Consider the following 71,317-nt stretch of genomic DNA (forward strand, 5'->3'; position numbering starts at 1 on the left):
CAGAAGGACAAGAATATGACGGGAGCGTACGGGCCACGGAAGGGAACTAAATACATAGACACCCCAGCATGCCGAAATGCACGGGCTACGAAAGAGCACGCACGTTCAAAGCCACGGTAGAGGGCGTAGCGCTAAGAGTGCACGGACAGCAATTATCTCATCGCACCACGGTAGAACACGGAGCGCAGTCGACTGACCAAACATGAAGCCGCGGAAGACCATTACCGGGAGGTTGTCGAGTATTGAAACACGATACCAGGGTAGAACCAGAGCTCACTGGGAAGCTCGATACTACTGTAGATAGCGAAAGCTTGGACGACAGACCAACCGCGACACCGAGAGATAGCACGATAGCATGGACGATGGGACAGCCACTAAAACATGGGAGAACAAACAGCCACGGGAAATCACCGAGCCACTGAGCACGATAGCACTGTAGAACTTGAGATCGCCGGGCCACTGAGGACGATACTTCATTAAAACACGTTTACCCGGACGGCCGACAAATCGCGGGGAAACGCTTCTGGAGACCACGATTGCACACCGCGGAGCACGGAACCATCCTAGAACGCGATACCTTTGGGAAAACATATATATTATGCGATCACGATAACATATACAGCATAACCACATTACGATTGCACGATAGCGCGATAAAGCGGTAGATGGAGCCACCACAGGGGTGCGCGGGACACAGGTGACAGAAAACTTCGGAAGATCACTCATTGGCGAGGGTACCAGAAATGGAACGCGACCATGAATGATTATGGACGCGAAGCCTGTGGAATCCACGTAAACCCTTGAGAACACAGAATATCTAGCAGCCACGAAAGAGGGTCGTACTACGGGAGCGCATGAGACCAAAGGAGCTAGCCCACAACCACTGTGAGAGAATGAGTCCACAAATCCAGGACAATCACTAAGCAGCGTGGACCACGGGTGAGCAGGGAACCACGAAGCCAGGAAGATCACGGAAGAGCGCCGACCATTGAAGAACATGACATCCAGCCTGTAGTACGGGGTATCGAACCACGATATTATACGGGTCCACATGAGACTACGGAATGGTAAGTGGTTAAGTACACGAAGCCAAGACCTACTGAGGTGAACGAGGCTAACAAAGTACGCGACACCAAGAAGCACTTAAATTTGTGGTCACCTTATCTCCAACAAACCATGCCACTCCGCCGCGTAGCGGCGGCTAACGGCTAGTCTTACCTCTCGAGTGGAGTGTGGTCTGCGTCCGTCCGTACATCCGTCCGCGGCTAGGGTTAATAAAACTCACGCTAATACGCGCGTTCTACTGGCTGCCGAGCGCAGCGAAGGCGGCGTCGATTGGCTAATATTGCAATATGTGGTGTACATATTATATGTGGTCTACACATCGTACTTAAATGCACCGTTCAAATTTCGTTTTGCCCCATTTTCAGCTGCGGTTCGACTGGCCACGCAAAGGGCGCTGCCTGTGTGCGCGTTAGTTAGCATAATTAAAAGGCGCCGATGGGCACACACGTACTATATCGTAGTAGGAGCTGTTGAAAAAATTTGTAGGCTTTGGTGACTTATACTTCAGCCTCAATCGAAACATTATTACTTATTGGAAATAGAATGATGTTTTAGGCTTCGTAGTACTGTTGTACTAATTTAACTTACAATATTACTTTGCTTAGTACTATTATCAATGCATTTCATATTTTTGCTTGCAGTCATTTGTAGTAGTAGTAGTACTGTACACATAATAATTATATCAGCATTTAATAATAAATAGCAATTGTATTACTATTAATAATAATGTGAAAACTTTAAAATATGACTATTGTGGCTTACACCCCTGCATCCACACTGCCTCCGGGAGAAATATCGTCTTCTTTTGTAGTAGTGTGCGACCTTAAGATACTGTGCAAACTTTCCAACATATATACGTAGCGACATCAAAAATGGGAACGGCGTTTGTGATTAAGTTAGCGCGGAGGCACGTGACTAAGCAAGGACACGAAACACATAGGAATACCGACCTACACTATGTACACGATGGGATAGAAGAGCAACACGAAGCACGGAAGGATGGACGATGATAGAAGACTTAGCCGATGCAAACCACGAAGTTTTATGAAAGATGAAAGAGCACGCAGCCATGAAAAGAACATATGGACAGAATATGACAGGAGCGTACGGGCCACGGAAGGGAGCTAAATACATAGACACCCCAGCATGCTGAAAAGCACGGGCTACAGAAGAGCACGGACGTTCGAAGCCACGGTAGAACACGTACCGGTGAGAGTGCACAGAAACAATTCTCTAACAGCACCACGGGTAAACATGGAGCACAGTCAACCGACCAAACCTGAGCCCGCAGGAGATCAGATACGGGAAATCAGAAATCATCAATCTTTGGAGCACGATGCCTAGGTAGAACATGAGCTCACCGATCCACGGTGCGCGACACTACGGTAGCTAACGAGAAGACAGACGACAGCCCAGCCCCGACACCAGACATAACACGACAGTATGGACGGTGGGTTAGCCACCTAGCCATCGGAGAACACGCTGCCACGCGAAATCACCGAGTCACGGAGCACCATACTAGTGTAGAGCCTGAGCGTACCGAGCCACGGAGGACAGCCGTACATAAGAACACGATTGCACGGACTGCGGACCACCCACCAAATGCACAGGGGTGGGCTTGGTATGACCACCGATTACACACTGTGGAGCACGATGGCATCGTAGAGCACGATAACACGGACAACGCAGATGCACCACACGTGCACAATACCATAGACAGCATATTTACACCGCGATTGCACGATAGCGTGATACCGCGGTCGATGACACTTCATCAGGAGATCACGATGCACGGGCGACAGAACCACACGACTGCATGGTGGTACCAAAGCACGGAATAGCACCCTTTTGTTAGAGTACCGGCGATGGGAGGCCAACGGCCACGAATGTCTATGTATTACGAAAGCGGTACAGCCCGCGTAAACGTTTGAGAACAGAGAATAGCTGGGAGCCACGAAAGAGGCTGTACTAAAGTGCATAAGCTCAAAAGAGAGCGCATATCCACAAACAGCGTGGACCACGGGTGAGCAGAGAGCCACGAAATCAAGTAGAACACGGAAGAGCACAGCCCATTGAAGAACACGACATTCAACCTGTAGTACGGGGTAACGGAAACGTACCAAACCACGATATTGTACAAAGCCACATGAGATTACGGACAGTTAAGTGGTTAACTCCACGAAGCCACGACGTACTAGGTTGAACGACGCCCACAAAACACGCGACACCAAGAAGCACTAAATTTGCGGCCACCTCATGTCCAACGAACCATGCCACTCCGCCGCGTAGCGGCAGCGAACGGCTAGTCCTGAAGTATCAAGGCTAGCACGGTGTCTGTCCGTCCGTCACACGAAACGCTCAGGTTTTTGAGCTTTATCATTGGCTGCCGAGCGGAGCGAAGGCGGCTTCGATTGGTTAAAACTGAATTATGTACCTTACATCAGTAAATTCATGTGGTTCACAGAGCACATATGGCGATCTGCACAAGACTATCCATTATCCGATGGCGGCATCGTTTAAATACTATGATGTTTTAATTTGTACTATTTTATTATGGGATGTTGCTATTAATATTCGAGTGCTTCATATTCTCAAATGAAATAGCCCCTAAAGACGCTTCCGATGCTGCAAGGTGCTAAGCGTAAACGTGTGTTTTCGAGGCCATACTAATAATACATAAAATATTATTTTCTTTATTATTTCTGCAAGAAGCAATGACTAAAAGAATAACTACAGCTGCTTAATATTAAGAACATTCTGAATGTGAGGCAACCGACTGAGCTGCCAAACAGAAGTACATGTACAACAGAAACTGACCGTAAGAGCAACGGTGTGCTAATAAACGCTGTCGCTTGAGCCACAAAGATAGATAGGTTTAGATCGAGCAAAAATAACTTATATGTGCTGATGACAATTACTACTGTAAGCGATATCCGATAAGGTATCCGAAGGCGGCATCGTTTTTATATTACGAAGTATTTACTTTTTTAATAATGCATGTTGCTTTTAATATTTGAGTGCTAAACAGAGAGAGAGCTACTTATTCTTAAATGAAAGAGCCCCTAAAGACGCTTCCTATGCTGCAAGGTGCTTAGCGTACACGTAGGAATGCGTGTTGTCGAGGCCGCACTATAATACTGTGTTCTTAATAGTTTCTGCAAGTTACAATGACTAAAATAATAGCTACAACTGTTTTGTTGTAGAAATATTAAGAGCATGTCTGAGTGTGAGGTAACTGATTGAGCTGCCAAATAGTAGTACACGTACAGCAGAAGCTGGCTGTAAAAATAACGCTGTGCCAATAAACGTTGTCATCTGATCCATAAAGATAAACAGTTTAAGATTGAATAGAATGAACTCATATGTGTTACTGCTGTAACCATTGTTTTCTAAGAGACTGCTGTAAGCCATTGTTTTCTAAGAGTTGTTAGGCAGCAAAATCCGATACTACTTACCTGGCGGACGTGTCGCCGACAAGGGCGTAGGATACGATTTTAAATGGAGCACAACAAAACACGAGAGGTGTTAATTATAGCTGGCTAAGTAGACACCAAAAAGAAGCGTTAATAAACTTGGAGCCTAAATGACGTTTAATCATCCTGAAATTATCGTTAAACCACCAAATTGAGAGCACTACTGTACCGTCAACAACAACAACAGCAAGGCGTCTTGCGACACATTATCCAATTGCTTTAATCATAACTGGTACAGAATCGAGTGTCTATTAACTAATTTTGAATCAGCACAAAATGAGCGCTGCATGCATAAAAATATTACGATTTGAATATTTTCTAGTTTTCATTGAGTTTTGTGTGTGAAGTGAGCAATTTTTAGTTACTTACAAGCTCAAATAGGCAGTACAAGCAGGTAAGAAGTGCAAGGTGTACATACCATTACTATCGTGTGAGTTAAGTTTCATAGCGGCTCAGAAATGGTCCGTGATATCGAGCACGACGCTAAACTAAACATATTGTGTAGCGTTTTTATAAATGTTATTTGAAGTGCAGGTGGGTTTGGGTGGAAGATGAAGAAACATTAATAGCCAGCAATAGAAAAGAGATTGCATCAAGAATCTTGATTCAAGATCATTAGAATATTTATTTCTTAAATCCGGTAAGCATCATGCTGACCCAAATTAATGAAATTAAAAAGAATTGATTTAGATACAAATATGTTCAGCGTTATTTCAATAGTTATCCCGCCGAAGCGTAGCGAAGGAGGGAAGGCCAAAGCAAGTAGAATTAAACCTAAATTACCGCCGCGTAGCGGCGGCGCTCGGCTAGTTTTTGCTAATTAAAGTAGCAAAAATGCTCATCCTCCCAATGGGTCTTCTATTCGGCATCTTACAGTGTAAAGAGCTCTATGGGTACACTGTAGCGTGTCTAATGGGGGCCTTAAAAAATGACGCAAAACACAATTTAATAGGCATTTGCGTGCACAAATACGATAGCCAACAAGTGCATGTGTGACGATATGTGCGATTCAAATCTCTATAAGAAAATCACACAAATTTGCTACCAGCTTGCCTGCTCGAACCTCGCCGATGGCAATAAATACTGCGTTTCCGACAAAATCAGCTACGCATCAACGCCGCTATAGGTAGGCTTTGTTGCTGCACCTTCTTAGAAGTAGCTTTCAGGAGCGGCGTAGCAGAAGATCTACGAAGAAAGGCTTTGTGGCAGCTTTGTAGCGGTGGTGACTCTGCCACCTGCTTCGTTCGAGGTTCTTCTAGCCGAGTTTTCCAAGAACTACACGGTTAAGTGGCGTCCCGGTCAGCACCGCCGCCCTCCTAAATAACGCTTTCTACAATCTTAAGCATGTACAGCGTCTCAGGCGTGGTTTACCCCCTTCCTCGGACCATTGCAATGTTTGTTGATTACAACTATGTCGCGACCTGCTGTCCATTTATATTTGGTTTGACGTCGTCATTTCATTTTGTGATGTCGCAACTTGCAGAGACTCCAAAACGGTCTCTTCAAAATGCGAGCGATTTAGTGCCAAACGTTTGCTACAGGATTTGTGCGAGCGACATTTGGGATCTGCTATATTTTCTGAAGGCCCCCAATGCACCGTTTAACCCTTTAGCTACCAGACCGCTTACAGGTCCACCTGGACCTGTAACAGAGCGTTTTGCAAATTCTTGTTGGTTAAAAAGTGGCATGTACATCGGACAGTGCAGCCCACGACATTCTTAGCGGTCCCATCGGACCTATAGCAGCATCTGGCGGGGTCGCGATATGGGGCCAATTCGTGTTCGTAACCGCGGTATAAGCGGCATAGAGGTTTCAGCTTGCCCCCGCACACCCCGGCACGATGTCGGGCGAGAATTTAGCTGGCTGGGGGGCCTGGAGGCACTGCAGGAGTATGCAGTTGACGACATCGCCGTGGAAGACATCGTGGAGGGCTGGGAGAGGCTGGCTGGTGACGATAACGGCGTTCAGACTGGCGAAGAAGACGCGTGGGTGGCCGACGAAGATGATGGTGTTCAAACTGATGAGGACCACGCGTGGATTGCTGGCGATAAAGCGGAGCTCGGTGGAGATACCAGCGGCGCCCAAGGACGAGAAAGAGGTGTTGTACGGCGCAGTGGCAGTATGGGACAGCATGTTGCGCATAGTGAGAGTGTTGCTGGAGGCTACAGTCAGCTCACAGCCGATGCAGGTTGCCGCAGCGATCATGGAGAGCAGTGCTGTGCTGCTGAGGTGCAAATCCGAGCCACCGAGGCCAGCTTATCATCGGCGGCGAGCAGCCTCGCCCCACGTATCTGCCGCGTGGTGTCAACGCATTGCACGAGCACACAGGAGCAGATGTACAGAGCTCCAGCTGTACCCCCATAACTGCCTTCAACATCTGCACACCGAGCGTCATGGGGAAGTCGTACATGAAGTCGCTGAACATGCAGAGTGGACTACACGTCGTGGCGGAACAGCAAGTAGCCAAAGCCTATCGTGAGAATGGAGAATATGGATTATTTCCGCTGTTTTTCACTTCATCGTTTTGCAGTAGCTTGCTTTCGTGGACATCCGCTGAAAAGGTTGCTCGAGGACAAAATACACCCACGGAGAGCGAGTTTGATGCGTATTGCGGGCTGGAGATTGCCATGAGCATTTGCGTGCTGAACGATATCAGTGAGTATTGGTCGGGAAAGCGTTTTCTCGGTCAGAGTTCATTCCCAGAGACCATGGCGAGGACGCGGTTTCAGCATATTCGAGCGGCCCTGAAGCTCTATGCCAGCGGTGACGAATCGATTGACAAGGTGCGCGATCCGCTGTGGCACAGCAGAGCAATACTCGGGTATTTCCAGAAGCGGTTTGCAGCGTTTGCTACCCCCACCGGAGTCAGTACCATCGACGAGATGACTGTGGCAACTAAAGTGTGCTCGAGAGCGCGCACGTACATGCCCTCAAAGCCGGATAGGTACGGCGTTAGCTTCTACGCTATGGTAGGCTGGGACTTGTTGTACGTGCATTCCCTATGGGGCAACGGATCGGGCAACATGCAGCAATCGACGCCAGCAAAGCGTTACACCGATCGGTTTCCTGTGCTGCGTACGTGCCTTCACAATACGCTGGCGCTTCCAGACGTCGAAATCAGCGGTAAATCTGCCACAGCACTCTGGATCAGCATGGTGGGGCATCAATCTAAGGTTCTGCGCTCTCCTAGCGGATATCGACTCACTGTTTCCGGTAATTTTTACACGCGGCACACCTTTGCTAAGGCAATTCGTGCTTTTACCGACGGTGAAATGCATACCATCGGCTCCGTGCGTATGAACCTGACTGATAAGTGGAATAAACCAGCCGTGGAGAAGGCTGCAGAGCGAGTGGATGAGTCGGACCGTGGCTATTGGGAGTTTGTTGCTGCTGTTGACAGAGAGCCCGGGTGGAAAAAGAAAGATGCTTATCATCAAAAGGCGCAGAAGAGTCTTCCGAAAGCACAGCAGAGCGAGCTCAAACCAGAGCTTGTGCTTGCGGAAAGAGCTGGCTACATCGTTTTCAAAGATCTAAAGGTAGTCATCTTCTACTTGAACGATATGCGAGCAGCTCCGTCGACTCGAACCCTGCTTGGCTCATCTCAAGAGGCTCTCGACTGTTGTCATGGCCTCTATCCAATTGAGCGCTGGACAGACGACCGTGTTTTGCATCGCAATATATTCATGGTACCAACCGTGATTGCAGTTTACAACCGTTACATGAATGGCGTTGATCGCGCTGATCAACTGCGATCAACCAATCCATCTCGTCGTCGTGAGAAGCGTCTGGACATGACAATTTTTACCTGGTTGGTTGATCTGGCGAGCAACAATGCCTTCGCTTTGCTGAAAAACACGACGTCATCGACTCTTACACTGCGCGAGTTGAAACGGCGCATTTCGGACGTCTTGACGAGCAATGAAAAGAATATTCGGAGACGGAAATTACGGCGTGAAAAGTCGAGGAAGCGTGAAGCAGTCGACGAAGTTGTTGGGGCCGACACTTCGTTCCACATCATTACTCCTAACGCTACGGCACACGGCAATGGCAAGCTGACTTGCTACCTGTGTAGCATGCGAGGAATCAGCAAGAAAGCGCGAAGTACGGATGTACTTAATTCGAGAGGGGCTTTCACGTGGAGTGCTTCAGTGCATTCCACTACCAAGATGTCTTCAAAGTGCGATCTACATCTATTCGCGATGCTCTTGACGCGGTGTGTAGATCGACGACGCAGGATCCTGTGGCGTTACACGAAAGTGCGTCAATAGACCAATCATTAGAGTAGCTGACCTAAAGCTTCCAGACGCTTGCTAATAGAGATCACTCACCATGCTTTCATCCGGCCAATTGTTTACCAGTCCTCTTCTAACGCACTCAGGAACTGCTCGGCTCATGCTTCCAGTTTTCATGTAAATATACTTGCGACGGAGAATAGCGCGCATGACAGGGTTACGCCGTCGTTTGCGCGACAACGTGTCCACAAGACGAGCTGCTGTCTTTTGCAGCTCGCCCCCGTAGACTGCCCAGTCGCACTCGGAAGATCCACACCAACCGCAGATATGCTCGCCTTCCATGCTATTCGTAAATATGGATATGAACAGGAGGGGGGGTCAGGTTAGAGGGGGTATAGTTTAGAGAGGTTATGGGAGCAACTGTGATTGGTGGATTTTTATCCATTCTTCGATTTGATTTGCTGAGATACAGGTCTCATTGAACCTGTAAGAGATGGCTCGGTAGTCAAAGGGTTAAGCACCAGTTGTATTTTAGACTGTCTTTTGAGGTGTTTATACGCGTCTTTATGATCAGACGTACTTTATAAGTATAAACACCCACTGCCACCACTGGCGTGAGGGGGGCGCAGCCAAAAATTAGGATTTATTGGCAATAGTCAAGGGGGGCGCTAACATCAGGCCCAAAACCGCCCGTTTTAAGCTAGTTTTCGGTAAAAGTTTGGAGCGGTCAAAATTTCGGGGGGGGGGGTGAGGGGTAGAGTCTAAAGTAAACGGAATGACAGGAAGTATCTGCAAGTGCGGCACGCGTGGCACTGATTAAGAATGACCCTCAGTAGTCATGACATAATTGATAGTTCAACATGCTCCCTCGTATAATCTTTGACATAGCGAATTTCACCGAATAGCACCCGGGCTTCTAATAAATTTAACCCCCTTAAAACCCATCAATTTTTAAAGGGGCTTCTAATATGTGGAGGGCTTGTAATAGTTAGTACTTTTAAGTAGTTCAAAATTGCCAATCAGTACATTCACGTAACACTTTAATATGTCGGTGTACGTATGGGAGCAAGCGGTGTATATTGACCGTGCCAGCAGGCTACGTAGGGTGGTGGAGCGGGTTGTGATGAGGCGATCTATAGAGAATACCGCAGAACGATGACTTGTGCTCAGCCAGGTTATTTCCTATCCCAATCGAATATATCTTGCGGCTCATCCTCAACTTAAGTGATGGATGAACAAGCGCCATGGACAGGTGCTGGCTCAGACTTATCTTAAGCGTAATTACGTATAAAAATGTAATAAATCAAATATAAGACTGGGCTTCTAATATGTGAAGGGTTTCTTTTTTATCGTAAAACAAAACCCCTAGGGGTACTAATGGACCGATTCCCGCAGAATCTGTCGCCCTCGAAATCGGACAGATAAGTAAAAGTGGCCATAGAACGGTCAATCATGGCCAATCTGGGCATTCGCCGACCCGACAGATTTTGACAGATTCTCACTTCTGTAAGGGGGTACCCCCCCCCCCTCGACAAATTTCTAGGCTGGCTAAAATCTGGTCATCTTGGTTTCTATTTCAACCCATGTAATCTGGCCGGGATCTGTACACCTGAAACAGCGGACTAGACGAGATCTGTCCGCGACGATTTAGCCGAAATCTGAACGCGATAGATCCTGCGGGAATCGGTCCAATATGTGCAGGAGTTCTATTCAGTGAAATTCGCTACATCAGAAATCATCGACATTTTGTACAAGTGCACTCTTTATATTTAAAGCTAAATTTAGAGACCGCAAATGATACCCTGTTATACCATGGCGTCCAGTGCATTATGCCACGTTTTAGCAGTAATGTTCGATGACCCAACTATTAACTTCAAGAAAAACGAATACAAATTTTAGGATACTTTGACAAACGTGGCATAATGCATCGTTTTGCAAAGGTTTCCGGTAAGCCTGATCGGTTTAGAATTACATAATGCATTTTTTGTTTGGGTGATTAATTTTCATTATGTTTTGCTATTAATGTCCCGGCGTGTGCTGACCACCTTTCGAGATTTATGGCGTTTTCAGTGAATTCTCCTGGTGGTATGAACGGCTCATATATATTTCAGCGCTGGCAGCTCAGTAAGTTGCTTTAGGATACAGGCGGTAAGTATTTCGTATTCGGTGATAATGTGTATGTGTCCAAAGCAATAACGTAATGGCTCCATTTAATACGGCTCCCTTGGTGGACCGAGAGGCCCGCGCTAGCTACAACTTTCAGATTTACCAGGTACGAATACGAGTTAAAATGGCGGTCGGACTGTTGTTGAACAAATGGAGGATACTGAAGCTGCCGTTGCATATTCGGCTACGCCACAGCCGCTTTATGATTTCTGCCTGTGTACGGCTTCATAACTTCTGCATCTCAGCGGTGCAAGCCCTCTTGAGTACCTGCGAAACAAACTCGGATATCCATGATACGATAAGTTCACTCATGGACAATGAAGAATAACGAGAATACGACGCTACTGAAGTCGAATTCGGCGATGGCAGTCACGTGGATCTGATGGATGATAAGTCCGTACGAACCTTGTCCAAAAGATTACCAGTAGAAACCTTTATCGTCCTTTTCAAGACGGCAGAAAGAGAGTCAGGAACAATCCACTAGCTCTCATAATCAGCAGGAGCTGGCAAATGCAGATCCGGTAGTGATGGAGGCGCTGGGAAAATGAATCAAATATTATCATCAAGTAAACAGTTTAGAAAATGCTGACACACAGACATGGGTAATGCTGAAACTTTTAAAATTCTAAAATGTTAAAACTCTCATCACAAACTTGAGAATCCGTTATTCCGTGCATTGAATACTAATGATAGACAGTACAGCGCTTGTTCATTATGCTAAATGCACCAGCGTGCTCAGCATTGCATTATAATCAGAGTTGTTTCGTGCATTGCACAAAATTGCATTAAAGTACTTTTGTGCAGCACAAAAGATTTTCGTGCACTTGCATTCAGCATTTTATTACGTAAATAGTCCAGACCAACGAGGCATCACTGATGGGCGCTCAGGTGGACTTGTCAAGTCACTATAGATCCCATCAAGAAGCCAATGACCTGGTACGGCTCACACCGCGTGAGGCTTGCCAGTTCAGGCTTCAGCATTTGGCTTCGGCGTGGAATCAGTATTTAGCCACAAAACTTAGTCCGAGCTGAGTTTTGATTTTACAAAATTTACCACGTCAGAACCGATGCACTAACAGCCTTAATTATTATAGCTTTCATGTTCGATCAATCACACAAACATTTGTCCACTACTTCCACACCAGGGAAATGGCGCCGATTTAATAATTACATACGTACAATAAGTGTAGTTTTTTTTTCATACTCCTGTCCGCACTGCTTTACTGTTAGAACGATTTAGGGTACCTAATGTCGCTCCAATATTGTAGTGCTGTTTGTAAAAACTTAATTGTTTTGTGTGTATCACATTACACTTTGGATACTATGGGTACATTGGCGAGCTTTTATTACTCTGCGGGTTGGGGTCATTTTGCGCCGTAACGTCACATCTAGAACGAGTTAGAGCACTGTCACATGGCGACCAACCGATTCAGCCTCACTGCTCTTTCAAACATGAAGACTCGATCTCCAATGCGACACAAGTTTGATGACATGCCCGAAGATTTATTCAAGCACAGAACTCTGGTGATTCTGGAGCTGAAAGTACTGCCAAGCCTGTCGTCAGGCCGTTTAATCCTCGCACTCCAAAACTGGGTCGCCCAAAGAAAAACAGAGCAGCACAAGATGCTCTACGAAGTGCAGACCGCAAAGAGTACAACCAAGGAGCAAAGTTGAGAAACGCACGTCGCGGTGATGATGCTGTTCGGGTAGAGGAGTTTCTGAAGACTAGTAAGCCATCGTTACTGACGTTGTTGTCGTACATGAACACGTTTGAGACGCGTCACAACGGGTGCAAGGAAAGAAAGGCTGAAGTGATAAAGCAAGTACTCACGGAAACTTGCGTTCCGTATCGACTGCCTGAACAATTGGTAAAGAAGACGTTTCAGCTCATCGATCGCCTGACACCGTACGGGGATGTCATGGACGTGCGTACACCCCCGGACGCAAGTGAGGAGTGTTGGTTAGCGGGCATTAAAGGGGTGGGCAAGTTTACGCAGCGGCAACTCATGGCAATGCAATACTTGGGTGACATGATGAGAGATTGCACAAACAGACTGACGTGCTACTCATCGTTGATGAGCAAGGTGGACGAATTAATCAATGACGAAGTATTAGCTTCAGTGGCAAAGCAGATGATTGGGACGTGGTCTGCCGAGCGCCTATCAGGATTTGGTGAAGGCTTTCAAATGAATTGGGCGCACTTGTATTATGCTGGGGACGCTTGCTGGTATAATGACAACGACATCCAAGCCTTTGCCAAAACGCTGGAGGTAAAGTACGACAACATCTGCATGGTCTATTTACCACAATTGAAGACACCGGTGTGGTGTAGTAGAACACACAAATACCGTCAGATGTGGATTCCTTACACAAACCACAACGAATCGCCGAGCTAGGTCGGCGGTCGTATGGCCTGCGCAGAGGGTGGTCCCCTCGCGGTCCGGCCATTCCGGGACGGACGAGTGGCTCGCTTCCACTCGGTTCCGACTAACCAAGTCAGATCACTTCCGAGGCTCCGCCGAGTTTGGTTCGGCTGAGCTCGTTCACAACCCTGTGCCCTCCACCAAAGGATTGACGACGGCGCGCGAGCGCTTTTACAGGTCACCGAGCGCAGAGGCTGCTCAGCTAGAAGTGTTACGGCACCCAAGCTATCCGACGTACCGGCCCGCTGAGTGTGCGGGGCTTTCTCTCGCGCGTAGCGAGACTTTGTCCTACCCGGACCGACCTAATCTCTTGGCGCTACCAGTCAATGCCCTACAAGCTATGCCTCTCGAGTACTGACGGCAGGCATAATCCAGCCCTATGCAGGGACTTACCGGAAAAGTGTACACGTGTCTTGGACGAGGAAAATTCTGCTCTGTTATCTTCTGGGAGCCCTTTTGGCTTCCCCTATTTAATCCTATGCTTCTCATACAAATATCTAGTGAAATGTAGTCGTTTCGGATCTCTACCGACCCTTCAGCTGGGCTCAGGCGACCGTTGAGCTCAGCGGCTATCCGGATAGCATCATCCGGACAGATCGCCGAGTACATACCGTGATCCTTTGTTCCTAAGCTCTGGGTTATCAGACCGAGCCGATTCTTGATCTAAAGTACGTTGGCGTATGGTCGAATCTGGAAATCCCTACACCACACCGGCGCCAGACAAGGACAAGCGCATTGGGCCGCGAACATTGGGTGCAGCGGGGCTGCCGTAGCTTTAGCGTCAGAGGAAGACGTTCGACTCAAAGAGTCACTAATACTAAGTTCCTTATCCAAAGGACACTTACAGCCCAAGACCAGGGCTCAAAGTTAACACCTTAACTTTTATGCTTCAAAACCAGAAGTGTTTTATTTACTATTATTGCGGCCAAGCCGCCTAGGGGTAAATGTATCTGTTTAACTATCTAGCATAGCTAAACCTAATCAAATGCATAACGTGTGGCTTTCGGCCAACGTACTGAGAGACCCTATTAACTCTCCAACTTATGTACTGAAAGTTTGTTAACTCTCCGGGTACTTCGTACCCCTGTGTGTTCCACACCTTGTAACCCCGTTACATTGGGTCTATTAACGGGCACCAACAAGGACTGGGTGTTCATGCCGTTGAATGTCAATGGAAACCTTTGGATGTGTCTTGTTGTCAACCGACCGCGGCAGACTATATACTGCGACGATAGTCTCGACAAGCGCGCTTACCACAATTTACTGGAAGAGCTGGCACAGGAACTCAACCAGAGAGTTATGAAGCAACCGTACAAGATTGTTGCTGTCCCCACCCCTGTCCAGACTGACAGCAACAATTGCGGTTTGTTTGTCTGTCTGTACTTTTGGCGTCGGGTGTACAAGGAAGCTGGCAACGACTACTCCGAGAAAGGGTTGCTGTGCCGTCGCTGGGATGTGCTACGATCTGTTATTGAGTTCAGCGACTCTTGCAAGAAGGAAGACGAGGATAACAAGTGATCAATACATATTTCGCTCCGTGGGTTTGCATGTTTTGCATGTTTCCAGCGTCTTGAAGGTCTTAGCGTGTGTAGACGTGTCATGCGAACATTACGAAACATAGTTTCAACCCAGGACAGATAAGAGTGCGAAGTGTAGCCGACGGACTGAAAGTGTGGTCATTCTTGAATTTTTACGTCTTGCTGTCAATATGTTTCGCCATGTTTCAAAACGTGGTAAGCATGTACCAAATAAATTACATATCCTGTAAGGTAGTTCGTAATTTATTCTGAGAAAACATGGATGACACCTGGACATGTATCCATGATTACCATTTTTTGATACATAACCCTTTTCCAAAACATGGGCTGTATCGCCAGCCTTTCCGTTTAGTAAATAATACATACGCATATTGTCACCCCACTCTCGGCTCCCTGATCTTGTCGTGCGCTCTATCACCTTAGTAGCTTCGTTTATAGACAACCTAGTACCGGTTAGTGTCACCGTAGCGCCTATATTTGATACTGTTTTCATCTGCTCCGTGCTACCACAACGTCCCAACACGACCGATGTAGATACGTGGCTCGCTGTCAATCGTGAAATGAGCGCTTTTTTTTCGGTCGACAATATGCAATAGTGAAAACAAGTCAAGCGAATAATACGAGACTTTAACCAAAAACAAAAGTTAGCTTTGCTTTTCACTTTTGATGGTGCATTTGATTGGCTATCATGTTGCAAATTTTATAAGTGGTGAAAAGGAATTTTTACAGTACGTCTGTTGAGTCATGGCCTTAGTGCGAGCGTCCTCCAAGCTGCTGTTGACGTCGCGCATATCGCCCTCGGCGCGGCGGCTTTCGGCGCTATCATTCGTGCCGCAGCTGCGAGCATCGATCCCTCCGTCGCTACCTACCATTCACGATTTGGTCGAGCGCTACGAGGTGCGGTGTGGAACTACCGCACATTTTATGAGTGACGCTTACGATATTTTCATGTGCCTCGCGAACAGCGCGGCGTGCAAACTTTCAAACCAAATGAAAGCATTCAATCCGACGTAGTCTTTGCGAACAACCACCTTCGGTACGAGTGGCAAGGACGACGCATTGAGGGTAACGTTTGATGCCGATGTTTTAATTGTGTGTTTGTCAGATTGTCTGGCATCGACGTCGTCGGTTTCGGTAAGCCTCAATGATTGCAATAATTGCAACTTGAAAAGCCTGTATCTGACCGACATACTGTGCAGACTATGACTACACGCTGTGCCACTACTCGGAGGAACTGCAGCATCTCATCTACGCAATGGCGAGAGACTACATGGTGCGTTCGAAGCAGTCGCTCACTTCATGAATCGCTTCTTTTGTTGGTGGTGCCCACTATTGTGTCGTGCTATAGGTGAGCAAGTTACGGTACCCCGAGGGCGTGTCGGTGCTGCAGTACGACCCAAGCTTTGCCATTCGAGGTCTGACGATCGACAAGCAAAAGGGTCTTCTGTGCAAGATCAGCTCGCACCAGAAACTGTCAAACACGGCGGTATTCCGGGGACGCCATCGACTCTCGCGGGACGAAGTTATGGAGTTATATGGAGGCTCTAGACATATTTCTGTGCGCGATCGTGACTACAACATGGAGCCGTTGAACGATCTCTTCAGTGTGGCGCACGCATGTCTGTTTGCCGACGTGGTGCAGTACATGATTGATCGCGACATCGAGTACGAACCGATCGCATTGGTTGAAGACGTTAACCAGGCCATCACGAACGTCCATCTGAGCGGTGAGATGCACAAGGAGGTAGCACGCGATCTATCGAAATACATTGAACCCAACCCGGCCTTGAGACCGCTTCTGGAACGCATTCGGGTCAGTAATTATGATGCTGCTATGTATTGACAGGTGCCGGATGGGTAATTAACTCTGTGCTTTTGCAGAACTCTGGCAAGAAGAGTTTTTTGTGTACAAACAGCTCGTTTCCATACATCAATGCTGGTCTAAAGTATATGCTGGGGGACGACTGGCGAGAGGTACGCTTAGCTGAGGTTTTAAAACGTGAAAACTGGATAACGTTTTTTCTTTGTTGTTGTAGCTATTCGATGTGGTCATTGTCAGCGCACGGAAGCCTAAATTTTACACGCGCCAGCGCTCCTTCCGAATGCTCGACATCGGACACAAACAAGTCCAGGTAAGTCACTGCTTAAAGAACTGTTGATATCCTTCTAGCTGCTGACATGTGTGTGTTTTCAATTGACCGGATTAGTGGCAAGCTGTGCGAGCACTGCACCGCGGAGAGGTTTACACGCAAGGAAGCGTCTACCAACTATCGAAACTTACCGGTTGGGTGGGCAGCCGTGTGCTTTACATCGGGTGTGTGTGCTTTTTTCTCGCGAAGGATGAGTCATCTCATGCGTACTCTTTTTAACGCCCGTGTTACAGCGATAACTTGTTTTCAGATTTGGTTGAGCCCTCGCGTGCAAATGGCTGGCGAACGGGTGCGATTATCCGGTATGTCTTGAGATGCAGATGCTTGCTTTGTTTCATAGTGAACTTGTCTTTTGATGCTCTACTACATGTAGTGAGCTGGAAGATGAGATGAATGTGCACCGGACGCCTGAATACCAGCGACTTGCATTTCAGGTGCGAACGGTCTTTACTACAGCTGTGAAACAACGTAAAAACTGATGGTGATAATACTTCCAGATCAGCAAAATCGAAGAGTTAATGCGCAGCATCCAGAACGACTTGCGCTCGGAGCCAGTTCCTCAGGTACGTTGTCGATACCGGTAGTGTGTTCGCGGCGGCTTTTGAGTGGCAAACTAAACCTCTTTTTCTTTTTCACGCTACGCTTAACTTACCTGTTTAGAACCACGCGTTTGTGGATCAACTGGTTAATGTTCACGAGGCGCTTCAGACGGAGATGGAGAATCTGGTCAACGTCAACTTCGGATCGGTTTTCCGAGCTGACACGTACCCATCGCAGTTCGCCTTCCTTGTACAGCGCTATGTCGATATCTATTCAGCACGCTTAGAGAACCTGTTGGAGTATCCCTCCAACCATACGTTCTACCCTGAGCGCATTGCCATGCCACATGAGTACCCCGCCGAGGCGTCGCGGTACGACTAAGGCGACAATTCTCGCATTTGAGATTGCCTAGCCCACGTTCGTGCTGGTAGTGAGCAGGGGTTTTGATATCAAATTGACTGCGAACAAACCACAAACTTTGTTCGATTCAAACAGGAGATGTGTCATTGCGAATTGAAGTGCTATTGTTCCGTTGAACATGATACACTTCAGTAAAAGCTTTTACACTATATGTACTTAAAAAAGTTCTGAGGTCGGTTTGGGTCATTCTGCTTTTGTATTCGAGTTATTTCTATGCTGCGCTACGTGTAACCAATCAACGGTATTCGTGTTGGTGAAAGCTTAGCGATTGATTGAAGGTCGAGCGAGGAACACCTCCAGATCTAGTCTTCCGACAGGCACGTCCCACCGAACCAAGGCTCTAGGGTAGCGTCGATCACGTAGTTCAGCAGCGTGGGGGCATGGCGATTCATTGTCGCCACATAGGTCTCGTAGATTGTGCCTTTCTTGTTGATTTTATCAGCTGAGTAGTCCGGAACCAGACGCAAGAGAGTACGGAACACAAAACTCGAGCTATCGAAGCTCAAGTCAAAATCCGAGATCGACTCGAAGTCAAACTTGAGGGTTTTCACAGACGCATCTTTGAGCCTCATAAGCACCTTCTTCATGGTGTTTGCAAAGTGTAGTTTCTTGGTTGCGCTTTCTAGGTCAGTCTGAAGCTCCGCAATTGTCAAATTGGTACACACGGAAGCTGATACATCGGGCGCACACGCGTACATGTTCGCCTCAACTTCGACCGAAATCGTCGGTTACTCCAGCACAAAGTGCAGGTGGGCTGTAGCAGATTCGTCCATCTCCTCGACAAAAGCACTCAGCTCAGCGTCCACGGCTATCTGGCCAGAGGAGGAAGTAGCAATAGCAGCAGAATTCGGTGAAGTCACGTTGATATCTTGCGGGACAAAGTTCGTGAGGCCGGTGATATTTATCGAGTTGATAGCAGTTGAGATCGTCACGTCTTGGCCCATAACGCTGTAGTTAAACCCTCGGAGCGGGACTTTGCTTCGAATCAAGGTCATAAGTACCAAGTATCGAGCCGAGCAGTTTACCTACTTCGGCAGTCTTCATTCCATCATTTAAGTCGTTAAACTCCCCTTCTATTAACACGCAACTGTCTTCGACCGCAGAGCTAGAGCCACTTAGTGTGGCGAGAACGATAGTGGCAGCGAGCAAGATCATTTTGATCATGAGTGCGTTGCGAAATGTCGAAGGGGAAGCAAATCGAAGACTGATGAAGCAGACGAGTCTCTGAACCGTGAAATAAATACATGTTCTAGCAATCTCATTAATTAAATTGGCATGTACATGTGGTCCGTCTCCGTTGGGACATATCCAAATGATCGGGACAAGATCCGGAGAGGGAAACACTTCCAGCTCTACGTGTAACAAGTTGGTACCAGGTAACTGGTTCTTTATACTTTTACGATTGAGCTTTGCATCTGCATAATGCAATTTCGTCACAGTATCGGCTACAGCAGGGTGGCATTGTTATTCAAACGCTAAAAGCGTAGAGGTTCCCTCTCTGGATCTTTTCCTGAGGAAAGGAAGGAAATGGGGTCCAGATATTTGCTGTTCAAGTCACTGTTTATGAATGATTGTGGAATCCACAGATCCACAGTGGATCTGTACATCCCAATGCGTTATTTAATAGAGCTATTGTGACCCTGGGCTCCCTATAGTGTCAGTTATGGTGCGCGTGTGGCCACATTTACAGCGTGCCCAGAGAGAGAGTTTGTTTTCGACTGCGGGGTACGTGATGGTGGACGCAGGAACTGAGAAACAGCTAACTTACTTCGAAAGCACAACCGAGCTAAAAACGAGCGTATGCGTTGAATAAAATTAGAACGCTCTCACTAAATAAAGTCAGTCTTTTTTACTGCAAAAGCACTGGTGCCGAATCGGAAACGCATTTCAGCTTTTTTTTATCAGGATTCCTACAGCAGCTTGGGTTTTGGTATACCCAGTCAAAATGCATTTAAAAATGTCTTAGGCTGTGTTCGATCTAAGCTAAAACCAGCTGTAATTGTTATTAACCCCTTTAGCCCCGCCGCCTGTATTCTACATGATAAAAAGTTTCGTATCCTGTATAATACAGGATACGATATCAAGGTAATTTGCAGTATACAAATGCTAAGTCTTTCTATACAAATTACAAGTGACACATGCAAATATAAATTTTTAGAGTCACGTTGCTAACCTCGGGGGTGATTATTCGTGGCCACAAAATCTCGAGATTTAGGGCGCGCAAATTTCGCGCCATTCGCGAATCGGACGGACACGAGAGAGGAAGATCGCCATGCCAAAACGAAGGCACATCAAGCCACTTACGTGGACCAAGCTCTGGACCAAGCTGAAGAAGTTGGGGTGGCAGCTCGAGCGTCCTAAAGGACTATCTAGTGATAACCGATACTTCACACCTGCTGGCTGGGCAAAAAGACCAAACGTAACGCATCTCGTTGATTTTTTTAATAGGGCCGACGAGGTGTGGAAGCACTTACCCGTAGAAGGTATGTACATGTACATGTATACGACTTACAAATGCTACATTTACTAACAAGCTCTTAGTGTTGTACGACGAGGTCCCACCTGCCAAGCGACCCGCCTCAGTATCCACGACTACCACTGATCTACCAGACAATGCGGCAACCACACCCGCTTCGCAGCCCCGCCCTGCCGACAATACTAACTCAGCGTTTTCTACCAGCGCTCCGACACCGACCGAGACGCCGGCCAAGACCCCGACTAAGTCGCCAGTCAGGTCGCCGACCAGGTCATCCGCCAGGTCGCCGACCAAGCATAAGGCCAAGTCGCAAGCCAAGTCACTGCCAAGTCGCCCGCTAAAGCGGCCTTCAAAGTCTCCAGCAAAAGCACCGCCCAAGACCCGTGTCAGATCGCCGACCAAGCCACCAACTACTCCAAAGAAACGAGCAGGTAGACCTACAGCTACAACACCAGTAGAGAGTGTGGAACGACGTGTACTTCCTCCTCAGAGTGCACGCCTGGCAGCTCAGGCGGTTGATATCTCGGCTGGCGACGATCGAATGAGCTCTGGAGATGAAGATGAATACGGATTCGACGACGATCGCGACGATATGTCTGACATTGACGATACCAGTGATGGCTCTGAAGATGAAGGAGAAGAAGTAACCAGTGATGAAGAGGATGCTGTGGATCTCTCCGTCGGAACTCCATTCGACAAGATGAGCAAGGAAAAATTGAGTGAGCATGCGAAAACTGGCTGGACAGCCTACTTTGAAGACGAATGTAAGTACTGTGCTGTACGAAACAGGCTATCATGCACCTCGCTTTATTCTTTATCCTGTATTCGATACTAACATAGCTTGATGTACTATGCAGGCACTTCGCTACAAATGCCTGCCGCTGAGCTTACGCAATGCACAGCAGCTCCTACCGAGCTAGCTGAAGCACTCGGTAACAATCTAGAAGGATTATTCTTTCTATTTCTTTCTAAAAAGAGGTGGGTTTCTATCGCAGATGAGTCCAGCCGGTATCAACATCAATACCGCACGCAGGCAGCGGACGTCATCATGGCACGTCAAAAACGCATCAAGAAAAGACGTCCTGCGTACAAGATGAAGAGTTTGCAGCAATTTATCAAGGACGGCTGAATAGTGATAGCGCAGACCTGAATCAAGGCCCCAATGCCGTTCTTCGCAATGTGGAAGACGTTCTCGACGGATTACCAAAGAAGAGGCTGATTATCTCCGACCGCTTCTACTCGAGTGTGCTTTTGTCGTCCATCTTACTGAAACGCGGACTTTATCACGTTGGGACCATTCAAACCAATCGACGAGGATACTGCAAAACTATCACTGTACAAGCAAGCAAAACGGCCGAAGACTATGAAACGAGGATCCTACCGTATCGCTCGGTCCAAGACAGACCCCAGAATGGTAGCTGCGTCCCGGATGGACAACCGCACCGTACACTTCATTGCAACAGGTTGCAGTACTACTATCACGCCGAGCAGGAGCAGAGGTTGTCAGTGTCCCTGCACCCGAGCTGGTAAAAACGTATCAAGACAGCATGGGAGGAGCAGACGTACATGACCAATTGCGCTTGCAAAGATATTTCATTCAGGTATTTGTCATTGTTTTCGTATCCTGTACTGTAGTTGGTATCGATAATCATACAATTTTTTATTCTGTATTGAACAGGGTGTTATGAAAATGAGGAAATATTACCACACCATTGTTTTGGGCTTGGTTGACATGGCGCTGATCAACGCATACATCATTTTCCGACGCGTCCAAGGCGAACGCAGAAGGGCGTTGCCAACCCACGCGGAGTTTATGCGTTTGATGCAGCAATCACTGCTAGGCGTAGGAGCCGCAGATTTTGAAGGAGACTTGTCCGTTGAGGCAATGACGGAGACGCCAGTGCCTCCATCACCGACACCCCGGTACACGCTACCAGGACGCGACAGTACACAACAAGTTGATGCGTTTCGCACTACACGTACGAAGAATGGACAAGAGTCGAAGAAACGCCGGCAGTATGGGTGCAAGGTGTGCTCCTTGCTGCGCCCTGGAAAACCCCCGTGGGAAACAACGTTCTATTGCGTTGAGTGCTCTGCGGAAAGGTCGAGAGAAGGAGCGGCGGATAGAACTAATGCCCGAGGGAAGATATATCTCTGCCAAAAGGTGCGGCAACACGATTCGACCGGGGCGACGAACTCAGCTACTTGTAGCCAGATATGGCACGACCTTTGGCGTGGTGGGGCAAATATTCCTCCTGGGCTCAAGGCTTTACGACTCCGTGCTCCACATCCTCATGCTGGAGCTGATCAAGCCGATGAAGGGTATCTCGACACAGGTAGCGATAGCAATGGCAGTTCAAAGGCGCCGTCAATTAGTGCGAGGACATCAGTTGTCGTAGCTAGTAGTGTAGTTAGTGAAGCTAGTGATGCAGAGTGTATATAAACAGCCATCATTTAGTGAATGAAGATAATCTTGGTTAGTCAATAAATTTACTAAAATTTTGAAATGTGTTGTCTACAAATTCACCACTCGTCAGGCAAGTACAGCTTATCACGCTAAACTGGGCATCACGACTTTTTCATTTACCCTGTACTGTACCGAGTAGATAGCACGTGAGGATTGTGAGCCTTGCAAAACTCCGCAAATAGTTAACTCATATTAATCGCTTATCCTGTGCTGTACAGGGTAATTTTCGACCAAAAACGCGAGGCTAAAGGGGTTAAAGAGCCCATAAAGCTGAATGTCTCAACCAGCTTTATTCCGCTAAGAAACACAAAAAATGACATCCAAACGACTGGTTTCAAAACTCAGCTCTGGGTTGAATTTTGATTCGTTCTCCTTTGCCCCTTAAAACAGTGACAGTAGTTCTAAAACCAACGGATGGAGCAGCAGACGAAGAAACAAAGGGCGACCTGGAGGCGTGTGGATGAAAAGGCGCTGCTTAAGTGCTACCTTGCAGCGCGCAGCAATGCTTCCTTAAAAAGCGACAAAGGTGTCAAGTCAAAGGGCTGGGCGCTTATGGCTGGGGGGTCTCTGTGCTCAATAGCCGTGGTATGGGTTCCTTGAGTGCTATTTGCTTTTGAGTTGCCGCCTCCTGCATTTTAGCAAGCGATTGAAGGAGCCACAGGTCATCGTCGTCGTCGTGGTCGCTGTTTACCATTGTTCCCTCTTTGTCTACCTGAGTATAATGGTTGGCGGTCGCAGACGCCTTCAAATCCAGCCTTTTTCTGATGGAACACGATCACTTATTTTTATCTTTATTTTACATGTACTTAACAAAACGACTGTTCTAGCATATTTTCAAACAAGCTGGATTTGCCCCTGCAAACCTTAATATCGTACATGTATGAAAGTGTGTAAACACTTCTCCGTCTAGCCTCGTGCTTATTGAGGGGACTTCTGTACATGTACTGGTGTCACTCTTTATTTCAGCAGGCAGCAAGAGCGCTAATATAATAACGAGGCTTAACTACCTGAGCTAACGACCTAATTGTAAGAAACCGCGTTGTATTAAAATACATGTACAACGCGGAGTTAAAAGAAGATCTACCATACCAGATATAACAATTGTGACAGCAGTGAGTACATCTTACTTTACTTTACTTGAAATTTCAGCTAGTTTAGTATTCCCGGTTCGTGCTTACATGTATGCACGCGAACCACCTTGGCTGTCGGACGCCTCGAGAACAAACGTATTTTGATCATCGTCCAACTTGGTTGTCTTCTGCTCCTCCAAATGTTTCCTGAGCATGAACATCGCCAGCGGGTAGTGCAGCATCGCGATGATCATCAGGAAGAATGCTGTCTTCAACGACGTGTCGTCCTTCTCACCCAACGGACCCGCCTGCACCAGCCACAGCACGAACGTCAACATGGCCGTGAAGGCCGCCACACCAGCCAGGAAGAAGCCCCCACCAACCCACTTCTTGTCGCCTTGGCGGCACGTGATGGCGCCTACGATCGCGATGATGGCCATCAGACCGTTTGACATACTCATACCGCCGAACGTCATGGTTCCCATACCGAGAATACTACATGACTTGTCCAAAAACTTGTCGAACTGCGTGGCGTCCATACCGGCGGCAGTCGCCAGCACCGTCGCGTACGCCAAGCGTTCGGCCTCACTCACGTCTCCAGCCTTGCCGTAGCCTTCGCACGTGGCGTACTCTGAGTATTTGGTCCACACCGTCTCGTTGATGGCCTTAAGATCTTCGTAGCCAGATCCGAACTTGTAGAAGAAGCAATGTTCGAAGGTGGTGGTCGAGTTGGCGAGCTCGCTGTCAATACAGAAGCTCATGAGTCCCGCTTTGAAGTTTGTACTGGTGATCTCACTAGTGAGCGCAGGGTTGACTGTGGAGTTGGCTGTCCACATGGGAAGTATCAAAGCGACGGCGTTATAAAGCGTGCCGATGATGATCATGACGATGGCACCGTATCCGTGTTTTGTGATCACCATACCGCTAGTGTATCGGTGGAGCTGGACACTACGTGTATCGCTTAAACAATGTGATAATGGGCCGTGTGGTTTTGGTGCGTCAGTCCTGTAATATAATCAAATGCTCCCCACGTTAAGCGTAAGCAGCACGTGTACCGGTATGTATTACTACCATTTGTCTTGAGCAATAACCACGGATAGAAATCCATCTGGATTGGAGTTTGAACGCCTCGTTCCAGAGTAAACAAATCAATAATATGGATATCGGTAGCCGTAGATAATTTTATCTTTTTTAATTTATTCTCTAAAATAAATTTCAGGATCTGTTTTAATTTCCAAAACCAAATAGTCGTTTTCAAAATAACCATAAATGCATAAGGTTTAGTACTATACCGGGAGGTAAGAGCACTGATCGACGTGGACCTGTGCTCGGTTTTAGCCTTACAAATGTTACCTGTGTCGTCGCCCTCGCAGTTAAGTACGAATATTTTAGCATGGAATGTTGCACGAACAATTCTCGAAAAACTGATACCTGTCTAAATGGTGGGTAAATGAGGGCTATAAGTTTTCTCAGGTACGTCGTCGTTTTCTTCCTGCGGCTGACACTGAGTATACGATCTTGCACACGCCCGTGTAGCGAAGGCGGTCGCTGCGTGTGAGTAGTCCATATTGGACATACATTACTCCTGAAGCTCCTAAATATCCAACCGGGAGATGATCTTCAACCGTAAACGATTTGGATCACCCAACTTGCTTCTACAAACAAAAGCTACCACAACAAGTTAAGTATTTTTATCCGCCGCATGGCTGATTTTACTCAGTAGAAAGATAAATTTTAATAACACGTACGGTCACAAACTTTAGTCCCTGTCAGAATAAAGGGCGCAAGTCGTCTGCAATATATTTACATATATGAGACCACCCAAAACAAAATGATACTTACGAACCTAAGTACGAATCGCGATTTAAGCACTCTAAACAAAAGCGGAGCGTCTCCTCTTCTCTTGAGCCCTTATAAGCTACAGAAAGCCTAAAGCTGAAGAAGTTGTGGTCGCTCAAAAAAATTATCTCCATTTATGGGCCCTCGAAATGACGATACATTTTGCAGTGTTGTGAGCTCAATATTTTTTCAATTTTAAAAATTCAAGTGTTACTTAAAAGCTCTTGTTTTTAAAGCAATTGAATAAGGGTAGCTTTACAGTTTTTTTCGATGGAAGTTTACAAGTAAATGTCACAGTTTCGGTTAAGTGCGAAAATCAACCGCCCAACTTTAAGCTCGATTATCTCAAATGGTTCGTTAGTATCATTTTGTTTGACGCAAACTCATATATATCAACTAGCCGAGCGCCGCCGCTACGCGGCGGTAATTTAGGTTTAATTCTACTTGCTTTGGCCTTCCCTCCTTCGCTACGCTTCGGCGGAATAACTATTGAAATAACGCTGAACATATGTGTATCTAAATCAATTCTTTTTAATTTCATTAATTTGGGTCAGCATGATGCTTACCGGATTTAAGAAATAAATATTCTAATGATCTTGAATCAAGATTCTTGATGCAATCTCTTTTTTATTGCTGGCTATTAATGTTTCTTCATCTTCCACCCAAAACCACCTGCACTTCAAATAACATTTATACAAACGCTACACAATATGTTTAGTTTAGCGTCGTGCTCGATATCACGGACCATTTCTGAGCCGCTACGAAACTTAACTCACATGATATAATGGTATATACTGCTTGCACTTCTTACCTGCTTGTACTGCCTATTTGAGCTTGTAAGTAATAAAAATTGCGTACTTCACACACAAAACTCAATGAAAGCTAGAAAATATTCAAATCGTGATATTTTTATGCATGCAGCGCTCATTTTGTGCTGATTCAAAATTAGTCAATAGACACTCGATTCTGTACCAGTTATGATTAAAGCAATTGGATAATGTGTCGCAAGACGCCTTGCTGTTGTTGTTGTTGACGGTACAGTAGTGCTCTCAATTTGGTGGTTTAACGATAATTTCAGGATGATTAAACGTCATTTAGGCTCCAAGTTTATTAACGCTTCTTTTTGGTGTCTACTTAGCCAGCTATAATTAACACGTCTCGTGTTTTGTTGTGCTCCATTTAAAATCGTATCCTACGCCCCTGTCGGCGACACGTCCGCCAGTTAAGTAGTATCGGATTTTGCTGCCTAACAACTCTTAGAAAACAATGGCTTACAGCAGTCTCTTAGAAAGCAATGGTTACAGCAGTAACACATATGAGTTCATTCTATTCAATCTAAAACTGTTTATCTTTATGGATCAGATGACATCGTTTATTGGCACAGCGTTGTTTTTACAGCCAGCTTCTGTTGTACGTGTACTACTATTTGGCAGCTCAATCAGCTACCTCACACTCAGATATGTTCTTAATATTTCTACTACAAAACAGTTGTAGCTATTATTTTAGTCATTGTAACTTGCAGAAACTATTAAGAACATAGTATTATAGTACGGCCTCGAAAACACGCATTCCTACGTGTACGCTAAGCACCTTGCAGCATAGGAAGCGTCTTTAGGGGCTATTTCATTTCAGAATAAGTAGCTCTCTCTCTGTTTAGCACTCAAATATTAAAAGCAACATGCATAATTAAAAAAGTAAATACTTCGTAATATAAAAACGATGCCGCCTTCGGATACCTTATCGGATATCGCTTACAGTAGTAATTGTCATCAGCACATATAAGTTATTTTTGCTCAATCTAAACCTATCTATCTTTGTGGCTCAAGCGACAACGTTTATTAAAACCGTTGCTCTTACGGCCAGTTGCTGCTGTACATTTGGCAGCTCAGTCGGTTGCCTCACATTCAGAATGTTCTTAATATTAAACAGCTGTAGCTATTCTTTTAGTCATTGCTTCTTGCAGAAATAATAAAGAACATAATATTTTGTGTATTAATAGTATGGCCTCGTGTACGCTTAGGGGCTATTTCATTTGAGAATATGAAGCACTCAAATATTAATAGCAACATCCCATAATAAAATAGTACAAATTAAAACTTCGTAGTATTTAAACGATGCCGCCATCGGATAATGGATAGTCTTGTGCAGATCTCCATATGTGCTCTGTGAACCACATAAATTTACTGATGTAAGGTACATAATTCAGTTTTAACCAATCGAAGCCGCCTTCGCTCCGCTCGGCAGCCAATGATAAAGCTCAAAAACCTGAGCGTTTCGTGTGACGGACGGACAGACACCGTGCTAGCCTTGATACTTTAGGACTAGCCGTTCGCCGCCGCTACGCGGCGGAGTGGCATGGTTTGTTGGACATGAGGTGGCCGCAAATTTAGTGCTTCTTGGTGTCGCGTGTTTTGTGGGCGTCGTTCAACCTAGTACGTCGTAGCTTCGTGGAGTTAACCACTTAACTGTCCGTAATCTCATGTGGCTTTGTACAATATCGTGGTTTGGTACGTTTCCGTTACCCCGTACTACAGGTTGAATGTCGTGTTCTTCAATGGGCTGTGCTCTTCCGTGTTCTACTTGGTTTCGTGGCTCTCTGTTCACCCGTGGTCCACGCTGTTTGTGGATATGCGCTCTCTTTTGAGCTTATGCACTTTAGTACAGCCTATTTCGTGGCTCCTAGCTATTCTCTGTTCTCAAACGTTTACGCGGGCTGTACCGCTTTCGTGATACATAGGCATTCGTGGCCGTTGGCCTCCCATCGCCGTTACTCTAACCAAAGGGTGCTATTCCGTGCTTTGGTGCCTCCACGCAGTCGTGTGGTTCCGTCGCCCGTGCATCGTGATCTCCTGATGAAGTGTCATCGACCGCGGTATCACGCTATCGTGCAATCGCGGTGTGGTTATGCTTTCTATGGTATTGTGCACGTGTGGTGCATCTGCGTTGTCCGTGTTATCGTGCTCTACGATGCCATCGTGCTCCACGGTGTGTAATCGTGGTCATACCAAGCCCACCCCCTGTGCATTTGGTGGGTGGTCCGCAGTCCGTGCAATCGTGTTCTTATGTACGGCTGTCCTCCGTGGCTCGGTACGCTCAGGCTCTACACTGGTATGGTGCTCCGTGACTCGGTGATTTCGCGTGGCAGCGTGTTCTCCGATGGTTAAGTGGCTAACCCACCGTCCATACTGTCGTGTTATGTCTTGGTGTCGGGGCTGGGCTGTCGTCTGTGTTATCGTTAGCTACCGTAGTGTCGCGCACCGTGGATCGGTGAGCTCATGTTCTACCTAGGCATCGTGCTCCAAAGATTGATGATTTCTGATTTCCCGTATCTGAACTCCTGCGGGCTCAGGTTTGGTCGGTTGACTGTGCTCCATGTTTACCCGTGGTGTTGTTGGAGTATTGTTTCTGTGCACTCTCACCGATACGTGTTCTACCGTGGCTTCGAACGTCCGTGCTCTTCCGTAGCCCGTGCTTTTCAGCATGCTGGGGTGTGTATGTATTTAGTTCCCTTCCGTGGCCCGTACGTTCCTGTCATGTTCTGTCCATATGTTCTTTTCATGGCTGCGTGCTCTTTCATCTTTCACGCTACTTATAAAACTTCGTGGTTTGCATCGGCTAAGTCTTCTATCATCGTACATGGCCTTCCGTGCTTCGTGTTGCTCTTCTATCCCATCGTGTACATAGTGTAGGTCGGTATTCCTTCGTGTTTCGTGTCCTTGCTTAGACATGTGCATCCGCGCCAACTTAATCACAAACGCTGTTCCCATTTTGTTTGATGTACACAACGTATATTGTTTGATGTACACAACGTATATTGTTGGAAAGTTCACATAATATCTTAACGTCGCACACTACGCGCGCAAATACAAAGGAAGATGATACTTTTCCCGGGGGCAGTGTGGGGTGCAGGGGTGTAAGCCACAATAATCTTATTATAAAGTATTCACATTATTATCAATAGTAATAAAATTGTGATTATTTATCGAGTGCTGATTTATTAATTATGTGTACTACTACTACTACTATTTGCAAGCAAAAATATGAAATATTTTAAGAATAGTACCCACTCAAAACAGTTTTGTAGGTTTAAGTATTAGAAAAGTACTACGAAGCCAAAAGTATATTTCTAAAATTAAAAAGTACTAAAGCTTCGATTGAGGCCGCAATATGAGTCACCAAAGTGTACAAATTTTATCAACAGCTCCTACGACGATATATTACGTGTGTGCTCTTCGGCGCCTTCTACTAATGCTAATTAACGCGTACACAGGCAGCGCCCTTTGCGTCTCGTGGCGCTCCGCAGCTAGAAATAAAGGCAAAATCAAATTTGAACGGCTCTTTTAAGTACGATGTGTAGTCCACATTCGGTGTGTACAACATACAATGTCGATTTTAGCAAATGGGGGCCGCCTTCGCTGCGCTCGGCAGCTTTTTAGCGAATCGAGGCCGCCTTCGCTGCGCTCGGCAGCCAATAATAAAGCTCAAAACCTGAGCGTTTCGTGTGACGGACGGACAGACACCGTGCTAGCCTTAGTACTTTAGGACTAGCCGTTCGCCGCCGCTACGCGGCGGAGTGGCATGGTTTGTTGGACATGAGGTGGCCGCAAATTTAGTGCTTCTTGGTGTCGCGTGTTTTGTGGGCGTCGTTCAACCTAGTACGTCGTAGCTTCGTGGAGTTCACCACTTAACTGTCCGTAATCTCATGTGGCTTTGTACAATATCGTGGTTTGGTACGTTTCCGTTACCCCGTACTACAGGTTGAATGTCGTGTTCTTCAATGGGCTGTGCTCTTCCGTGTTCTACTTGGTTTCGTGGCTCTCTGTTCACCCATGGTCCACGCTGTTTGTGGATATGCGCTCTCTTTTGAGCTTATGCACTTTAGTACAGCCTATTTCGTGGCTCCTAGCTATTCTCTGTTCTCAAACGTTTACGCGGGCTGTACCGCTTTCGTGATACATAGGCATTCGTGGCCGTTGGCCTCCCATCGCCGTTACTCTAACCAAAGGGTGCTATTCCGTGCTTTGGTGCCTCCACGCAGTCGTGTGGTTCCGTCGCCCGTGCATCGTGATCTCCTGATGAAGTGTCATCGACCGCGGTATCACGCTATCGTGCAATCGCGGTGTGGTTATGCTTTCTATGGTATTGTGCACGTGTGGTGCATCTGCGTTGTCCGTGTTATCGTGCTCTACGATGCCATCGTGCTCCACGGTGTGTAATCGTGGTCATACCAAGCCCACCCCCTGTGCATTTGGTGGGTGGTCCGCAGTCCGTGCAATCGTGTTCTTATGTACGGCTGTCCTCCGTGGCTCGGTACGCTCAGGCTCTACACTGGTATGGTGCTCCGTGACTCGGTGATTTCGCGTGGCAGCGTGTTCTCCGATGGTTAAGTGGCTAACCCACCGTCCATACTGTCGTGTTATGTCTTGGTGTCGGGGCTGGGCTGTCGTCTGTGTTATCGTTAGCTACCCTAGTGTCGCGCACCGTGGATCGGTGAGCTCATGTTCTACCTAGGCATCGTGCTCCAAAGATTGATGATTTCTGATTTCCCGTATCTGAACTCCTGCGGGCTCAGGTTTGGTCGGTTGACTGTGCTCCATGTTTACCCGTGGTGTTGTTGGAGTATTGTTTCTGTGCACTCTCACCGATACGTGTTCTACCGTGGCTTCGAACGTCCGTGCTCTTCCGTAGCCCGTGCTTTACAGCATGCTGGGGTGTCTATGTATTTAGTTCCCTTCCGTGGCCCGTACGTATCTGTCATGTTCTCTCCATCTGTTCTTTTCATGGCTGCGTGCTCTTTCATCTTTCACGCTACCTATAAAACTTCGTGGTTTGCATCGGCTAAGTCTTCTATCATCGTCCATGGCCTTCCGTGCTTCGTGTTGCTCTTCTATCCCATCGTGTACATAGTGTAGGTCGGTATTCCTTCGTGTTTCGTGTCCTTGCTTAGACATGTGCATCCGCGCCAACTTAATCACAAACGCTGTTCCCATTTTGTTTGATGTACACAACGTATATTGTTTGATGTACACAACGTATATTGTTGGAAAGTTCACATAATATCTTAACGTCGCACACTACGCGCGCAAATACAAAGGAAGATGATACTTTTTCCCGGGGGCAGTGTGGGGTGCAGGGGTGTAAGCCACAATAATCTTATTATAAAGTATTCACATTATTATCAATAGTAATAAAATTGTGATTATTTATCGAGTGCTGATTTATTAATTATGTGTACTACTACTACTACTATTTGCAAGCAAAAATATGAAATATTTTAAGAATAGTACCCACTCAAAACAGTTTTGTAGGTTTAAGTATTAGAAAAGTACTACGAAGCCAAAAGTATATTTCTAAAATTAAAAAGTACTAAAGCTTCGATTGAGGCCGCAATATGAGTCACCAAAGTGTACAAATTTTATCAACAGCTCCTACGACGATATATTACGTGTGTGCTCTTCGGCGCCTTCTACTAATGCTAATTAACGCGTACACAGGCAGCGCCCTTTGCGTCTCGTGGCGCTCCGCAGCTAGAAATGAAGGCAAAATCAAATTTGAACGGCTCTTTTAAGTACGATGTGTAGTCCACATTCGGTGTGTACAACATACAATGTCGATTTTAGCAAATGGGGGCCGCCTTCGCTGCGCTCGGCAGCTTTTTAGCGAATCGAGGCCGCCTTCGCTGCGCTCGGCAGCCAATGATAAAGCTCAAAAACCTGAGCGTTTCGTGTGACGGACGGACAGACACCGTGCTAGCCTTGATACTTTAGGACTAGCCGTTCGCCGCCGCTACGCGGCGGAGTGGCATGGTTTGTTGGACATGAGGTGGCCGCAAATTTAGTGCTTCTTGGTGTCGCGTGTTTTGTGGGCGTCGTTCAACCTAGTACGTCGTAGCTTCGTGGAGTTAACCACTTAACTGTCCGTAATCTCATGTGGCTTTGTACAATATCGTGGTTTGGTACGTTTCCGTTACCCCGTACTACAGGTTGAATGTCGTGTTCTTCAATGGGCTGTGCTCTTCCGTGTTCTACTTGGTTTCGTGGCTCTCTGTTCACCCGTGGTCCACGCTGTTTGTGGATATGCGCTCTCTTTTGAGCTTATGCACTTTAGTACAGCCTCTTTCGTGGCTCCTAGCTATTCTCTGTTCTCAAACGTTTACGCGGGCTGTACCGCTTTCGTGATACATAGGCATTCGTGGCCGTTGGCCTCCCATCGCCGGTACTCTAACCAAAGGGTGCTATTCCGTGCTTTGGTGCCTCCACGCAGTCGTGTGGTTCCGTCGCCCGTGCATCGTGATCTCCTGATGAAGTGTCATCGACCGCGGTATCACGCTATCGTGCAATCGCGGTGTGGTTATGCTTTCTATGGTATTGTGCACGTGTGGTGCATCTGCGTTGTCCGTGTTATCGTGCTCTACGATGCCATCGTGCTCCACGGTGTGTAATCGTGGTCATACCAAGCCCACCCCCTGTGCATTTGGTGGGTGGTCCGCAGTCCGTGCAATCGTGTTCTTATGTACGGCTGTCCTCCGTGGCTCGGTACGCTCAGGCTCTACACTGGTATGGTGCTCCGTGACTCGGTGATTTCGCGTGGCAGCGTGTTCTCCGATGGTTAAGTGGCTAACCCACCGTCCATACTGTCGTGTTATGTCTTGGTGTCGGGGCTGGGCTGTCGTCTGTGTTATCGTTAGCTACCCTAGTGTCGCGCACCGTGGATCGGTGAGCTCATGTTCTACCTAGGCATCGTGCTCCAAAGATTGATGATTTCTGATTTCCCGTATCTGGCCTCCTGCGGGCTCAGGTTTGGTCGGCTGACTGTGCTCCATGTTTACCCGTGGTGTTGTTGGAGTATTGTTTCTGTGCACTCTCGTGTTCTACCGTGGCTTCAAACGTCCGTGCTCTTCCGTAGCCCGTGCTTTTCAGCATGCTGGGGTGTCTATGTATTTAGTTCCCTTCCGTGGCCCGTACGTTCCTGTCATGTTCTGTCCATATGTTCTTTTCATGGCTGCGTGCTCTTTCATCTTTCACGCTACTTATAAAACTTCGTGGTTTGCATCGGCTAAGTCTTCTATCATCGTCCATGGCCTTCCGTGCTTCGTGTTGCTCCTCTATCCCATCGTATACATAGTGTGGGTCGGTGCTCCTACGTGCTTCGTGCTCTTGCTTAGTCAGGTGCCTCCGCACTAACTTAATCACAAACGCTGCTCCCATTTTTATGTACGCAACATATATTGTCGGAAAGCTCACATAATATCTGAAGGTCGCACACTACGCGCGCAAATACAAAGGAAGATGATACTTTTTCCCGGGGGCAGTGTGAGGTGCAGGGGTGTAAGCCACGATAGTCATATTTTAAAGTTTTCACATTATTAAAAATAGTAATACAATTGTTATTTATTATTAAACGCTGATATAATTATTCTGTGTACTACTACTACAAATGACTGCAAGCAAAAATATGAAATGCCTTGATAACAGTACTAAGAAAAATAATATTGTAAGTTAAATTAGTACAGCAGTACTACGAAGCCTAAATCATCATTCTAAACTCAATAAGTACTAAAGTTTCGATTGAGGCCGAAATATAAGTCACCAGGGCCTATAAGTTTTTTCTTCAGCTTCTACGACGATATAGTACGTGTTTGCTCATCGGCGCCTTTTAATTTTGCTAATTAACGCGTACACAGGCAGCGCCGTTTGCGTGAGGTGGCGAACCGCAGCTGAAAATGAGAGCAAAATAAAATTTAAATGGTGCAGCTAAGTACGATGTGTAGTCCACATACAGTAAGTACAGCACATAATATCTTGTTTTAGCCAATGGGGGCCGCCTTCGCTGCGCTCGGCAGCTTTTTAGCGAATCGACGCCGCCTTCGCTGCGCTCGGCAGCCAGTAGAACGCGCGTATTTGCGTTACATTTTAGAACCCTACCCTCGGACGGACTGACAGACGGACGGACAACACACTCCACTAGAGAGGTAAGACTAGCCGCTCGCCGCCGCTACGCGGTGGAGTGGCATGGTTTGTTGGAGCTGTGGTTTTCAGTTTTAAGTGCTTCGTGGTGTCGCGTGTTTTGTGAGCGTCGTTCACCCCAGTAGATCTTGGCTTCGTGTACTTAATCGCTTACCAGTCCGTTGTCTCATCTGAACCCGTATAATATCCTTGTTTGGTACGCTTCCGTTACCCCGTACTACATGTTGGATGTCATGTTCTACAGTGGCCGGCGCTTTTTCGTGATCTTCCTGGCTTCGTGGTTCTCTGCTCACCCGTGGTCTACGCTGCTTAGTGATTGTCCTGTGTTTGTGGACTCCTTCTCTCATAGTGCTTAGTGGTTGTGTGCTAGCCGTTTTGGTCTCATGCGCTCCCGTAGTACGACCCTCTTTCGTGGCTGCTAGATATTCCGTGTTCTCAAGGGTTTACGTGGATTCCACAGGCTTCGTGTCCATAATCATTCGTGGTCGATAGCGTTCCATTTCTGGTACCCTCGCCAATGGGTGATCTTCCGAAGTTTCTGTCACCTGTGTGCCGCGCACCCCAGGAGTGGCTCCATCTACCGCGTTATCGCGCTATCGTGCAATCGCAATGTGGTTATGCTGTCTATGCTATCGTGATCGCATAGCATAGATGTTTCGCCAATGTTATCGCTTTCTACGATGGTTCCGTGATCCGCGGTGTGCAATCGTGGTCTCTAACAGCGTTTCCCCGCGATTTTGTGGCTGGCCGGCCGTCCGGGTAAACGTGTTTTATTGAAGTGTCGTCCTCAGTGGCAAGGCGATCTAAGGTTCCACAGTGCTATCGTGCTGAGTGGCTCGGTGATTTCCTGTGGCTGCTTGTTCTCCCATGTTTTAGTGGCTGTCCCATCGTCCATGCTATCGTGATATCTCTTGATGTCGCGGTTGGTCTGCCGCCTAAGCTTTCGCTATCTACAGTAGTATCGCGCTCCCCAGTGAGCTCCGGTTCTACCCTGGTATCGTGTTTCAATACTCGACAACCTCCCGTTAATGGTCTTCCGCGTCTTCATGTTTGGTCGGTCGACTGTGCTCCGTGTTCAACCGTGGTGCTATGGGAGAATTTCTGTCCGTGCACTCTTGCCGTTACGTGTTCTACCGTGGCTTCGAGCGTGCGTGCTCTTCCGTAGCCCGTGCTTTTCAGCATGCTGGGGTGTCTATGTATTTAGTTCCCTTCCGTGGCCCGTACGTTCCTGACATGTTCTGTCCATCTGTTCTTTTCATGGCTGCGTGCTCTTTCATCTTTCACGCTACTTATAAAACTTCGTGGTTTGCATCGGCTAAGTCTTCTATCATCGTCCATGGCCTTCCGTGCTTCGTGTTGCTCCTCTATCCCATCGTATACATAGTGTGGGTCGGTGCTCCTACGTGCTTCGTGCTCTTGCTTAGTCAGGTGCCTCCGCGCTAACTTAATCACAAACGCTGTTCCCATTTTTATGTACGCAACATATATTGTCGGAAAGCTCACATAATATCTTAAGGTTACACACTACGCACGCAAATACAAAAAGAAAGGTGATATTTCTCCCGGAGGCAGTGCAGGGGTGTAAGCCACAATAGTCATATTTAAAGCTTTCGCAATATTACTAATAGTAATACAATTGTGCTTTATTTTCTAACGCTGAAAAAAATTATGTGTGTTACTACTACTACAAATAATTGCAATCAAAAATATGAGAGCTATTTAGAATAGTACTAAGCAGAATATTAATGTAAGTTAAATAAGTACAACAGTACTACGAGCCTAAAACATGATTCTATTTCCAATAAGTACTAAAGTTTCGATTGAGGCCGAGATATGCATCACCAAAGCCTTCAATTTTATTCAACAGCTCCTACGACAATATAGTACGTGTGTGCTTATCCGCGCCTTTTAATTATAGTAACTAACGCGCACACAGGCAGCGCCCTTTGCGTGGCCTTGCAGACCGCAGCTGAAAATGAGAGCAAAATGAAATTTAAGCGGTGCTTTTAAGTACGATGTGTAGTCCACATACAGTGTGTACAAAACACAATACCGATTTAGCCAAATGGGGGCTGCCTTCGCTGCGCACGGCAGCTTTTTAGCGAATCGAGGCCGCCTTCGCTACGCTCGGCAGCCAGTAGAACGCGCGAAATTGCGTTACATTTAATAACCCTAGCCCGTTACGGACGGACTGACAGACAGACACCAGACTCCACTAGGGGGGTAAGATAGCTTACTGATTAACCTGGAGTTAGGGGGGGGTTACGGCGCACTATACTGTAACAATGTAGTTTCTGGAACAATCCGAGGGTTACGGCTAATCGAGGCCTCCTTGGGCCCCCTGTGACTCCACTGGAGCTAAGTATTGGAGCATCTTAAAATATCCACATGGATATCTGTTTTTGGGTAATTCGGATTATTGTAAAAAAGTTTTATCTAAAAAAGAAACGGCGGTGTAATTCACGCTTCGAAAAAGACGCGAAGAAGGATAACCAGTAAACGTACTATTGGCGCAAGAAGGCAGAAATTTCGTGGTTTGGCCTGTACGGCAATACATCCAAGCGTCCCCGAATTATCACCGAAGTAGATAATATCCGAAAATTAAATAAATGAGCCAAATTTGATCAAATCGTCTATGTAGCACAAAAGTTTCTAGATGCTGTTGAATTACATGGCTCGGGCATGCACAGGATTCTTGGCTTTCCTGGACCAACGTTATGTGTCCTAAGCTTTCGTCTTTTTCATGGCTTTTTTGTGTTTGAATCATAAGTTTTGACCCAAGCCGCCTACGATTGTGAGTTTCGGTAGAACGACAGTCATTTTAAAGCCGTTCGCTAATAAAAAGTACAACGTAAATTATAAAACATGGAGATTCCGTGGCGACGTTAATACTCCACTTATTTTAAATATTGTCTCAAAAGTAATAATGATAAATTATTTAAAAAGTGTTGCAAATATCCGAAAATAGCGAATTGGACCCGAAAATAACCTTATTGGTTTGAAATGCACAATTTGGCTCTGTAGGGAGCTACTGATTTATAGAAATTCCCCCAAATTCAGTCAATTTGCTGTCGGTCCCGGGAATCTATGTGCTGGTTTCCTACGTGGCTGTCAGCTATCCTCAAACTATCTGTAAATTATTATTTTGTGTGACTGTCTTATCCGCAATTTGCGGTCCGCGGTGATGATGCCCTTAGGACGTAAGAACGAAGTTGGTAGACCTGGGTCTAAAGCGGATGGCTAGCATGGGTCTCGGAGTTTAATAATTATAATCTCGTCAGAGCATGAGAAACAAATGATGATGACAAAACTTTGGTAGTTTCAGATTACTTTGCTCACTCGATTTTGTACTTCCCAGCCCTGACCAGCTACTAATATACAGTTTTACAACATATCTGAAGCAAATATCACAGTTATTACAGAGTTGCTCGTTAAAGCGCATGCTTGCGAAGGTGCCGAGGACACGCGAGACATCTTCATTCTACAATTTGCTGATAGCAACCAGCAACCTGTAACACTTAGGTTGCCTTCCCAGTTACTTTTCCACTTTCAACCAATACTTCAGCACTCAAACCTCCAGCAACAAATCACTATGGCGTTCAACAAGTTTGCGTTCGGGGCCATCGCCATGATCATCATCGCCACGGCTTACAACATCGCCGCTTTCGTCCTTCCCATGTGGAGCTCGAATAAAACTGTGAACTCGGCACTTGCCTCGGAAGTATCGAGCACGAGATTCAACGCTGGTCTCCTGGGTTTCTGCGTCGACAGCGAGATGACCAATGGCACGTCGTTCGACCACTGCTTCTACTACAAGTTCGGGTCCTCGTTCGACGATTTGTCGGTGCTGAACGCCGACGTGTGGTCCAAATACTCGTCCGATGGGATCTTCAAGGGCTACAGTAACGCGGGTGACGTGAGTGACGAGGAGCAGACGGCGTACGTTTCGGTCCTGGCCAAGGCTGCCGGTATGGACGCTGATCAATTTCACAAGTTCCTGGACAAGTCGTGTGGTCTCCTGGGCACGGCCACAATGACATTCGGCGGCATGAGTCTGTCGAACGGTGTGATGGCAATCGTCGCGATGGTGGGCGCCATCACTTGCAGCAAGGGCAACAAGAAGTGGGTCGGTGGAGGATTCTTCCTAGCGAGCGTGGTCTGTTTCACGGCCATGCTGGCTTTTGTGCTGTGGGTGGTTCAGTCGAAACCTCTGGGTAAGGAGGATGACGCATCGTTCACGGCGTCTTTTTTCCTGATCATCATCGCGATGCTGCACTACCCTGTGGCAATGTTCATGTTCTGGAAGCACCTGAATATGCAGCAGGAGGCGCAGAAGGAGTTTGACGAGGATCACACGACGTACAGAGCAGCCGTCACCCCCAAACATAGCGAAGCTGCACCTGTTAGCCTCGTCTAGACCAATGAGTTCGAACAGCCATTGCCTGCTTCACTGTGGATTATTTTTGCTGAAAATATACCCACTCAAAAAGTAATGCAATTTTCCTTCTACACTCTCTTAATTTAAAGCCATTCCGGTTAGCGTGGAAGCTTCTCCCAACTCGGTCTCGATTCTGGTTCTTGCAGCGCCACTCCAATGAGGCACTATGTTGCGCATATCCGACGTGCTCTTCCATTGAAACCGACGTCACTTGTTCTTTGACTGCCGCCGGGTTGCAGCTCTTTGGCATCTCATTCGTGCGGATTGGAACAGGCTCATTGTCCACATTTCGTGGGACATCATATGTGTAGCAAGCGACCCCGAGTGGACGACTCGTGTACGGAACAAGGCACAGGAGTTTACCGCGTTGTGGACGCTAATGCGTAGCATCACACTGCATACAATTTGGACGACTCGTAACAAACATATTTTCAAAGCCGGACCTCCGCTGCAAGCGACAACGGCGGTGTATCGAGCTTACTCCATTTTTAGTGCACATTTTCGGGCACTGCACCGAGACTCCGGGCCTACAGGACGTTCACGGCTGAATGAATGCCTCCAACAATTTCCCCAACGCTCACGCTTGGGACGGTTTATTGTGTCTAACCCGTCCAGGCCCGTCCTGGATCAAAATGGCCTACTTCAGGCCTCTGTGGATTCTTCCGCTTCGGCGTAACGTTATTTATCCTAATTACCTAGCAAGTTCGTTTTGCAGTTAATGCCCGCTCATCGAAAAGTCAATATAACATAGCCATTGTCCCCCCCCCTCTTAATTTAAAGCCAAGGGTAGTAGTGCGATGAATGTCACAGACACATGTACGTAAAAACCAATCGTATGGCCATAATGTATGGAATCGCGAAAAATGGGACGATGTCAATACAAAGTACGTGGAAAGCTCTATCTCCAGTTGCTCTTAGTGTATCCTATTCATTGGTAACAGCGTAATAGTATCACATATGACCTACCGGTAACAGTGCATTGAAAATGTGTCTTTATGTGATCGTCGATGATGCCTCTCCATCACACTTCTTGTTGTGTATATAGTGCAGATCAAGGATAATGGTGTATCTCCATTATGGATCATGGGCCCATAACGGATGGGCTGGAATTTTGCCCTCCCCAACAATAGTCAATAACCATTTGCAGACTCCTGGTCACAGAAGACGGGTTTAGTATGTATGCTATAGTAGTGGGTGACCTACGACAGGGACTCGACGTGCTTGAGCAGGCAGTCGGTCGAGGTCATCGACATGATGGCCGAGGATTGGGTGGCCACTGATGCTACTCGGCGTACTTCCGTTCACAATAGGCAGGCCCCCGCCAGTACTGCCTCCACCACCTCTAGTCAACTCCAGACCGCCGCCAGTTCCCGTACTGCTACCAGCGCCGGCAGACACGGACACTTTGCCACCCACACCGGAGGCGTTGCTCTTCGGACCACCCTAGATCTGGACGACACCGGCGAGTTCGGTGACGTGTGAGTGTTGTGGATGCAGTGCGGTGGCAGGAGCAAGCCAGCAGGCTGGCGTCACCGAGGATAGAAGGTAGCAGGTGAGGTTGAGCGGCGCTCGAAGATCGCAAGGAGAGCGGACGTGCGCGACAGGCGAGGGAGGACAGTAGACAAGGAGGCAAGCCGACATCAGTAGGGTAGCAAAGGGCTCTCTCAGTAGGAGTAGGTAGGCAACGGTGACCTTCGTAGGGAGGATCCCGAGCGTGTGGCTGGGCGCTCGACCCTCCGTTGAGACTGTTCCCGATTGGTGAGCGAGTAAGACTAATAGAGAAGGGTAGCGCCGAAGCACGGGTTGTTAAGGGCGAAACAAGATGATGCAGGGTAGCTCGAGGGCAGTAGGACCGGTAGGGTGGCGGGAGCCATGGAAAGAGACCTTGAGGTCGTAGCGGTCGGTCGAGGAGGCAGAGCTCGAATACGGCTTGTCGTCCGGAGCTCCCGACCAGTGTATCTTGTGTGAAATACGGGTTCACTTTGCGGGACACAGTCCACAGACCCTTCACGGCGGTGCTGATCGCCCATAATGTGTCCTCCTCGCTGTCCCTATCCGTTTGAGTGGCTGATCCAGCGGCCAGTAGCTGTCTGGTAAAATCTCCGTACTGCCTCCGAGCACTATCTGGGAGCTTCACGCCGCCTAGGTGTTGATGCTGCCACGATTTTGTCTAAGGGTGTTAGCTGCCCCGGACGAGAAAGAAGGTCAGTCCTCACGGGGGACATAACGACATGGAGGTCATACAGGGGCCTTCCGTGAAGAACCTAGCTGCGGTTGCTGCGGGCTTGGCGTTAGCGGACGAGCCCTCGTGAGAGAGCAGCACGGACCTAGCTGTGGTCTATGGGTGCTGAAGGGCAGATAGGGGAACGAACCCTAGCTGTGGTTGCCGTGGAGCCGTGGCGGACGAGCAACCCCGGGCAAAGATTGCCAGGGGACAAACAGAAAGAGGAACTAAGAGAGGTGATTGTATTTTGAATTACAGAGATCCGATCATGACGTTGGGTACGGAACGGAACGAACGCGTCCAACGACGTACGGCTTCGCAGGAGAGAGCTATGAGCGCTGTGCGGGAAACGTCCATGGAGAAGCGGCAACCAGGAGCACCGACGTCCGTGGACCAGTGTTGGTTTTTTACGGGGCTTTTTACTTTAATTAAGTGAAAGCCTCTGTAAAAATGTAAAAAGTAGATTTTCAAACGTGAAAACGGAAAAATATCTCAGATGACCACGGCCATCCCAGCGCCTGCCCCTGCGGCGCCAGCCAAGAAACCCGAGGCCAAGCCGGCCGCCCCCGCCGCCCTGAAGCAGGTCTCAGAAGCAGGCCTCTCCGAAGCAGGCGGCTCCGAAGCAAACCGCACCCAAGCAGGCGGCCCCAGCACCGGCTAAAACGCCTGAGGCGAACCCCGCTGCCACCAAGTCGCTGCACCGCAGTCTGGTGGCCGCCCACCCACCAGCGGCCAGTCGACGGCCCCGTCCAGCGGCAATTCGCTCCCCGCGCAGGAACGCCGCTCGCAGCAACCGGCTAAGCCCACCCCGACCACCGCCGCCCCGCGCACGCAGAGCGAAGGCCGCATGAATGAGAACAGCGGTCGTGGATCGCTGGACGGCGTCCCATCCGACGTCGCCGGCCTGGAGATCTCTGGGTGCCCGACAACTTCAGCAACGAGTTCATGGACTGCAAGGCGCCGATCGAATTCCTTAAGCCGCGTCGCCACCATTGTCGTGTGTGCGGTCAGCTCTTCTGTCGTCCTTGATTGGAATGTGCGTGTTGTGTTGACAGGGTGGAGTCGCGTACGACTTTCTCCATGTGGCTCTGTGAGCAGCACAACGTTGTGAACCGCAAGCTTAACAAGCCCGTATTTGAATGCACAATGGAGAAGCTGGAGAAGCGATGGAGGAAGGGCTTGTGTGAACCACAAGATCCAGGTGCCGGCCTTGTTACAAGTGCATTGAGTGCTGTATCGTCACCATTATCCACTCCACCACCTCAAAGATTATCCGGCTTCCAGCCGAAATTTCGACTAGCACTTGAGACATCGAAATAGTTCACTCTGATAGCAACGGAAGTAGTGACGAAAGTGGAAATGATGATGAAGATGAATTGCAAATGCGCGTATTACGTGGTGAACGATATTTACAATTATTCGGTTTTGACTCTTCGATCCAGTGTGCTGAAGGAAAGCCTACATTGATCCCGGCTAGATGTTTAGCGGCTTCGCTTCCATCACGCAACATCATCAAGTTACTGCAGATTGCCAACCAGCGACGCCAGACTGGTCTTTCGTGCTCGGATCCCAGTCAGGATTTTTTCTTGTGGAAACAAGGGATCATTTTCAGAAGGGTAAGGCTGCTTGTTTGCCACTGGAATTGAAGCTCCACACGACCCCAGCCGTTCCGTTGTAAGATGTAAGCCAGTATCAGCGCTGGTGTTGGTGTCATTTGCGCTCTCCTGGGAAACCGCACCGGGGTTGGTAACGCCATCTCCGGCACTTGTATCGGAGTCAAAACCGGCTTCGCTGCCATTTTGATTGCTGGTAACACTGGTGCTATTGCATGGAGGGTTCAAGATAATGTTCCACATATCAACAGTGTCTTCGTCACCATACTCTCCGATTCCTTCCCAGTCAAACTGCTCCAGATACTGCTCCATTTGCTGCTCGCTGATAGCAATAGTATCGAATTCAGATGACAAAGTATCAACGGCCTCACTCTCCAGGAATGATGTGCCGAAGTAGCTGCGAGGATCTAACGGAGCAGACCCAATGACCGCAGGATCTTGGGGCATTGGCGAAACTTCTTGCTCTCCCAGGCAACGCGCTACAACTGCTCCAACGTCTTGCTGCTCGGTAAAAAGGACTCTCGCGAGTGGTGCTGACTGAAGTTGCTCTTGAATGTGTCGGTCAGAAGTAGCGAATGTACCTCGAGGCTCATGACTTGGAGTTTCCGCTGGTGTACGTGTCGGATTTGCTGAAGTCATACGAGCAGGAGTCGTACGAGCTGCAGTCGTACGAGCTGCAGTCGTTCGAGCAGGAGTTGTACGAGCTGCGGTCGTTCGAGCAGGAGTCGTACGAGCTGGAGTGGAGCGGGCTGAATTCTGCGGCGTAGCGATGCACGGTCGTTCGCGTGGGTCTATCGTACGTAATAGCTTCTTGACGTTTGTCGGTGTTACTTTCTCTAGGCGATTTTTTTCGCGGACAAACTGACGCATGATCTGGTGTTTTGCAGTTTTCTGAATGCTCATGCGGTTCCGTTTCGGAGTGAGGTATGAGAGCAAGTTCACTGAAGAGACGTTCGCAAGTTGCCGTGTTCACGGCTATTGACAAAATCGTAAGTGCAAGCACTGGCAACTTGCTGTCTTTTTTTGCTTTCCTTTCATACTTCCAGAACGTGACCACTGAGTCCTCTTTGAAGTCGACATCGCGAGATGTGGAGTAACTTCCTTCAAGCCAGCTGAACATTTCACCGCGCAGCCCGCTGTCATCGCCATCAAGAAATCGACGATAGTAATACTGTGCAAACTGACACACGTCATCAAGCGTTGTGAGGACGGTCGAAGGCAATTGCCGTGCTTGCTCTACATATTCAGGATGAAGAAAAAATCCCAAGATAAACAATGGCTGCTCACAAGCATTCCAGCGGGTTTCAACAAGGTTAACTAGTGAGTCGCTGAGCTCGGTAGAGGCAAAGCCTCGATAAATCTCCATGTAGGAAGTAACAACATCAGCTACGGTGTTTTCATTTCTCTGCAAACGAAATGAAGCGGTGCATAATGGCCGAACGATCTTCTCGGCCGTCTCCAGTTTAGTCCAGAACTCATTTTCTCCTAAGACACGAAGCTTTTCTGGCATTTCATTGCTGTTTCGATACGAGAAGACCATATCTTCCAGAGCTCCTCGTGCACGAAGGAGAGAGGCAAAACATGCCTGCATGGAGTTCCACCGAGTCTCACAAAGCGTAAAATAGCAAGACTAGCTCCGTAGCGCTTATGCATAGCTTTCATCGCACGAACTAACCACTTTGAAGTTGAAGTATTAAGAAAACTAGCCACACCTGCGGCGTCTGCTGAAATCTGCTGGAAAACTGTTTTGAGGACAGCTTTGACGAGATTGTTGATGTCATGAGCAAAACAATGGATGTAAGCAAACTTCGGATAGCGAAGAGCCAAAATACGACGAGCTCGTCCACATTGACCTGCATTATCGGTAACAACAGCACCCACATTCCAGCCCGACGCAAGCAGCTCCTCGATAACCTCTTCCATTTGCTCCGCAATCGCAAGGCCGCCATGGCGATCACCAGTCGGTCGTAAACCATAGTTCATTACACAGCCAAATAGGGTAACCATGCAGCCCAGTACATGCTGCTTCGCTATCGTTTCCCACACATCTGAAATAAAGTTTACTCTCCCACCACTTTGGACGGCTCTAACGTTTTCCCGTTGCTCAGTTGAATGTTGCTCTGCACACTCGTCCAGAACACGACCATGAATGATATGGCGATGTGGCACGGCGCCTGGAAGCCCGCAACGAGCATTCAAAAAGACGAGCAGGCGTCGGAAGGAACGAAGCTGCACGAAAGAGTCTGGAAGCAGTGCTTCCGCCTGAAATCCCAATAAAAGACGCCAAAACAGCATAATTTCAATAGGTGTGAATGCCGGGGGTGAAGTACGTTGGTGCTTGTAGGCGCGTGCATGTTCATCCGTTTCAGCTTGATTTTCATCACTTTGAGCCGGCTTCCTTGTAACGCGAGCGTAGTACAAGCACCCGTCCAAGTGCTTCTCCCAACTTTCCTTTCGCCCACGGATGTGGGTAGGAAAAGGAATGGTTGTTTTAGCACTTACATGGGCGGCGTAACAATACTTGCACACAGTCCACCACATCGATTTATTGCATTTCTCCTTGAGCCGGTAAAAGTTCATGCCAAGAGGACCTGGTGGGCGTCCACGTTTGGACTCGTCATCTTGCAGCCCGGGTAGGAGCTCCATGAGGGTGGAAGTAGATCGGCGGCGGCGGTGTGAATGCGTACGGTGGGGATTCTTTTGTTGTGAATCAAGCTCGGGGCAGTCCCGGTCGGTTGAAATAGGCTTAGCTCTTTTTTACGTCAACAATGCAAGATCCCTCTGTAAAAATGTTTTAATTTAGCGCATAAAACACTTTTAACGTAAAAATGTAAATGTAAAAATGCCAACACTGGTAGTGACGCTGGAGACGGGCGAGATCAGGACGATGACGGGACGCACGTCTTTAAACCTGATCCTGGGCGGCTTCACCTTTAGCAGCAGGGGCAGAAGTGCGTCGGCGGTAAGCGGTACGGACGGCAGCCCAGGAGCGGGACGGAGCACTGAAGTAGGACGAGGCGGAGACGACGCTCCACGAGATGGCGAAGACGGAGTGGTCGCGAGCGCAAACGAGAACCAAGACGTTGACGTAGGTATCGCGGTGTAGCTGACGGGAACTGGGAACGGCGGTGGCAAAGACGGTGGTGGTCCCGGTCGTGCTCTACCAGTCGCTCTAGTGGCATCGGCGCTAGAGGGGTACTCCCCGGGAGAGAGAGACTATCCGATACGACAGGTGACTGTGCGCGAGAAAGCGAAGGCGTTCAAGCTTGCGAAGTCAAAATGGCTGGATGATACGATGCCGGTCACGATGTAGCTCAAGACGGTGAAGGCCGAAGTCCGTTGGCAGGCGGTGACAGTGGGCACGAAGTGGAGAGACGACCAGCTCTACCACGAGGTTGCATCGCACTTGGACGGCGAGTCGAAGCGCTGGTTTGCGACGGTGATCAAATCAGTATCGCCTGAAGAAGAAAACATCGACCCATATGCCGAGCTGCTGCGCGCAATGTACATGACGCAACACACGGATCCGGAGGTGGTTGTCCGCCAGGAGGCAGATGAAGGGCGAGGGGTTGGTTGAATACGCACAGGCGCCGCGCGAGATCCGACGTGGGCAAAGAGTGGTTCGTCAGCGCGTTCCTGAAGGACATGATCAGCTTGGAGGGGGAGACGCACGTGCGACGGCACAGGCTCGGCCGCTGGGCGAAGCAGTTAGTCTGGCGACCCCACACGTGGGCGATTACGGCGAAGGCTACGGCGTGGGGTCGAGACGGCGATGGTGCGCTGGGACGAGCGTGAGGCGCGGCAAGGGCGGGGCCCTTGACAGCGTTGGCCGGGAGCGGTGAGCAGGAGCAATCGGGACTTGACAGCGAATCGCAGAGTGTAGTGGTTCAAACGGCCTTCTATTTGGGTATGTTTTTATCCTATAGAAGCCTCACTATGATACGCTATTAAACGGTTCTCAATGGAGTCCGTCTTTCTGTATGGCTGAGGGTTTGCCTTTTGTTGAATTTGTTCCTCCGTCCGCTGAAGATACTCTTCGAATGCGCTTCGGTGGGTCATCCTGTTTGTATTGTCGAATATATATGTTGCATTTTGGTCCATTGCAGCCAGTTTCTTGGCTGCTGTGAATGCCGCTAGCTTCGGTTTTCTCCACTGTATCCTGAAGAATGAGGCTAGTGCACTGAGATTACGGCAGTCGTTGTAGTCGGCCTTATCTTCTGAGTCTTTTCTGAGCATGCTGGAGGCTCGTGAATTGATGGTATCAATCAATAGGATAATTCTCTGAGGCTCATCTTGACGACAAATGGCTTGTCCTGCTTGTTCGAGGACGAGTAGATCAAATTTTGAGCGGGATTGCTGATGGTTAAATGTGTTGCTACCAGCTACATGGAGCTTCCACACGTCTTCTCTTTCTAAATGGTATACTAGCCATCCTCCTTGGGACTCTTTTCCGGGAGGATTTCTCGCGTAGTAACGGATTAACCAGGTTTCCAGATGTTCCATATCCATTTCAGGGTGAACAGATATCATGATTCTATGGCATAGTTCCAGACACACACCCAATATCCGCTTTGATGGTTGCGTCTTCCATGAGCTAGCTTTCGCCATGACTTGGTACGTGCCAGCTCCCCAGACTATGGAGGCTGTGCGCTTTTTGATGTGTGTATTTCGTTGAAAATATGACGATTTCGTAGTCTCCATAGTATGACTGGGGTTGTTGTTGTCCATATTAGCCATAATATCTCCATTGCTTTGTCGTGACATGTTGTCCATCGCGTTATGCATTGCTGAGCTACGGACAGGAATTCTGCTGTCGCTGTTGGTGACCTCCTTGACGCAACGTGTTCCAGTAATGCCTTTCTTTTCGTCAAGGTAGTCGGAACTCCGAGCCATTGATCAAGCCATCTTTGCCAAGCATGTTGCGCTTTATCGCAGCTCCATACTATGTGGTCTATCGTTTCAGTGGTGCAAGGGCATGTAGGTTTAGGACATTCACGGTGGTCAGGCCATTTATCGTGGCGCAAGTTGAGAGCTCCAAGAGCGATACGATACATTGTCCAGTTTTGGAAGTCTGTAAAAATACCTTGGGTGGACCACAGCTGGTAAACAGTTTGTTGAAGCGCTGCACTTTGCCAGGCCGATGCACTTTTTTTCCTTTTTATTTTTTCGAGAGTAGGTTGAAGGCTGTATCGAAGTTGTGTTTTTAATACCTTGGTTCGCTGTTTACGGATCGTGATTCCCAAGTTGGCTGATTTCGTGAGTTCTGGTGCTGACCAAGGATAGAGAGCGGTCTGCGGTGCTTGTTTAAAAGCGATACCTTCTCGATTTTTCCAAGCCACTAATTCCTCATAGTCGTAAGGTTTTTGGTACGATGCTGACGCTTTCACAATGCTCCAGGTCCACCCGTCTTGGTTTCGTTGCAGTTGTATGTCCAGATTGCTGCTCTCTCCGCTCTTTACTTTAGCTGTTATAGTGTCATCAGCTTCCCCATAGGTCCATTCTAAATCATGTTGCATATGTGGGAGATTTCTTGGTTGTAGTGTTTGGGGCTTCACTGTCCAGATTTTCCAAGGTAGGCTGAGCATGACACATGAGCACCATCTCACTATTTGGCGTGAATGTCTCTGTGTGTATGGCTGTTTATGCAGTGGTGGTTGTAACACGACGGCCTTGTCGCTCTGCATTGGACTCAAATTCTCGATAGTAAAGACTATATCTCTGATTCGTCCTGGTCGCAAAGATGGAAAGTTCTGTAAGCGGAGAGGGTGGCCGTTTTTGTCAGTCACATTTGCATTATCATGCCACGGTGATTCAAGAAGGAAGTTCGCGTTTTCATCTGGAATGTCGCAGTCGTTTGTCATCGCTGTTATAAATCGTAATTGTGTGCCTGATATCCAGTAACAGGATCGTGTTGCCGGAGCTGATATAATCATTTGTTGTATTTTCTTAAGTTGATCGTTCTTGGGTATCATTTTGATTGACTGCGAGTTCCATAATTCCAGTTTACCTAGAAGCTGAACAGAAATTTGTGGCTGACCACGGGATTCCTTAGCACATAATGACAACATACTTGCTGATGTTGGGCGGAACTGGCAACATAATTGTGATGGTTCTTCGCCTGGGTGGGCCATAGCATGGAATCGCAGAGTGTGGTGACCGGCTACGGATCAATGTGGTGTGCACCACAGAAGCGTCCCCGGTACGATACCGAGGGTAGGCAAGTATCGGCCGGTGGAACCAGTGCGGCCGAGTGGTGAAAAGCGATTCCGCCAGGATTTCAACTGGTACCTACCAGTAAAGCAGGCGATACGAGCGACTGTACGAAATTTCGGTCAGCAGTGAATAAAGTGGAACGCGTGGACGGAAACCCGGTTGAGATGTACACTACCTGCGTCCGGCGAAGACGTTGAAAGTAGGGGCCAAGTATGGTGGCGGGAAAACGCTACGGCGGCGGCTAATCCGGCGTTTGCGACGAGACCGGCACCACTCCAGAATATAGAGCGGTACCATGCGCGACAGACTCGAACGCAGCGTGCACCGTTCGTGCCTCGCCCAGGGACGAAGTGCTTCTTTTACGGTCGAGAGGGGTATTTTGCGCGTGCTTGTCGGTTGAAGCAGGCGGGTCTGTCGGCTGGACATCTCAGTGCAGGGCAAGACGAGAGCGAAGGACCGGGAGCAGGAAACGCTATGCGGGCGTAAGGGCCCTGGCCTTACTTCTCGCAAGGCCTGGCTTAAGAAGAAGACAGGACGGTTCAAGGCGGCACACGCAGCCTGTGAGAAGCCGATGGAGAGCACCCGCGTGCAGAGGCGGCGTGTGGTGGTGTGTGAGGACTACAGCAGATCTCCATGTTTCTCAGGATGTTTCAGTACGGGTGAGAGCTCGCGTTTAGCGATGACAACCCTCGAGCAGGCTTCTCCTTCAGGTTTTTATTTACCGCACTACCTTTTACGTAACTTACGTTTAAAAATAATAAAAAAAAAAATTTTGGGCTCGGGTGGACCTTCCGCAAATACCGGTCAAACCCGATATTGCATTGCTACATTTAGCAACGACCATCGGTGAAGCGTTTTGGTGTCCAGGTTGTAGTGGGTTGGACATGTTGTTGCCCTGCTTCTTGGCAATAGGTGGAAGGGAACAAATGGCCTTCTTCCCACGGAATTTTACAAACAGATGCAGGCAGATACTGATTTCTAAATTCCTACTATCCCCATTCAGGACCAAGTACCAATGTACAAACTGCATCGTAAAGCGGGACTAATTTGGAAAGATGAATCACTTGATTCAGCACGTTCCTACTTATAATGGCAGGAAGAATAGAACACGCCCTCTTTAAACTCTTTAAAAAATTAGCAAATAGTCCAAATTGAGAATTCAACATTTCACATTATGCTAATACTCTCACTCTGGTATTGAGCTGCATACTAAGCGAAATTGGTTTTGTTCTGATCGACTCGCCGTTCGCAAAAAGCTGTATGTGCGAGTAAGACCCGTTAAGTTTTCGGTGCTAATTAGACGGGCGTGTACCTAATTAATAGGAAATGTGAGATGACCCACTTTCCACTTCTAGTAACAAATGTTCGTGAGCCCACTCGGTATTCTTGTTATCAGTAAGACTCGTACTGCTCTTGAATCTCTTATTGTGTTACCGCTTTTAACGAAAAGGAACTTTTGCGTATTCCTCTAGCAGCTCTTGTAAGCGATGCGTTAGTTTTGAAATAGTAAGCCTTAGCACGATTTTTTCTTCATCTTTCGACACCTGTTGTAAGGTAATGATGGAATTTACGAAATAAAGAGCATATTAAAACAGTTGTTCTACGAGTCAAGAAGAGTCTTCAGTTAGCAAAGTAGCATAGTCGCTAATTAGGTAGCCATCGTCGCAAAGATCATGTAGTTTTTGCTAGACCGACTCCGATTCTCTATTGACATCCTTGCACATAAGCAGCAAGCTCTTAACCCATCTAAGACGAAGCTTTATTCTATATCATACAGAATAAAAATACTATTGATTAAAATATACCTCGACAACTACAAACATTTCCTTCATACAAGCCCTTTCACAGTTGGTGTGTGATCGACCCTACTAAATAGCACAAAACGAATACGAGGTTAGACAGGAACGCGTTGTATTTGAAGTTGAAACGCAATATAATTGGCTGAGAGATGAGTATAAAAATCGCTTCTACAGTGAAGTTGATATCTCGTTGAATCTGATCGGTTCTAGTAAAATGCGCGCCAACTTCGAGCGCCTATTTGGATGGCTGCGCCACATGCCGCACACTGCGCGACGCTCACCAAAATTTCGGCCAGTTTCTAACTACAGAGACAGTAGTAGAGAGGAGCCGGCCGAAAATTTTGGTGTGTTGCCAAACTGGTAAGTGCTCCACTGATGTATAGTTTCCGTTTCATCACGCTACGTCTTCTTCATCACTAGTGCTATCCACACGTTTGCGCTGCCTAAAACGCAGGCGCTTCTTTAGGTGGGGTGGAATAAGCGTGCCGTTCCCCCAGGTCGTGTGCCAGATTTGGCTGCACGTGGGAATGCTTCCCGTTTCCTCACGACGGACACGGTTGCAGAGCGGGACATAACCGTCAAAGACATCGCAACAGGCCCTACAGAAATAACTCGTCTCCGGTCATTTGGATTTTGAAAGTGCCAGCATGCACACATCTTGCAGCGATGCTGACGCCACTTGCCGAGGTAAAGCTGCTCATTGTTTTTCAGCACGTGCCCGTGTGTAGGCATCGGGACGGTCGCTAAATCATCGCTTTCATGTTGGTTTGAAAGGTGGCTGCCGTGACTCCAAGCAGTTACATCTGAAGCCGGCGCATGTACTCAGCATTAGTGGACACCGATTCGTTCTCTTTGCCATTACCAGCGTGTGGATTATGAACCCATTGACTATCGCCATGTCCACGAAAGCTGCTTGCAGTATTTTCTATAGACGGCACACTGCTGAAGGGGGTAGCTCTGGAGACGTAGCCGGTCATGTCAGTCGACCCCACCCATTCCCGAGTGGTAATCGACCACTAGCTGCGGACATCTTGCCTGCGTCACCACGTCGGTACGCTTGTCCTTCTTCGCTACGTTCATCACGGTAGTAGCACACCCGGTGGTAATCATGTCTACTGGCTTGCTGTTCATCCAGACAGCGGTTACTATCTTCAGATGCATCGTCAAGTGAGCAATTCGGTAAGTTCCGCGCGGCATCCAAGCTGGTCGTTTCTTTTGTGTAAAACGGAAATGTTTGGGTGCCCCCAAGCGGTCCTTGCGGTGTGTCTCGAGAAAGTAGTAGCCCATGTCCAACAGGGTCAGTGCCAATGCACACGAGCTGTAGAAAATGTCGACAACAATGAGTCGCTTGCCAGGCTGCCCGTCAAATGCCTTCGAGAGGTTGCGAATGGCAGCATTTTTGTGCCACTCCCTTTGCTTTTTGTCCGTATCGGCTCCCAGGTAGCTTCAGCACTGTAGCATACAGAATAACATACAGTAAAACATTGTCACTAGTAGGTTTCTTCTGTATAGTACAGAATACATGACTTCTTTGCTGTCAAAGGCATCCACATCAGTGGGACGGCCATTCTCACTTGCATTGACACTGGCATCCAGCTGTCGATCCTCCGGAATACACGCGATGTCGCTCCCTTGTTCTGAATGCTTCGGATTAGAGCCTTCACCTGATGAATGAATTCCTCATCAGAGGCAAGTGCCGCTGGACTTGAAACTGCTTCAGGAATACCCGCGCGGTCATCGTGAAAGATAAGGCAGGTTGGGTAGCGTCAACTTGAGTCGCTAAGGTTCCGACGGGCGGTTCGATTGCAGCAGCAGTGCGAGTCATAGGGGTTTCAGTGAGCACATGAGCGGACACAGTAGCACGTTGTTTTAGTGTGTGTGGGGGGGGCTCAAGTATTCCCTCACTCCGAGCAAACACCATGAACTCGTTTTCTCCTACGCCAAATCAAGTTATCTAGCGTATGAAGGACTTTAGATATCAATTGAGTGCTAACGTACCGACAAAGTGGTCAACGCGATGACGTGCTGCGTCTAAGCGGCCAGTGACCCCAGGCTTCATATAGGTAAAGTCTACACTTACCCCCTTCGGTTTCCTCGTCTTCCATCCCTTCTTGGAAAGCTCGCGCCGTAGCTGCTTGAATGTCTTCTCGTGCGGGCCGTTCATTGTGGGGAGAACGGATTGTGCGGAACGAGGGCAATGTGTGGTGGTTTGCGAATCAAAACGGCTCATCACAGAATTTCCAAACCTCCATGAATTTTATATTGTCATTTCTGTGATGACTGGGAAATCCCCGTCTATCTTCGCTGCGAAGATCTTCAATGATAAACGATCAATGCAAACGGATAGTATGCGGTGGATTAGGCTGATGGCAAGCTCGCTTGGTATATAATCCTGTCATCTAGCTTATTCTGTACGATACAGAATATCGTCTTAGAAGGGTAAACCGGAATTTGAACGTTTGCCACAATATGCACAAGCCCCGAGGAGATTTATTAATGATACTGTGATGTATAATCCTATACATCACAGTATAGTTACTAGTAATGTAACCCGGTTGTCCTAGATAATTTGGAAGGGCTATTTTGGAGCAATTAATTTGCTACCTATTTTGTGCTCACACCCATTTTTTTGGTCCTCGTACTCCTCGTCAAAACCCAGCTTTTCGATTTGCGCAGGTGGATGGTGATGGCTTTGTGGGTGATGGTGACGTTTTTGTCCGATTACATGCTGTTTCTGCCATTTGGGCTTCACAAATCGTTGTACAAATGTCAGTTTGGGTAAACCAGATATCTCTCAGAGCTTCAGCATCGAAGCATGCGTTGTTAGACGAATACTGTTCACAGGTAGGAGGGAGAAATGAAGAGTTCCCAGGCTCCGTCATGCGTCGTGTTTTGACTGCTACCCCAACTAGTGAGAGTAGGTAGAAGTACCTCTTTTGCTGTCGACGCGTTACGTTGCTGACGGCACTGGGTGGGTAGGATAAATGACAAGTTTTTTAATCCGATGACGTCATTAAGAGTATGGCGAATTTTATAGACGTGAGTATGTCCTCGGTCAAGCGGAACACGTAAGCTTAAGTTGATATACATTTTCGCTCCGTTGTCGGTGCTAAATTTTAAAACGCGCGAAGTGCATTGGTTGCGTTTTGAGGTTTGGCTGGTGACTCACGGCTATAGATTTGGTTCGCTAGCTTAAATTTTAAAAGTACAATAAAATACACGTTATGTATTTTATGTTCACATAGATTTTTTTCATATAGCTGCAGTGGCCTTTACTCCAGCAGCAGCAATTTTGCGTGGTCTACTAATTTCAGCTCTCTAACGCAAAGGCGTTGTGAGCAGGGCTATTCAATATCATACTGATTGGGCAGCGAAGTGTTGAGCAATCAATTACTGCATTATTTTCTTATTTCGCTGTTGCGAAAACGTATGCCAGGCATATACATCAATAACTCCATGTCGCTTCCATATCTCACCAAAGTGCAAACGTCGAAATCAAGGAAAACAGACTCGCTTATTTGACTTAGGAGGGGGGTTACCTTGAGAGCCTCCGCCGCGCACCACCTTTAGAACAAGTACCCACAACACCTCCTTAGTAGCACAGGTAAGTGAAATATTGTAGCGAGAATATTACATTATCAAATATGACAATACTTGACTCTGTAAACCAAATACTCCAACACGCATCACTCAGCAACACGCCGCTTCTTCCTTTTGTTCTCTACAGCTATTAGCGCAACTGCACTCGCATCCCATAAACCGCGCTTAAACTGCAGAAACAGTATACTCTCCGGGGTCATTGGATTAAACTGCGGTGGAGACGGGAAAACACGATGCCTGCACGCGAGAAGAGGGCTCGACATCGTTCGACGTTGGAGGGATCCACTTCAAATTGACAACAGATGTCATCTGTGCTTTCTTAGAGAGGACAGCCTTGGCAAAAGACCTTTTCTTTGAAAAACCATCAGAATCACCTACTGCTTCAGGTGGCGAACTAGATCCCCCAAGCTTCGCTACAGTAGCCCTCTCAGTTCGCGTGAGTGCTCGAACCTTCCCGCCAGCACCTTTATCACCCCATTCTCGAAGTCAGGATATTTCAGCAACCCAGACGTAGCCGAGAGGTGCGTACTCGTAGACGGGTAGTACTTCACCACGTGGGCGAAAGCGCTCGTACATCGAGCAAGGGCATTGTCGACGTCTCTAGTTTCTTGCGGGCGCTTTCTAAGTTCTTGAGGTCTTCATGAAGAGCTTTGAGGTGAACGCTTTCCGGGGCATTAATATGAAATTGGCCAACCCATCATTAAGGCGGCCATAGAAGCGAAAGTACCGACCGATCATGGCGAACGTACTGCGCTAGTGTGTTGCGTACCTTTAAACAGGTATGAGGGCGTCTATCGCACGAAGATGGTGTCGGTTTTTAATGGTATTCAGCTTTACCATCAGTAGCTGCACCTTGTCAAGAATGGGGTGAACCACTTGCTCAGACTGAGGCAAATGCAGAATGAATTCAAACGGTCGGGCCTTTTAGCTCCTACTGCTCTCTCCTACCTGGGCCTCCTTGACAGGTAAAGACACGCAAGGCTAGCTCGCGTGAACGCGAGCTGTGCCGTAATCACATGCAGTGTCGTGGCAGTTCTGGGAGGCTGCAAATGGTCTCGTCACCAGGCACTGCTCCACGCAACTATGTTCTTCGGCTTGATTGGTGACATCTGTAGAGCAGACTGTTGATGATTGTAGATATCGCTGAGTTCTGCCACTGGATTAGCGCAGACATTACATCCCCCACCGCTTAATCGCGTGGTACGCCTCGAGCTGAAGTGCGACGCCGGAATTCCGCCAACAGCTGCTGCCAATGCGCAACATGGCTGATGTTTGACTCAAACTTCCAATAGTTCTCGCTGCTTGGGAGATCGGCCCACTGGACGAGGTACTGAGTGCGGCGGCGGTGTCGACGCCTCTGGAGCAAGGCAGATACCCATAAATTTGTTCGCCTTACTCGTCGAAAAGCACCGGTGCCGCGCAACGAATTGGTCTCCCCATGAGCTCCAGAGGGCAACCGAAGGATTGCTTGAGCTGATCCACATTGAACGTGCGGTGAGACCGCAATATCTCCGGCAGAATCAACTTGTAGGTCAGCGGTCCTACCACGCGTTCGACTGGGAACGGCCCCAACCACTTGGGGAGCAGTTTGTTCACTGTTGGATCGCGCTCAGGATCATAGTCAGGACGAGCCATCCTGTTGATGCTCAGCAGCCGGGCCTTCACGTAGACTAAGTCGCCTTCACTAAATCGCTCATCTTGGCGACCACGATCGTAGTACCGGCGCTGTCGTTCTTGTGCTTGGACCAGATGTCGACGAGCCGCATCCATTGCCTCGGTGCGCGTGCTGACAAACGAGGCTTGGTCTGATGCTGCCCATAGAGCGGGAATGGGTCGGCGTCCTGTATCCACTTCCATCGGGCTGCGACCTGTAAACGTGTTAGCGCCTGTAGTGTGCGCGAACTCGATGCACGGTGGCCACCTCACCCAATCATCTTTATAGTGAGAAATTGTACAGCGCAGTGCGTCTTCAAGAGTGCAGATTTGCCTTTCACTCTGCCCGTCGGCCTGTGTGCGATGTGACACTGTCATCTTGAGCTCGATTTGCATGATCCTTGCCATCTCTTGCCACAGGTCACTAAGAAACTTCGGGTCGCGATCGGATACGATGGACCGCGGTGTGCCATGGATAACCACGATACTATTGAACAACAGCAGCGCCACATCACTTGCTGAAGCATCCTTTTGTGTTGGTAGGTATCTCGCGCGCTTGCTCAGACGACAAACGACGACATAGACGGCGTCAAATCCCTCGGACTCGGGCAGTCCGGTGGCAAAGTCCATCGATATGTCCGTCCATGATGCCGTAGAAACTGACAGGGGCTAGAAATGACCTCGACGTCGATCACCAGACTTATTGCGGGTACACGTCTCGCATGTGCTCGTCGACCGTCTTCCGCATACTTTTCCACAGGAAATGCTGACGCAGCGCGAGAAAGTCCTCACCGATCCGGGATGCGCGACAACCGCATTGTCATGATAGTGCACCAAAAACTCCAGTAGTAGAAGATCGTCACGAGGCAGAACAACTTGGTCACCTTCACGTACAATGATCAAGCCGTCCTGCAGCACGTATTTCGGCACCTTATACCTCTCCCTCGCACGAAGCTGCGCCAACAGGGTAGTGCAAAAGTCGTCTGATGCGTACAAAGCTGTGATACGTTCTGCTAGTGCAGGGTCTGGTCCGGCGATCACCACGGCGCTAAGCTCCGCAGGTCGCGATCAGCTACAGCGTTAGTGTGTTCTGGCTTGTGGAATATCTTGAACGTGAGCTGATTGAAGAAATCGAGCCAACGGAGTAGTTTCGGCGAAGGCGTAGGCTTGCTGAAAACTGAAAACCCACTTGCAGGCCGAATTGTCCGTGTACACCGTGAATACGTTGCCGAGCAGGTACACACGCTACTTTTTGAGACAAAAATTTATACCGATGAGCTCCTTTTCGTGTGCCGGCCAGCGTTTCTCGATATCACTTAGCTTGCGACTCAAGAGCGCTAACGGATGTTCCACACCATCAATTACTTGGCTCAAAACCCCACATCAGATGCGTCCGTCATGACGAAGAATGGCAGAGTGAACACGGGTAGATGCAGAACTGGAGAATTTTGCAGGAGAGCGCGGACACCATCAAAAGCTTGGATCTCCTCGGTGCCCCAACGCCAACCAGCTGAAGTCTTGGCCAGTTCAGTCAGCGGATACACCAGCGCCGAGCACTGCGGGATGAATCGCCGGTAATAGCCGCAGAGCCCTAGGAAACGCTGCAGCTCTTTCCGGTTGCGAGGAGGCTGCATAGTCCGGATAGCCTACGTCTTGGCTGGATCTAGGGTGATCGTTGATGATGAGATCTGATGGCCCAGGAAAACGATTGATCGTTGCGACCAACGGTACTTGTCCTTGCGCACATACAGCTTGGCCTACGAGTAACACCTCACGCAGATGGGTTACATGCTCCACCAGCGACGATTAAAATACGCAGATATCATCCAAATAAACCTCACAAATTCCTTGGAATTTGGGACGGCCAAGGAGGTGACGCATGAGTCGGGACCATGAATCCGGCATTCCGGCGAGTCCCATCGGCGCGACGACCCATTGGTACAGCTCGCCGTTTGCCTGGAAGGCGATCCGTTCTCGTGCACGTGGCTCGAGCAGCATATGATGATAGCCAGACATTAAATCGAGGGTCGAAAAGTACGCAGCACCACTTAACTTGTCAAAAATATCGTCTACACGGGGGATTGGAATCTTCGGGATGCCGCTTTGAGAATCGAGGTGCCTGTAGTCAATCACCCATCGGATGGATATGTTGGCATCACCGCTGCGAAGCCATTACGAGTGAGTTGGTGCTGCACCAGTCGCAACCGCCTTCTTCGGAATTGCAAAAATGTTGGACACCCAGGCCGAGTTAGATTTTTCGATGTTGTTGTTGCCGAGCAATTCCTTGACAAACTTCGCCAGCTCTTGTTCTTCAACGCGAGCGTGCAGGAATGACGAGCGTGATGATGGCGCAGCATCTGGCTTCAGCACGATGTCATGCTAGATTTCTCGCTCCGGAGGGAGCTTGCTCGGCAACGACGATGGAAAAACGTCGTCAAACTCGTTCAGCAGTATAATAACGTCACGCGGTGTCGGCTTCGGTGCACCTGACTCTAGCACCAGCCGGAATATCTCGAAATACACATGGCTGGCCAAACGCTCCTTGAACGACTGAAGAGAGACTTCAAGTGGAGCCAAACACCTGGAGCTTTTGGACAGCACGGGAGTAGCTTGATCTTCACCTCGTGTTGCTGGTGGTGAGTCGTTCGGGGACTCGTGACTTGAGCCGGGCCAGGTTAGCGACCGAGACGGCCAGTTGATTCTGGGATTGCTGGCCTCCAGCCATGGGCGACCCAGTATACCATCGTACGCATATTCGAGGGTCCAGAAGGCAAACGGCACTTGCACTACTGACACACCGCAAGTCACTTCCATATCAGAGATGGGTACGACACGCTGCTGAGCACGTCCATCGAAACCTCGAGCTACTAACATCGTCGTAGACATTGCGGACGTGTCGAAGCCTCGGCCCAAGGCCAAGACACAATGGGAGGCGCCAGAATCAATCAACATCGAGCTGTCGCGGCCCGAAATACAAACAGTTTGCAGAAACGGATTCGAAGCGGACACACTGCGAGGTGTGACCGACATTTCCGTCGTCGAGAGGTCTGCCATCTCTACGATTGTGGTGTCCGTTTGGACTGTAGGAGATTGTGAACTGATGTTGCGCTCGGTGGATACTCCACTTACATCCGCCGAGCTTGCTCGTTTCCCGGATATCCACCGCCCTGTGTAGACGTACGCCGAGGACACTGGCCAATGCGGTGTCCTGTTCGCTTGCAGTAGAAGCACAGACCTTCGCGACGACACTGCTCCTTGCTGATGGAGCGCGTGGCCACAGCAGAGACGTCCATTGGCATCGGAGCATCACTAGCTGAACGACCTCAAGAAATACGACGTGGCTCAGACGAAGAGTGGAAATGGGTACGCTCGAATGCTTGGGCGGCGGCAATGACTTCGGACAGCGTGCCACACCTCCGATACATGACTTCCTTACGGATTTCCGACTTGAGGTCATCGCAAAAGCGATCGACCTGGTCCATGGCGCTCATCTCACGAATCTGAGCCATGAGTCGACGAAACTCGCGGACATAGTCCTCGACCGAGCCACGCTGGTGGCAAGCTTTAAGCTCGGCCCGTAGCCGAAATTGCTGATCGGATGGCACAAAATTCTCACGTATAGCATCCGCGAGTGCGTCCACCATGGCGAAAGTGACATGGTCGATCACGACTCGGGCGTGATACCACGACGCTGCTGGTTGGAAGCAGCCACGTCGTCGATGCCCTTGCCCTCCATGAAGAGCTTAGCTCGAAAAAACACTCGTCGACCAATTTATCCGACTTCCCGCTGAAGATCGGCATGGACACTCCTTCGAGGCGGTACGCACGAGCAAGTTGAGGAGATGGCACGACTTGCTGCAGCTGCTCCTGGTAGGCATGCAGCTGAGCCTGAAAATCTTGATGCATCTGCGCGTTCTGCTGACTGAGACCGACAGCGATTCGGTCGATGGCTTGAACAAACAGCTCAAACGGGCTGAGCGGAGCCGTTCCAGCCGGCAAATGATCCACGTTTCCGGATTCTTCCATGTTGGATCGTAGAGTGACGACGAGCAAGGGGTTCCAGAGGATTGAGGGCGAAGCGACGACAGCTGAAGACTTGACGAGGCGTTCCCTTCCCCACAACGAAGAGAAGTGCTACCAATTGGAGTGAACCACTTGCTCAGACTGAGGCAAAATGCAGAATGAATTCAAACGGCCGGGCCTTTTAGCTCCTACTGCTCTCTCCTACATGGACCTCCTTGACAGGTAAAGACACGCCAGTCCAGCCCGCGTGAGCGCGAGCTGTGTCGTAATCACATGCAGTGTCGTGGCAGCTCTGGGAGGCTGCAAATGGTCTCGTCATCAGGCACTACTCCACGCAACTATGTTCTTCGGCTTGATTGGTGACATCTGAAGAGCAGACTGTTGATGATTGTAGATATCGCTGAGTTCTGCCACTGGATTAGCGCAGCCACTACAAAGAAGACCAGAGTGCATTAGTGCTTACATCGCCAGATAAACTGGTGGCTTGCACTCCCGAATATCGGCACTTAGATCTTCCTCGCAATGGCAACATTTACTAGCGCATGGTCGCATATATAGAAGCACAGCTGGGCTGCCTCAATTCCATACATGTCGAGAACATCATCAAGAAGATCGATGATGGCATCAGCACTCATGTCCGTCTCGTTCTCGAGCGTCGCGAAGCGCAACAAGATATTTCCCCTTCTGTGATGGCGATGATGGTCATGAAGTGGGTGTTGTCTTCAGTCCATGTGTCGATTGCAAAGCCAACTTTCTTTCCCGACAGCCGCCTCCTGACGGTCGATTGCACAGCGCCTTCGAGCGAAAACATGCTCTTCTTCAGCAGCTTCACGCTGCTGTGGTTGAGGTGCGTGTACGTACGCCTCTTTACCTTCTCGCACACGGTTAGCCCCGGTTATCCATGATGACCCAGTCCAACCAGTGGTAGATGTTCCGCGAAAAACACCACCCTTCACAAATGCATCGAGACTTCCTTCACGCCGCTGAATGGTACGAAACTCGTCTTCGTGGGTGGCGGTGTGGCAGCGGGTAAAGTGCTCCACCAGGTCCGTGTAGCCTGCTTGTTTTCGGTGCAAGAAGCACAGGCGGCACTGGTAGTAGTCGCCATCTTCTGGGTCAAAGAGAACGGCAGCGAGTGGCCTTAGGGGAACGGGGGGCATCGAAGCGGGGGGGGGTGTAGCTGAAATCAAATTGAGCTGTGAGGCCTGGTGTGGACTCCAACAATCTTTAACGCAATGGACGGCGCTCGTCCGAGCAGTTTCCGACCACCAATTTATTAAGTCTGGTATCGAGCTTCATATTTATAGTTTTGTCTAATTGAGGATGAAAGTTCAATTACATTTTTTGTAGTATCTTTTTAAAATTATAATTACTGATATTATTCTTTGCCTAGGGGCGAATGAGTGATGCTCAATTGAAAAGTGTGAGTAGCATGCTCATTGTGTCCCAAATCTGTTTGCTTTTTCAATTAGTATGCATTGGCTGCTCTGTCTCTGAATGTTGCATGCTTTAGAGCAGATACTTTTCAAAGTAACCCAATAAACCCGCTCTTAGAAATCACTGGGTGGGTGGGTCGATTAATAAATAGAATACCTTTACAAAATCGTAATATTTTTGCGAACACTGCTCGTAAACTGCTCACGTGTTTTTGAAAAAATAAAAATTAAATGCCTTTAAAAGCAGGGCATGGGAAATGTTTTTTTATTTTGCAATAAAAGTCGCTCGATTATAAAGATTGTAATATCAAACTTTCAATTATATCTAATTTAGAGCAACAAATCCAGTTACTATTGCAATTAAATAGAAAGATTCTTGTTTTTGTAAGTCGGTTAGATCAATGCTTTTAAAGGCTTCAATAATAATAATTCGAATACGCCTTTAAACAAAACAATAGTAATTCCGTAGATCTAATACCCATAATTGCGACTTTTTATAAAAAAAGTCCCACTAAAAGTGCTCATTGTTTTCGCTCTTTTTATAACTAATTTTAATTTGATTTTAGCTTCTTACTTAAGAAGCAAAGTGCTCTTTAGAATTAAATCAAAACACTTTTGTTTTCAAAGCAAAGTGCTTTTCATTTTAAAATATAAAAACTTACTTTTTGTTTCCAATCGTGAAACCTCATATACGTAGGGGTTTTAAGGAGAACCAAAAACGTGGCAATGTCAAGCGGAGGCGTCAATGTCGGCTCCTTATTACTGCTGCTTAGCGGCATCTTCGCTGTGTTCGCGGCACTGCTCGCTCGCCACGGATTCACAGGCCGAGACCATGGTGTGTAGTACATTTTACCATCACAACTCAGTTGTGACAACTGCAGCAAACCGCTAACCGTGGTACTTGGGGACAGTGGTGGGCATCGACCTGGGCACGACGTACTCGGTGGTAGCCATTTCGCAGAAGAACAACGTGACTGCAATTGCAGACAAGAACGGCCACGTATTGGTGCCGTCCACCGTCGCATTCCTACCCAGTGGAGGTTCGTACCAAGGCTGCTTGTAAAGCAATCACCACTGACACCAATTCTGGTTGTTGCACAGCTGTCTTGGTCGGCCGAGAGGCACGAGCACACCGCACAACGGACCCTCAGCACACAATTTTCAACGCCAAGAGATTCATCGGTCAGAGGTTGGTTTGATGCAAAATAAAAATTGGCAAGAACTGGGAAGCTGACGGATGGATGCACTTTGTGTCGGCAGCTACGAAGACGTTCTGACATCAGAGGCCGACGAGAATGGAGGTACGCCGTACGAGTTCAGTGTCAAAATGCTGCGAGACAACGAACACGACGGCGTATGTTTCACGCTGGATCTACAAGACCATCCCAAGTGTGTGACCCCTGTAAATATTGGCACTGCAGTTGTGCAGCATCTCCGATCCATGGCTCATCAGTTTGTGGGCCACGAGCAGATCACCAAAGCAGTCATCGCAGTGCCTGTGGACTTCAACAATAGACAACGAGACGCCACCGTGGCGGCATTCCGAGCAGCAGGACTGGCAGTCTCTCGCGTGCTGGAAGAGCCGACGGCCGCTGCGATCGCCTACGGTCTGCACCAGGACCCGAATGTGAGCTTCATGCTGGTCTTTGACTTTGGAGGAGGCACACTGGATGTGTCGCTGCTCTTCGCACGCAATGGCGCCATCAGTGTGCTGGATACGCTGGGAGACAATCACCTTGGCGGCGAAGACCTGGACGCGCGACTGTCGGCTTGGCTTCTGAAGGAGTTTGAAGCTCATCTTGGGACGGCTATCACGTCTCGCGGGGCGGAAACTGAGACTAAGGCTACAAGCGTCGATAACGACAGCAAGGAGCCGCCATGTACCGTGGCCGGTGTCCGTCAAGCGGCCGAATTGCTGAAAAGGCAACTGACTGATGCCTCCGTCGCTACAGCTGCTTGCATCTGGAACGACGGTAAGAAGACGGTGCGAGTTGAAGTAAGAGCCACGCGGGTGCAGTTCGAAAAGCTCTGTGGCTCGTTGCTGGAGCGGACGATAATTCCTGTCCGTGAGGTTCTGGAGGCTAACAATATGGACACGGACGAGATCGACGCCGTTGTGCTGGTTGGAGGCTCCTCTCGAATCCCATGGGTGCGTCAACGCCTCACTGACATGTTCGAGGGGCGCCCACCACTCTCAGACATTGACCCTGACCTCGCTGTGGCGTACGGAGCAGCGCGTACACTCGATTAGAAGCAAAACCTGAAGAACCAATAGAAGACACGACCATTCATTGCAACAAATGACCACGATGACAGAGCCTAACTTGTCAGCTGTTTCTCCTCATCCATCACCTTAACTCTGAAACAACAGCTCTAGAGCGCCGTGACCGCCGTGCTCGCTGAGGGTAGTAAAGGTTCACACAACACAGGTTATTCGAGTACTCCAGCTCACCGACCTAGTTCCAAGACACTCCGTACCGATCTCAGCGAGCTCAGGCGATGAATACGCCGAGTAAAAGTCCTGAATGTAGTCAAGCGCAAACTTCTGCAGTCGCTCGTTGATCCCGTCGTCGTCCTGGTCGGCGCGGTAGCCACGTTGGGTCGCGATGGCCTTGGTACACGTCACGAGCGAGAAAGATGCGCGCAAGTTCTGCTTCTTGTTGAGCTCAATTGAGTGCGCATAGTGCTTACGCGCCTTCAGTAGGTTTTCCAGACCGCCGATCGTCGAGTAAACGTCACCCAGACGGCTGTGCGAGATGGCGTCCATGGGGTTCAGCAGCACCAACTCCTCGTAGCAGAAGGCTGCGTAGCGATACGCGCCCATGGACAGGTACGTCTCACCCAGCTCCGTCCACTGCAAGTAAAAGCACGTTGAACTGTGTTAAAACAGCTTTACGTAACCTGCACGCAGGAAATCGACGTACCGCCGCCTGGTCCGTGCCAAAGCTCCGCAAAAACTCGTTGAGCGCTATGATCACGTCCGCTGCCTTCTTCTGAGCCTTGAGCACCGCGATCTTACGCTTGAGCACCAGGGCATTGGCCGGGTTGGCTTCCAACAGCTCGGCATACAGCGCCAGGGCCTTAGCAAACTCCCCACTCTGTTCCAGCTGCATGCCCTCCAGTCGTGCCACTCGGGAGCTGCCCGGGAACTTGGTCTGCAGAGCCTTCAGGCAAGTCTATTGAGAAACGCCGAAGCAGGAGACATTAGAAGGATGACGGTTCTGCACCAATATTGAATTGACTTCACCTCTGCCAGCTCGTCGTCGTGTAGATCCAGGGCCGCGATGAATGTCTGTTCATAAATGCTCCACACTACCAGTGTATAACAGCAAATAAAGGGTTAAAACGCGGTACAATCCACGGCTATGATGCTTCAACGCGTGCTCACACTCGTCGCCGACGCCCCAGCTGTGCTTCGTCACTAGCAGCTTTCCAATGGTCGCAACGGCCTGCGACTCGCGTAGCTTCTCCTTGCGGACGTAGTGAAGCAGCTCTACGCACTTGTCGCGAGCGCCACTGCGCTCAGCCGCCGCCAGCTTGTGCTCGAACTCGCGCTGGCCCATGTTTTTGGGAGAAAATGTAAAATCTAATAAATACGTAGGTATTTTTTCAAATATAATTTATTTAAATTTGGAATGTGTCCAAGTTAATGCCAGTACTTTCCAGTAAAACAATACAAAGTACTGGCAGTAACAGTAAATCAGTTCAATCCTTCTTAGTTACTGTAGTAATAGTAATATAGTACTGGCTTACGACTAACTAAGCAGATCGTGTGTGGTCTACACTATCGTACCCTTGCCTATCGACGCTCGCCACTTCCATTCGACGGATCTCACTCCGGTTGTGCTTCACGAGCAACTGCATTTCAGCACGGCGGTTGTCCATTCTGGTGCAAAGAGAGTTCATGACGAAGACCTTCGTCGAAAACACGCGCTCATGGTACGCGTTTGTGTTCGAAGTGCTCGACCCTCGGGTCAGCGCCTTCGTGTGCAACGCAGTCGTGGATTCCAACGCAAAAGGGAGAGTGAGATTCGGTCTTACTCTTCCTACTTGTAACGGGGTACGTAGCACTAAGTGTACCCTGGTTACATGAAGTGTGACACTTCACACTTCAGGAGTATGACATGTCATACTCCGGAATATTTGGTACAAGGTACCAAGGTCATTCAAAACCAACCATTGGTTAAATGACATTGCATTTCTATAGGTAACTGATAGTTTGTATTAACCACAAACTTAACCTACCTATAAATATACTCAGTTTACAATCTACCTTATTTAGGTCACTTCGCTCTCTTTAATTAAAGAGGGGACCTGTGAACTGCCGTTCACTGAGAGTTTGTATACTCTCGGAAGATAACTTCCTCTAGCGCAAGGTGCTGTGTGACCCCGTCACACTTGGTAGCACTTGTAGTCAATCCACGCCATCGCGGGTAGACTACCTGAACCTCCGAAGTTCGTTGCCATGGATAGGAACGACTTCTCCCATATGAACGACTCTCAGTTCGAGTCGGTTCGGAAGATGGCAGGCATCTTCGGGATGGAGGCCCTGCAGAGCCTGGTGGTATCAACACCGGCTGAGCAGCTCGAGCGCGTCAATGCATTCGACGCGTACGAGCAGGGCCTCATCGCGCATGTGCGGGAGAACCTGCAGGCTCCGGCGGCGGAAGCAAACCCGCCTCACCCGAAGCCAATACGGCTGAAGGTAAAGCCGTATGAAGGGAAGGAAGGCGAGAACCTTCACTTCTGGGTCCGAGAAGTAGAGCTCGCGATGGACGCGGCTCTGATCTCGACCGAGCAACTGCGTGTTGCTTTTGCACTCTCCAACCTTAGCGGTCGTGCTAAGAGTTGGGTGTACACTCGGGAAGCGACATCCCCTGGATGTTTCACATCCTGGGCTCAGCTGTGCCAACAGCTCCGAGCCGCGTTCCTCCCGGCGAACTACGAGTACCGCCAGCGTTCGCGCTTCCTCGCGTGTAAACAAGGAAGACGCGAACTGCACGAGTATGTGCAAGAGATACGGGAGCTCACGGCGTCCCTAGTGGGAAACCCACTCAATGAACACATCAAGATGACTGTGTTCATGGACGGCCTTCGAGTGGGCCCCGCACGCACTCAGCTGTTCCGGGTGCAGGCAAGCACCCTTGAAGAGGTGATTCAAGTGGCTCTTCAAGAAGAGTACAGCCATCGCCAGGCGCGTACGCCGGCCTCAGCGTGGCATGGGAGTTCCTTGTCGGCTCCCGGTCGAACAAGCCCCAACGGACCAGTTCCCATGGAACTCGGGTCCGCCGAACAGCGTGACATCCGCTGCTTCGGCTGTGGGAAGATGGGCCACTTCAAGCGCGACTGTCCCGCGGAAAGACTCCGCAGACGGTCCTTCCCCAAGCCCGTCCTCAAGGGTCGCTGGCAGAAGCCAGGATCCCGGGGACAGGGGAACGCAGGGAACCAGTAGGGGCGGGGAAGAACTAAGTCTTCGTGATGGGTGCGCGGGTGGCGCGTACCACGGGGACTTAGCCCCTGAGAGTCTTCGCACTCTCGAATCGGCGAAGAGCAGCGGCGGGTTGCTCGTAGTACACGGATGTGTACGGGGGTACGATCACCCCTTTAGAATCTTGATTGACTCTGGGGCGTCGAAGAATTTCGCACGCCGCCAGACGGTTGCTCGTAACAGCAACAAGTTGTCCGAAGCTTTGCGAGAAAGCAAGGGCAACGGGACGGTGTCAGTGCGACTGGCCGACGGGAAGGTCGTCACTGTCCCCAACGTCCAAGTGGATCTGGCTGTCAAGTTTGAAGACTTTGACAGCCTCGAACAGTTCACTGTTCTCGATATGGATCCATATGATATGATCCTGGGCATGCCCTGGCTTGAGAAGCACGAGCCCTGGATCGACTGGCGAGGCAAGGCAATCGGTGCCAGCCGCCCTGCGCAGTCCGACAGAGCATTGGTGAGTCATGTTCCCACCTCTGTCAGGACCCGGGGCGCCCGCGAGGGCTGCCAGGGTACCAAAGCATCCGGCAGATGCTTGGGAGTCGTCGACGTATATGACGACTCCGAGGATGTTTTGATGGTGGCCGCGCCCAGAAGAGGCGCCGGCCAAGTGGGTAACTTAGGTCCACAGGCGGGTAACTTAGTTCCGCAGACAGCTGCAGCTGTCATGAACACTGAGAACAGCGTGTTCAGAGTGGGTAACAGAGTTCCACTCACGGTCGCCCAGACCATAACTGAAGAGGAAGACGTCGGATACGCTTCCTGTGTGAGTAACACAGTGCCACACGCGGTCGCCCAGACCTTAACTGAAGAGGAAGGCGTTGAACACGCTTCCTGTGTGGGTACAACAGTACCACACGAGGCCACGAGTGCCTCGGATGTCGTAGCGACGACATCCCTAGACGTGGGCAGCAAAGCTCCCCGTCACAGAAGCCGTCGGCAAAGACGCCGCCGCCGCCTCAAGTCGGATCCGAACTTCGTTCCGATCGACGTCGCTTCAAGCGACTCGGAGTCCAGGGCCCGGGCTCCTCCGACAAGGCCGTGGAAGAGTGCTATCACATCTTCGATAGCGAGACGGGTTTACCCGTCAAGGCATCTGGTGTCCACTGGAAACACGTTGCCAGAGGTTGCAGAGATACTGAACCTCGAGGAAATGACGGCTGAGTCTTTCCTGGCCAACCTCAAGGCTGGAGAGATCGCTGAGATGGTACTCATGAGACCTGAGACCACTCAGGAGGAGCTGAACTCCTCCTCTGTCTTGGACGAGAACGTCCTGGAAGACATGAACAAGCAGCGTCAGGCGCGCTTGGGTTCTGAGATTCTCAAGAACCCCAAGGATCCGGTGTATCCTTTGGTGACGGAGTATGCGGACGTGGTGAATAAACACCCACCGACCCAACTCCCACCGGATCGAGGCGTACGGCACGAGATTGATCTCGTGCCCGGCACAAAGTATTGTGTCACGAGGCAATGGCCTCTCCCGCGCGAACAGTGCGAGGTCATTGATGCCTTCTTCGCCGCGAAAGCGAAGGCAGGCATGGTGCGGGAGTCGAAATCCCCGCACTCGACGCCGACTTTCTGCGTTCGTAAGCCGAACGGAAAGTGGCGTCTGGTTCACGCTTATAACAAGCTGAACAACGCAACGGTGCCGGCCCAAACACCGATCCCACGAAAGGATGTGTTGTTGAACAACATGGCCGGGAGCGTACTGTACAGTGCGCTGGATTTGGTAGACGGATACTACCAAATCCTGATGCGAGAGAGTGACATCCCGCTCACCGCGGTAAGCACTCCAAGCGGCATGCTTTGGGAGTGGCTCGTCATGCCGCAGGGCTTGTCTAACGCCCCGGCGACGTTCAATCGCCTGGTGACGCAATTGTTCCGCCCTTTGCGTACCTTCGTACAGACGTACTTCGACGACATTTTCGTCCATAGCCGTGCCGAGGGAGGCAAGACGGCCATGGAGGTGCATCTAGGACACCTCCGTCGAGTGTTGGACGTGATGCGAGCGAACAAGCTCTACGCCAACATCGACAAGTGCGTTTTCGCGTCACCAGAGATCAAAGTTCTCGGTTGCTTCGTAAGCAACGTGGGCGTTCGGGCTGACCCAGACAAGGTCAAGGCCATAGCAGCATGGCCGACGCCCCGATCCCAGAAGGATCTTCGAAAGTGGTTGGGTTTGGCCAACTACCTTCACAAGTTCAGCGCAGGGTACGCGGGCTTCGCTAAGCCCTTGTCGAGCCTCCTTCAGATAGACGTCGACTGGCGCTGGGAGCAAGAGAACCAGGATACCTTCAACAGCATCAAGGCCAGCCTCCTGTCCTGCCCTGCCGGACGAGACGAAGCCATTTAGCGTTGTCTGCGAAGTCTCCGACTACGCCATCGGATGTGCATTGCTGCAGGCCGACACGGCTGGACAGGAACGATTCATCTCGTTCCAGTCCAGGCAGCTCAAAGGCGCCGAGCGGAACTACCCTGTCCACGACAAAGGGCTCCTGGCAATGAAATATGCCCTTGTGAAGTTTCGTGTTCACCTTCTGGGCTCTAGGCTCTTTGTGATCTACACAGACCACGCGTCCCTGAGTACGGCGACTAACTCGCCTCACCTCTCCCAAAGGAAGGCTAAGTGGCTGTCCTTCTTCGCGGAATACAACTTCCGCGTCGAATACAAGCCGGGCAAGCTCAACGTGCTTGCGGACGCCCTCTCTCGGCGTCCTGACTATGAGTTGGCCCACATCACGCCGGGTGACAACGGATCTATATTGATCGGATACGCATGGCGTATCGGGACGATGAGGCTGTCGCGCCTATCGTCAAAGTTCCTTAAGGCCGGAACGAGCGCGAAGTCCCGACTGGCTCTCGTCGCGACAGCGCTCACGGCTCCACCGATATGAGTTGAAGGAGGGCCTCCTCTATTATCGGGTGGAGCCCACTGATCCTCCACGGGTGGTCGTACCCAACGACGAGGATCTGAAGTTCGACATCCTCGCGGAGGCGCATGACGCGCCCTCCAGCGGCCACTTGGGCCGCGAGAAGACCTTTCTGTCGGTCTCTCAGTCCTTCTGGTGGACCCACATGTACAAGTGGGTCGCCCGGTACGTCAAGACATGTGAAACATGTCAGCGGGTTAAACCCGCAGGGCACTCTTCGGCTCCACTACAGAGCCTGCCCGTACCGGCTGATTGTTGGAAGTCGATGAGTCTTGACTTCATCTTTGGGCTTCCCGCCGACGGACACGGCAACACCGGAATTTTGGTGTTCGTGTGTCGGCTGAGCAAGATGGTACATCTTGCTCCAGTTCCCGTCACTGTGACGGGCGAACAAACCGCAAGGTTGTTCGTCGATGGCGTGTTCCGCTATCACGGTCTCCCGGAGACGATTGTCTCGGACCGAGACCCGCGGTTCACTGCTGCGTTTTGGAAAACGCTGTTCCCTTTACTGGGAACTCGTCTGCAGATGTCCACTGCGGATCATCCGCAGACAGACGGCCAAACAGAGCGCGTCAATCGAGTGCTCGAGGACACTCTGCGCAGTGTGTGCGCGGCAGCGCCACGTACGTGGTCGACGCAGCTTCCAGTTGTTGAGTTTGCGCTCAACAACGCGGTGCACGCGTCCACGGGGTTCACGCCGTTCTACTTGAACGGCTTCCGCCACCCCAGAGTGCCTCTCACTCTTCGAGGAAAAACTGACTCCTCTATTCTAAGTGGGGGAGAGGCTCGGAAAGCCCTTTCCTCCCAGGTCTCGGATGTGAGGCCAGTTTCGCTGCGGAAACAGGTGGAATCCTTTATGGATACCAAGCTGAACATTGTCAGCAGGGTCCGCGATGCCATGGCAGCGGCCCAGGATAGACAAAAGGAGTACTCAGACAAACATGGAAGAGGAAACTTAAGTGTATTTAAAGTGGGGGACTTAGTGCTATTAGACACGAGGAACCTACCGCTAGACACTGTCAGCTCTGTCGGCAGCAACAAGCTGAAGCACCGCTTCATCGGACCTTTTGCAGTC

The 71,317-nt window shown here is 49.1% G+C and overlaps 7 protein-coding genes across 7 annotated transcripts; 5 read left to right on the forward strand and 2 right to left on the reverse strand.

Annotated features, from left to right (window-relative positions):
* Nucleotides 1-15,641: 15,641 nt before the first annotated feature.
* PITG_17378 (5'-nucleotidase domain-containing protein, putative) lies at nucleotides 15,642-17,968 on the forward strand (the record flags this gene model as incomplete). Its single annotated transcript, XM_002896652.1, has 12 exons — nucleotides 15,642-15,794; nucleotides 15,863-15,933; nucleotides 16,003-16,031; nucleotides 16,097-16,170; nucleotides 16,288-16,710; nucleotides 16,779-16,871; nucleotides 16,934-17,029; nucleotides 17,105-17,211; nucleotides 17,281-17,349; nucleotides 17,421-17,481; nucleotides 17,545-17,610; nucleotides 17,708-17,968. 12 exons carry the CDS (start codon nucleotides 15,642-15,644, stop codon nucleotides 17,966-17,968), a joined length of 1,503 nt encoding a protein of 500 aa, XP_002896698.1.
* A 6,156-nt stretch (nucleotides 17,969-24,124) lies between these two features.
* Nucleotides 24,125-24,940, reverse strand: PITG_17379 (uncharacterized protein; the record flags this gene model as incomplete). Its single annotated transcript, XM_002896653.1, has 2 exons — nucleotides 24,125-24,328; nucleotides 24,377-24,940. 2 exons carry the CDS (start codon nucleotides 24,938-24,940, stop codon nucleotides 24,125-24,127), a joined length of 768 nt encoding a protein of 255 aa, XP_002896699.1.
* A 13,477-nt stretch (nucleotides 24,941-38,417) lies between these two features.
* Nucleotides 38,418-39,242, forward strand: PITG_17380 (uncharacterized protein; the record flags this gene model as incomplete). Its single annotated transcript, XM_002896654.1, has 1 exon — nucleotides 38,418-39,242. One exon carries the CDS (start codon nucleotides 38,418-38,420, stop codon nucleotides 39,240-39,242), a length of 825 nt encoding a protein of 274 aa, XP_002896700.1.
* A 6,700-nt stretch (nucleotides 39,243-45,942) lies between these two features.
* PITG_17381 (uncharacterized protein) lies at nucleotides 45,943-46,942 on the forward strand (the record flags this gene model as incomplete). The annotated part of the gene is made up of 3 exons (XM_002896655.1): nucleotides 45,943-46,188; nucleotides 46,414-46,668; nucleotides 46,754-46,942. 3 exons carry the CDS (start codon nucleotides 45,943-45,945, stop codon nucleotides 46,940-46,942), a joined length of 690 nt encoding a protein of 229 aa, XP_002896701.1.
* A 2,328-nt stretch (nucleotides 46,943-49,270) lies between these two features.
* On the forward strand, nucleotides 49,271-50,650 carry PITG_17382 (uncharacterized protein; the record flags this gene model as incomplete). The annotated part of the gene is made up of 3 exons (XM_002896656.1): nucleotides 49,271-49,313; nucleotides 49,745-49,972; nucleotides 50,637-50,650. The coding sequence occupies 3 exons, from the start codon at nucleotides 49,271-49,273 to the stop codon at nucleotides 50,648-50,650; spliced, it is 285 nt and encodes a 94-aa protein (XP_002896702.1).
* Nucleotides 50,651-62,550: 11,900 nt separating this feature from the next.
* On the forward strand, nucleotides 62,551-64,075 carry PITG_17383 (hsp70-like protein; the record flags this gene model as incomplete). Its single annotated transcript, XM_002896657.1, has 4 exons — nucleotides 62,551-62,659; nucleotides 62,736-62,864; nucleotides 62,926-63,013; nucleotides 63,085-64,075. 4 exons carry the CDS (start codon nucleotides 62,551-62,553, stop codon nucleotides 64,073-64,075), a joined length of 1,317 nt encoding a protein of 438 aa, XP_002896703.1.
* Nucleotides 64,076-64,197: 122 nt separating this feature from the next.
* PITG_17384 (uncharacterized protein) lies at nucleotides 64,198-65,387 on the reverse strand (the record flags this gene model as incomplete). The annotated part of the gene is made up of 5 exons (XM_002896658.1): nucleotides 64,198-64,223; nucleotides 64,303-64,678; nucleotides 64,749-65,000; nucleotides 65,072-65,136; nucleotides 65,213-65,387. 5 exons carry the CDS (start codon nucleotides 65,385-65,387, stop codon nucleotides 64,198-64,200), a joined length of 894 nt encoding a protein of 297 aa, XP_002896704.1.
* Nucleotides 65,388-71,317: the final 5,930 nt, after the last annotated feature.

Source organism: Phytophthora infestans, genomic scaffold (genome assembly GCF_000142945.1).
Source record: "Phytophthora infestans T30-4 supercont1.54 genomic scaffold, whole genome shotgun sequence".
In the NCBI taxonomy this organism is placed as follows: Eukaryota; Oomycota; class Peronosporomycetes; order Peronosporales; family Peronosporaceae; genus Phytophthora; species Phytophthora infestans.